The 65,337-nt window shown below is 39.3% G+C and overlaps 3 protein-coding genes and 1 long non-coding RNA gene across 4 annotated transcripts; 2 read left to right on the forward strand and 2 right to left on the reverse strand.

Annotated features, from left to right (window-relative positions):
• The first annotated feature begins 7,051 nt into the window (after positions 1–7,051).
• vwde (von Willebrand factor D and EGF domains) lies at positions 7,052–35,994 on the forward strand. Its single transcript, XM_026185511.2, has 31 exons — positions 7,052–7,422; positions 8,897–9,087; positions 10,952–11,183; positions 11,671–11,745; positions 12,457–12,686; positions 13,297–13,386; positions 14,526–14,673; positions 15,535–15,749; positions 15,841–15,914; positions 16,013–16,286; positions 16,405–16,601; positions 17,061–17,866; positions 18,131–18,267; positions 19,584–19,748; positions 21,056–21,160; positions 23,744–23,858; positions 25,237–25,493; positions 26,677–26,896; positions 27,724–27,861; positions 27,939–28,136; positions 28,396–28,791; positions 29,160–29,255; positions 29,365–29,460; positions 29,568–29,663; positions 29,798–29,893; positions 30,122–30,217; positions 30,880–30,975; positions 31,062–31,157; positions 31,985–32,080; positions 32,733–32,830; positions 34,922–35,994. Exons 1-31 carry the CDS (start codon positions 7,347–7,349, stop codon positions 34,934–34,936), a joined length of 5,220 nt encoding a protein of 1,739 aa, XP_026041296.2. The 5' UTR covers positions 7,052–7,346; the 3' UTR covers positions 34,937–35,994.
• Positions 35,970–39,211, reverse strand: seraf (Schwann cell-specific EGF-like repeat autocrine factor). The gene is made up of 5 exons (XM_026184782.2): positions 38,791–39,211; positions 38,462–38,557; positions 37,951–38,055; positions 36,764–36,859; positions 35,970–36,347 (listed from the first exon to the last, which is right to left on the reverse strand). The coding sequence occupies exons 1-5, from the start codon at positions 39,209–39,211 to the stop codon at positions 36,235–36,237; spliced, it is 831 nt and encodes a 276-aa protein (XP_026040567.1). The 3' UTR covers positions 35,970–36,234.
• A 3,305-nt stretch (positions 39,212–42,516) lies between these two features.
• Positions 42,517–52,845, reverse strand: tmem106ba (transmembrane protein 106Ba). The gene is made up of 8 exons (XM_026185099.2): positions 52,687–52,845; positions 50,333–50,534; positions 49,499–49,562; positions 49,196–49,355; positions 48,799–48,939; positions 47,609–47,658; positions 47,470–47,523; positions 42,517–43,723 (listed from the first exon to the last, which is right to left on the reverse strand). Exons 2-8 carry the CDS (start codon positions 50,520–50,522, stop codon positions 43,603–43,605), a joined length of 780 nt encoding a protein of 259 aa, XP_026040884.1. The 5' UTR covers positions 50,523–50,534; positions 52,687–52,845; the 3' UTR covers positions 42,517–43,602.
• Positions 52,846–53,917: 1,072 nt separating this feature from the next.
• Positions 53,918–55,232, forward strand: LOC145431870 (uncharacterized). The gene is made up of 2 exons (XR_013912176.1): positions 53,918–54,156; positions 54,354–55,232. It is a non-coding gene; the product is annotated as an uncharacterized LOC145431870 (long non-coding RNA).
• Positions 55,233–65,337: the final 10,105 nt, after the last annotated feature.

Here is a 65,337-nt window from a genome sequence, read left to right on the forward strand (position 1 = left end):
CTGTTGAGACATCAGATCTTTTATCCTTGATATATTCTTGAGGTGATAGTAAGCTGATTTTGTTATTGTCTTAATGTGTTTTTCTAAGTTTTGTCACGGCCTGGGGGTTCAGCTGGTCGCTGATCAGCTCTCTCTCTCTCTCTCTCTCTCTCTCTCTCTCTCTCTCTCTCTCTCTCTCTCTCTCTCTCTCTCTCTCTCTCTCTCTCTCTCTCTCTCTCTCTCTCTCTCTCGCCAGGGCTGAACTCATTATGGGTTCACGCCCTTGGTCCACGCCCTCGGAGGAAGAAACACCTGTGCCTCATCAGTGTGGTATTTAAGACAGGAAGCAACGGCTGTTCTTCGCTGGATCGTTGTGAGAATCGCGTCAGTGAAAGTCGAGCGTCCCAGCAAGTATTTTCCCCTGCAGTGTGTGTTTGGCATCTAACAAGCGTTTCTTTGTGTACAGATTCCCTGGACTGTTTCCCTGGTGTGCGAGTGGATTCGTGTTTGGATTGTGTGGAGAGAGACGAGCATGTTCCCCTGGATTTTCCCCGGAGCCCTGCCCCCCTCACCTTTTGTACATAGCACTGTTGTTTAGCTGGAGAAAATTGTGGCACAACCAGTCATTAATTTCCTCAATGCATTTACCAAGAGCCTGTACAGGGTCTCGGTCTCCTGGTGACATTGTGATATATATCTGTGTGTCATCTGCTGTGATAGTTTATTTTGTTCTTCTTTATAATCTGTGCCAGTGGGAGCATGTAAATGTTAAACAGAAGGGGTCCCAAGATGGAACCTTGGGGAACTCCACATGTGATACTTGTCTGCTCAGATGTGAAGTTACCTATTGATACAAAGTATTTCCTGTTTTCTAAGTATGTTTTGAACCAGTTTAGTACAGTTCCTGAAAGACCTGCCCAGTTCTCCAGTCGTTTCAGTAATATGTTGTGGTCAACTGTATCAAATGCTGCACTGAGATCCAGTAAAACTAAGACTGACATTTTTCCACTGTCTGTGTTCAGACATGTCATTAAACACTTTGGTCAGAGCGGTTTCCATGCTGTGGTTCTGTCTAAAACCTGACTGGAAGGCATCATAGCAGTTATTCTGTTTTAAGAAGCAATTGAACTGTTGAGAAACTGCTTTTTCAATGATCTTACTTAAAAATGGGAGATTTGAGATCGGCCTGTAGTCAAGATTGTTCTTTTTCAGTATAGGTTTAATTACAGCAGTTTTTAGTGGTTCTGGAAACACACCTGACATTAAAGAAAAGTTGATCTGTAACAGGTTTGACTCCAAAGTCTTTGAGACCTTTTTGAAAAAACTTGTTGGCAGGACATCTAAACAGCAAGAGGAGGAGTTTAGTTGACCTAAGATGTCCTCCAGGTCTTTGCCGTTAATAGGGTGAAACTGTTTGATGGTGTTTAAACAGTTTAAACAGTTTTTCGGTGGACACAGTACATATCCTGGATCTGCTGTTGATGTACCAATTGCTTGTCTAATCTTTTGGATTTTGTCTGTGAAGAATTTGGCAAAGTCATTGCAGGCCATGGTCGAATGAAGTTCAGCTGCAACTGACACAGGGGGGTTTGTTAGCCTGTCAACTGTAGAAAATAAGACCCGAGCATTATGGCTGTTTTTAGTGATGATGTCAGAGAAGTAGGACCTTCTTGCATTCCTCAGTTGTAAATTATAATTGTGAAGTTTCTCTTTATAGATGTCATAGTGAACCTGGAGGTTTGTTTTTCTCCATCTGCGCTCAGCTTTCCTACACTCTCTTTTTTCATTTTTCACTAGTGTGGAGTTTCTCCATGGAGACTTTTTCCTTCCAGAGATAACCTTCACCTTAATGGGAGCAATAGTGTCCATGAGATTTAACATTTTAGCATTGAAGCTATTGACGAGCTCATTGACTGAACCTCAGGACAGGTCAGGTGTTAATGGGAAGACCTGGTTAAAGATCTCACTACTGTATTCAGTTATACACCGTTTTGTGATCACTGCTGTTGATATATTTGTGTGGGCTGAAATTTTACTTTCAAAGAAAACACAGTAATGATCACACAGGCCCACATCAGACACAGTAACCTTTGAAATGCTCTGGCCCTTGGAGATCAGTAGGTCAAGAGTGTGTCCTCTATTATGTGTGGCCTCTGTTATATGCTGAGTCAGCCCAAAGTTGCCCAGAGTGTTACTCAGGTCTTTAGTCCCTTTGTCCTGAGGGATGTCCACATGGATATTAAAATCCCCCAAAATAATTATTTTTTAAACCCAAAACCTGAAAGATTTTTTTTCCCCATATTTCAAAATTAACTCATCATAACAATAAAATACCCATTTTATTTTATTTTCACAATAACAAAAAAGAAAAAATAACATCTGTTGTGTTTTAGAAGAGGCTGACAGTAAGTGGAAGCGATCCCGTCGTGTAAACACTGATCTGTATGCAGCACCACAGTTGTTGCAGCAGTCACTTTGTTTGTAGCTTGGACAGCTGACATCAGACAGCAAAGGCAACAGGAAACCCGAGCTGAGACCAAACAGCGCCTGTGAAGGAAACTGACCTCACTGAGCCTGTAAAATCAGGAGCTGCCACCTTCAAAGGCTCCGGTCGACCTGCAGGCCCTCAGTCCTGTTTCTGAACAGCCCGACCACTGAACCGAGTAACATTTCACCTGTCAGGTAATCAGGAGTTCCAAAGAAACACTTACAGGATCCGGTGGTCAGACATGACACCCTTTATCTCCAAGTCACTCAGACAATATGGCTTCGTTGTTTTAACACCAAGAGAAGATGTAGCACAGATAAATTCAGAGAGAGAAGCCTGCAGATGACAGATGTGTAATTGCTTTTAAGGAAAATACTGATGTAACATGGAGTTTCTCATGTTCCCATCCCAACGTCTGACTGACCTTCAGGGCCTCCATCTGTTTTTATGCTTGTTCGAGCACTGCAGCTGAAGCAGGAGTTTAACCCTTGTGTGGTGTTCGTATTTTTGTTACTCAGCCAGTGTTCATGGGTCTGGTGGACCCGCTAGAGTTTTGGCTTTCCAAATTAACACTATCAAACAATTTTATGTTAAATTACTCAACAGATGTTTACTTCATCCCAATTACAAGACATATGAACAGCAAACATGGTTAATTTTTTCCCTTTACCTTTGTTAGATCACATTTATGAATTAATGTGCTTCTCGTTTTTCTTTTATATAAAATGTTATAAATAAATCAGTTATAATCAGGTGGAGTGAGTGGAAAGACACAACACATTTACACATGAAAAAATAATTAATTGTTTAATTTTTCTTTTGAAAAAAACTGAACACGGGTCTCACAGACCCGAACACCATACAAGGGTTAAGGTTACATTGCTGCTTGTCCCATATGATCAGTCTCTCTTCCCTCCTTTTCTTGTTTGTGTTTATCTTTGTTCACATAGAATAATAGGGTGAGGAGTGTGTTAATGTGGAGGCAAATCAGTGAATAAAAAATGTCAAATTAAATACAATCAGTCAGAAAATTAGAAAAGGTTTGAATTTATGAATGATAATGTGGAGGTCGAAAGGAGCAAAATCCTGTATTTATGGCCATGTAATGTTTGTTTATCAGTTCAAAAGGTGGGCTCACACACAAAAAAATCTATAAATATCTTGTTTTATAGATATTATTGATTGTTTATGTATGTTTAGCATTTTAGGCTCCTATATCAACTGGTCTTAACTTACAGCATGTTTGTCCATGATGGGATTTAGGATTCTGATTAGCTGGATCAGAGACTACACATATAGTTTGCATTGTTTTTTGGGTGGTGTTGATTGCTCCGCCTTGGTCGGGGAATGCGACGGGAGGCTGGATGTCGGGAGCTGAAGCAGGAATAGCTTGTGTCATCGTGACGCAGCTGCTCCAAGGTCGCATCTGTTCCTCACAAAGCAGCTCCCTTTGTAGCATGAGCAATTACAGCAAATCTATTGTTATACAAGGCTTTGCAAATATTTATGAACCTCGTGGACAATCTGTGTATTGAATCTGCAGTGTGTTCTTTTTTCTTTAATGTGATCTTTTTTTGTTTTGTCTATAATATCTGACTCTTTGATTTCAGTTTTCTGCTTTTGTTTGTAAAATGTGTTTTTACAGGCACCACACAAAAAGTTACTATCATGTACACTGTTGTTTGAGAAGCTAACACTGTTAAACAGGAAATTTAAACTTTTTACCCAAATGTTTTGTTAATTATAGCTCTGTTTGGCTGTGACTGATTATTTTTTTACTGATTCTTAGATTAAGATTCAAATGCGCATTTCGCGAAGGTGAATGTAAGCCTTTGACTTACACATCTTTTTTTCCCAGCATATTAATGCATTGTACCAACAGGGTGATTAATAGAACTCATAAGCTCGGGCCTAAGTCAGCAGCCTCGCTCTCACCCTGGCTGTAAATCAGAGCACAGACTTACAAACTTACCTCTTTCTTTTTACTCTGTCTTATTTCACTAACTCCTGATGTTGTGCTGTTTATGACTAACTATATTTGTCTCATATTTGTTCATATGTTTTTCCCATCAGTGGTGAATGTTACAGTAATTATTTAGTTTACCTGCATAGTGTATATCACAGTTCTCAAAGGGACACTGCAGTGCAGCCATTTTTGCATTATTACTGATTGTAATGAGAGAAAATTGGACACAATTAGCTTGTATGATTAGGTTAAGCTATTAGGCAATTATGCCAATTTTCCTTTCAGTTTTTTCTTGCCTGGATGTAATTTGGCAGTTACACAATACAACATATCATGCAAGTATATATGTATGCTTGACACTGATACAGGTTTTCCCTACCTGATTGAGCTGAGGCAAATTTGCTTCAAAATCTGTAAAAAGAAAAAAAAGAGCCAAAGATCATAACTTTCATTGTAATTAAAAGCCAAAAAGCCAAAGTGAGAAAAACCCACTATCATTATAACAGTCACGAACAACCTCGGCTTCTGTATTGAGGTTTAATCGCTGGTTGTGTAAGACCAGGAAGGAAAGTAAGTGGGTTTTTACCTAATGGCTTTTCCAGGCTTTTACCAGGTTGATGGTCCAGGAGATTTATGAGGGAGGTCTTAAGTCCTCCAAACAGACGAGCGTCTCAACAAGACAGTCGGGCAGCTTCATGTTGCTCAGGGGGAAGAGAGGAGGAGGTGCGGTCCACAACCTGCTTAGCTGTTAGGTATCCACTGCTTCTGGTTGGCTCTGCAAGTTTACTTATAATTAATCACAGACCTTTGTCTTCCTGCTCTTAGTGAGACTTTACAGTTTATTTAATCTGGAAATAACCTTCCTGCTGATACTTGAATGTTAAAAATGTGAGACCATAGCAGTCCTGCAGATGTATAATAACTTAGTTTAACAGCTTAAACTGCTTTTAGAAAGGAAAGTAGGAACTGAAACAAACAGTTTTGTTTGATTAATAATTTGTCTAACTCTTCAAGCTGATATATCAATCATTTGGTGGGACTAATTTGTAAGATTGTAATCTTAACCTTTCTAAATTAGGGTGGATCAAGAACACATTTCTAGATGTCCTTCAACAGTTTTATAGAAGAAGGAATTGCAGCATCACTTCGTTTCTTGATGCTCTTAAATGTTAAAAAAACAAAACAACAACAACACAAATCCCCCTACATTTTCTTTTTCTTATATTATGTCTTCTTTGTATATTTTGTTTTGAGAGCCATCCATTTTTTTAACAACTAGAATTGAGCTATCACTTCCTCTTTTTCATATTTTCCCCTGAACAGATCAGTTTCAGGTCTTTTAACAGAGCAAACATCTTCTCAGCTCCTGCCGGCAAAACAATATCTGAGGCACACAGCTGCAGTAAAAGCATGAGAATGGAAACAAGCAGCTTGGAAAAAAGATGTTAATGTGATATCTGGTTTATACAAAATCCCACTATTTGGCGAGGATCAGTTCCCTGAAAAATTGAGCACAGAGGCCATCTGTTTTAGCAGTTTGGAGTTGTGACTAATGAAATACCACTGACTGGCCAGTAATAAACCTCTCGTGATTAGTCCTTTGGTCCTTTTCTTCCCATTTAGAAAGACAAGAAAAAAATGTGGTGAAGGCAGTTTTACAAGCTTGAGCTGACTGAGATTACTGATTGTTAACATGCATTTCCCTTCAAATAAAAATATGAAAGAAGCAAAAACAAGTTGAATTTCATTTGCTGTCTTTGTTAATTTTCCATCGTAAATTGTTGCAGAAAAAAAAGCAAAAGTTTCTGAACCACAAAACATCCTGGGGAAGGATTCCATCCCTGAATAACAGCAGTTAGACTGATGAAGGTTTACCTTTAACGCTTACCCAAGGAAATATATATATTGTTGGATTTTCCTAACATTTGTTAGTTAAAATAAGTTAATATCTAGTTAGTTAGTTGAAATAATTCAGACTTATGATGTTTTAAATTTAAAGGTAGGTAAAATTAGTATAAAAATTACTATTAGCTGAAATTCTCAGTGGTTAGTATAACTTGTTATACTTTGATAGCTTTTCTCTTGGAATTCATTAAGCTCAATGAGAAAACTGTATTGTTAGATTTTATTTGAACCGCCTTATTGTCTACAACCTTTCTTATTTCAGAATCACTTAGAAACATTGATGGGTTTTGCTCCTCTGCATTTATCCACTTGAGGGTGCCCAGGGTTTTTCCAGAACCTGGTGAACAGTGCCCTCCTGTTTTGTGCCTTGGTCATGGAATGATGTTCAAACCAGAGATAAATATTTTTGTGTTGTTTGTCTTCTTTACAGTATTCACTGCTGTTCCCGAGCTGCACGTCATCAGCTCAATTATCGGAAATAATCAATTGTTTCGGATTTGAAGAAGAAAAAAAAACACGCACATGCTGTGGCTTACATTTTATGCTCATGTTTAATTTCTCAATATTTCCTGATGTTAGATGATACCTCTTGAGGGGAAATCATTAGAAGATTATATGACAATGCATCAGTTTTGGGTTGCAGCACGATTACGATTAATTTGGATCTTTCAGCATCTGAAACAACTCTTTTTCCACTCGTGCGGATATGTGCAGAGGTTTGGGTCGTCAGTAGGTTTGCTCCTCCTAACACACTGTAGCAGTGCAGCGTGCAGCAGTTTGAGGTCAGCCGCTGCAGTCCAGCATCTCCGGTCAGCTTCTTCTTCTTCCCTCAGCCTGAAGCACCTCCGGATTTCCTGCTGGTCCGTTCGTTTTTGGCCTGAAAGCCGATAGAGAGAGAGAGAGGGGTGGGGGGGGGAGAGAGAGGTCTTTTGGCACAACAACGGGGCCAATCGCGCTGAGCGCTCGCGCTGTTTGGTGGCAGAGTCGCGTGCTGGACACTGAGGGACGATGAGACCTGAAACTCTTCCCAAACTTCTTCTCTGTGTTGCATTTTCACTGCCCAACGCAGTGCACGTTCAAACAGGTAAGCTCACAGCTCTAAGGTAATCAGAGACACCGTCTTTGAGTATTTAAAGTATTTAAGTGTCATTTTGTCATTTCATATTGCCACATACAAATAACTTTTAAGACTATTCTCGGTTTAGGGGGATGCAGGAGGTTTTCAGGAGGGTTAATATAAAGACAGCTAGCTTTATTGTTGCTGCATGACTTCTTTAGCAGTGTCAAAAATAAGCTGACGCCTTTCCATCTATCATGAAGGTATCTAAGGCCACATAACCTCCAAATATCCCACATGACGTATTTTGCTCTCAGGTTTCCCCTCAAATAGGCAAACAGGATGTGGATTCTCTAAGTTCCTGTTCAGCTGACGAGGACTGTAGTGACCAGGTGTTGATTAGAAAGGATGCTTGCTTTGAAAGCTGCTGTCCTGGCTTTCGGCAGCTTGTCTGCCTGTCACTGCTGTGCAGGCTCTTTGAGGATATTACCTTTCACTTTGACCTCTCAGGTCAGGAAACTTTACGGTGCCAAAAACAAGCTAGCTCTTCATGGTTACAGCCCCCTCCCCAAGCTTTGTCTGTCTGGTCTATTTTGCCTCCCAGTAAAGATATGAAAGAAGCCAGAACACCAGTACATGCTGAATTTCAACTTGCTGTCTCTGTTTGTGTCTCACAACAGCAGTCTCTAAAAGTGCTTTAGATTGTAAGGTGATATGAATAATTACACAAATTGATTGAATTAAAATCCAGTGTGGTGAAGTCAAAATTACAAAAAAAATAATTGTCCAAAAACCTATAGACACAACTATATATATTTAAAAGGAAATGTCTTTATTATCTTTTGAAATGTTTTGCTTGGGAAAGAGCTAAATATTTACCATTGCCATTAGGTGTTTGCAGTAACATTCAAGTCTAATGGCAGCTGACATGTACCCCAGTGATTTTTGAACAGGCCTATAGAAGTACCCATCTTTGAAAGTAAAGAGGGGCCAGTCATCAGCTTAAAGTATGACCTATGAAGTATGAATTGGTTTTGGAGATTCTGCATTCACAGATGTTTACTGCAGCTGTCCTTGTGTGTGTTGAGGTCAGCAATCCACCAGTGCACCTTGGGAAAATATCTCTCCAAAACTGGACACTATGTCATTTAAACTAGCTACATTTGCAAAGTGGACTTTGCACATACATAATTGTAACCATGCATAACAGTTTATGATGAACTCTGTTTTGTGGGCATCTGGTCTAAACTTCACGAGACAGCAAAGCACTGGCTTCTCATCCTACATTGGCTCAAGATGTCCATAGAGTTTAGTGAGTGTGTTATCACCTTTCAGATTCACTTTGAAATGTTTCTGTTGAACACAGGCCAGCTGGAGAGTTGATGTCCACAATACAACATTTGGCCAGCAGAAAGCTTTCCGTATACAGTATTTGAATATTGCTACTGACAGTCTTGGTGAGAATCCAGTCCTTATGTTGTCTCTCTGGCTGTGCCTTCAGTGCTTCCTCCAGAGTGTGCGCCAGGAGGCCACTCGGTCCTCCAGAACCCCTACCGTAGCACCACCTTCAGCTCCAGCTGGCTGCAGCAGTCATCCCTGCAGGACTTCATCTGTGACCACTCCCTCACACCGGGCTGGTACCAGTTTCAGATTTTTGACAAGCCAGCGAGTATGCCCACCCAGTGTGTGGAGGTAAATGATGTTTTTGTAAAAGATTTTTCAAAGAGAGTGAGATCTGTTTACAAGTGTTGTGTTTTTTATAAATGAGCTTCCAAGGATGTTGATGCTGTGAGGAACTATTCTATTCTTTTTATCTGACTATAAATTATATTTCCTTCATGGAATATATTTCCTTCCTTCCCATGGAACTCCATTAATTTGATTTTGTTATTCAAACCATTTAGCTGACTCCTTACATTGTTCGAGTTACACATAGTCCAGTAGTGTCAACATACTATAAGATATGTTAAATGTACATTAGAGGAGGCCTATATGCTCATTTCAAAATCCATATTTTTATTCTTGCATTCTAATAAAGTAGCTTTGTGTGAGTCAAAGTTCAAAATAATCTTTGTTTATGCTTCACTGGGCTTTGGTGCATGCATGTTTATTACCTGCCTCGAAATATCCACTTTTAGTGACATCATAGAGATCCAAGTCAGGAAAACTATATAAAACTAAGCATTTCGAGCAGTTTGAAGGGTGAGCTTCAGGCTCCCAGGGATTACTTGCATGTACACTGGCCTAATTATTTGACATATCGTCATTATGAGCAACAGTCATTGTTTAGAAATTTATAGATATCATGTAAGGTCAATCATAAAAACTGCATATAACTCAAGTGCACAATCTTTTTTCACATTGTATAGAACTGAGGTAAATCAGCTTTATTAAAAGACTGCAGCTAAAACTCCAAAATCATTAGCTGCATTTGAAAATTTCCAATAAAAACTTCAAATATACCAATGAGAAGCTGTAAAAACACTCCAACTGTCCCCATATCCATCTACTGCAAGTAATTAACTGAACTTAGTTTAGGTTTGCTGAATCGTAACCTTTCTATTTCTCTATCAGCTTGTATAATTTGTTAAAACATTGATTTTTCTAACTTTGAGGCTTGAATTCAAGATGAGTCATTTTTTTAACCAATGTAGGAATTTTTCACCAATTTTTAGAACAATTTCACAGGTATACTGCACAAATTCAGTCACTCATTGTGACCTCTATTAAAGGTCATAAAAAATAAAATAGAATTGCTTCCATTTCTTTGTTTTATATTCATGTGATAAACTTAAATGTATATGTATATAAATTATATGCTTGTTTAATTACAAATATAACCTGATAAGATGTGAAAGCCCTTGAGACCCTATCCATGTCCTCATGAGGGGAAACTCTGAGGTAGCCTGCCTGTCATGCGAGTTGTGTGTTTGTGTGTATACACATATTTATGAAGGAGAATGAAAGGAGAGTTGGAATATGTCTCATGTGTTGTGGTTGGCCTGCTGTGAGCCTGCAGGATCCATCTAAAGTGTCACCCTCTCAGCCTCCTGCTTTCCCGGGGCATCGCTGCTCTCCCTGGGTGATGGATAACTACAGGAGTGGACGGAGGAAGGAAGAGACGATTGCTGTGAACATGTGTTACATAACAAGGCAATGTCTTTTTGATGATGTTAGCAAATAAAGAGTTAGATGTGTCAAAGCCAAGAACCTTTTAAGGAGAACCAGGGTATAATCTGTAATGTTATCAGATATCTTCTTTTGGACATTTTCTAAATTATTCAGTTGCAAAGTTATTTAAACCATTTCACTCATTGATTGATTTTAATTTTGGTGTCTGTGGATGTTTCAAACTCAGGTTTTCAGGGCATGTGTGGCAGTACTGTGCTTACTTTCTGGCATTTGTTGTTTTTAGTAGAAAATTTCTATTTCTTTTTATTCCAAAATAGCTTTTACTGGTTTTCCTCCATTCTGGAGGATTAGTTTTGTGAAAGAATGACCATAATACATCCATACATACTGATTCCCCCTGCCCCCTCTGTTTCCAAACATCTAGGTAAACCACTGTGGGACTCAGGCCCCGGTATGGCTGTCTCTGGGTGAGGGTGAGTCCCTGCCAGGGCCACTGGAGGTCAGGCAGTTGACAGCCTGCGCTGCATGGCAGTTTTTCTCGAGCAGCAGCAAAGAGTGCTGCATGTTTCGCATCCCAGTCACTGTCCGAAACTGTGGAGACTTCTATGTTTACCTGCTCCAGCCCACACAGGGTTGCATGGGTTACTGTGCACAGGGTAAGTAACAGTAATTACTGTATGACTGTAATGTAAAGCATGATTCTTATGCCGATACACTGCTCAAAAAAATCAAGGAAAGACTGAATCATAGCAGCATAACAGTAATTCAGTTTAGTATTAGTGGCCGTATGATGCTTAAAGAACAGGGAACGGATGCTGGATGCTGCATAGCTGGAGGCTTTTTGTGTGAAGTTTGTTCTCCTTGTGCCTTCGTGGCTTCTCTTTCTCTTTCCACAGTCCACAGACATAATTTCTCAGTCTAAATTTGCTGTAGCTGTGAACGTGATGGGCCAGGGTGTACTGTCTCCCACCCAGTGTCAGACAGTGTCAGCTGGCATAGGCATCACTGTCCTTTGATTTCTACATTACGTGGTAATTTATAATGAAAAATGAAAAGGGGAAGAAATGAAATGCGGAAACATAATCGTTTTGAAGTCATGCTATTTTATAATTATCTGTTATAAATCTCCTGTCTCCCTAACAGAGATGTCAGACACTTTGCCCACATCATCGCTGCTCTGCGGTCCTGGTGAGGTGAACGTCGGTGGATCTTGTAAAAGTGAGGACCCCGCTGTTGTGTTTTTATGGCTCTCGCTTGTCTCCTCATGTTAGATTAAATACCAAAACACTTTGGAGGTCAGGGAGGTCATATGGTCAGGAACACACCTCTCCTCTTAATGACCTGAGCCTGTGTCCTGCTGTCCTCTGGTCCCGGTCTCCAGTAGTGACTCAGACTGTGAATTATGCCAAGCCAGGCTTCAGGAAGTAGAGGTGGAAATTAGGGAGAGAAATAATTACAGACTACTGAAAATGTTCATTAGTGTGCTTCAAAAACCAGTATAAAGCTCAGATTTCTGATAATTAAGATAATTTAGAATTGCTAAATTAATTCATCTTCCTGTTTAATTATTTGCTGTTGTGGGATGTCTGCAATTGTTCTTGCCTTGAAGAACTCGCACCCAACAGGCATCCCGTGTAAATAATGGAGCACATAGAATACCAGTGCATACTTTTGTCTTTGTCTATTTAGCCTTGATTTCTTTAAATCAACCATCTTCTGATTGGCTGCCCTTCATAACAGCAGATTTAAAGAGTAAGTGGGTGTGTCTTCTATATCTGAGATGACACGTGGCGTATGTTCAAAAATATTTAAAATTAGAGAATGATGATAAAAATGTGGATAGAAGTACCTCCACATTTTTCAGAGGACCTTAAAAGTGCCCATTAAGCTTCAATAACCTGCCTCATCTTTCTGCTCCTCCCCCAACAGCTAATCAGCCCCCGACTCCGTCAGTGCCAGTGATCGTCTCAGAGGTGACAGGTAACACCATCTACCTGAAGTGCAGCTTTGAGAGCAGGTCTAACAGCTCCCTGGGTTATGTGGTGGCCTGGTCCCGCCTCTCACCTGAGGGCCGGAAGGAGGAGCTCAAACAAGAGACCACAATCCAGACCTTCGCCTTTATCGAGCTCGACGGCTTCAACCTGCGATTAGGAGACAAGGTGTGCATGTGGGTGAACTAGTCCTTTAAAGAGCGTAGTGGGACTGCTGTTTAGCCACTCTGTGTTAGAGGGAGTTTTTTAAAACCAAATCTCAAAATGATTCAAAAATCTAACAAAGTATGCCTTCAGAAACTGTTCAGCAGGTTTTTGCTGGGTGGGCTTCTCTTACTTTTTGAGAATTTATGCAACCTTCCACTCGTCAGTCTTCTGCAAATAAGATCTGCTATATAAACAAAGACGAGGTTCCTGGATTTCTAAGGCAGCAGGGACTGAAGGAATTACCAATGCCTGTCAACATGTCATTTTATTTTACTGTGAGCTTCTCATGTGTTTAACTGGGCCAAAAGCCTTCAACACAGTCTGGAGTTTTTCTCTGCTTTTATTTCCCATCTCTACTCTCCTTTGTTCAATTCATTTTTTCTTTATTACCATAACATTTGCTTAGTGTGGTGCTGTCAAGGCCTGTTGTATGAAGACTATGACATAATACCCTTAAAATAAGGAAAGACTGCCTGGAAATTGCAATATAGCACACTATATTAAATACTTCATCTTTAAAAATAAACAAAAATGGAAGTAATATATGTGCATCTCCCTCCCTCTGGCTCAGATTTACTGCTCCAGCTCCAGTTTCTTCTTGGACTCGCCCAGTGTCCGGGGTATTTCGGTGGAAAGTCAGGAGTTCTTTGCTGGGATCAGGGTAAATAATATTTATCTGACATTTATATTTGTGATCTCTCTTTCTAGTAATTTTTTTGTTGGTCATTAGTCTGCAGACATGTACAGGTTTAGACATAAGTTACAGTGTTTTGAGCTTTCTGTCCTGTGAGGTAGTCTGACTCCAGCGTCAAGGAAGGTGTTAGGTGAGCAGACTCAGCAGACATTTTGGGTTCCCATAGATGAGCGATTTATTTACAGTGAAACTTAACAAAACTCCCCCAAATTAACTTAAGTAACAAAAGTCAAACACAGCAACACAACTCAGCTCTCCTCCCTTCTCTGAATCAAGCAGAGACTGACTATATATAAGGCTGTCAAGTTCTTTTCAATTAGTCTAGCCAATACCACTAGCTTGAGCTGAGGAATCTAAAACTCAACACAAATGACTGAGAATTAAATAAAGCTCCCCACTCTTCTGATTAACACATTTACACAACTAAATGGCCCGATATAAGAAGAAATATTCAGCAAATCCTTTTGTAGGGGAAGCATTCCTATGATAAAAGAAACCCCTCCTCTTTGTTTAACCTGCTGATGTCAGACATGACATCATCAGTACTTTAAAAATCAGAAAATGCTGGGCAGGCCTTTCCCCACACCTGACCTACATGAAGACTGAAAACAAAAAAAACAATGTAATTATGCACAAATGACTTAATTCTGCAACATAATAAAATACAATGCAACATGTAACTGAGTGTTTGCTTTAATTTCTGAATGTTTGGTTTGCTGGCAATGTAATGCTTACGCAAACAAACCCGGGATAGTCAGTGAGCAATGTTACTTTGACAATACCAAATCATAGCAAATAAATATATATAGTGAATAATGTGCATAATGTGCAAAAAGTCAATACTTCTGGGACAAGTGGAGAGTATTACAACTGCTCATCCACTTTGTCACATGTCCATGTAAATAAAAATTAAGAGACGTGTACACAGACATAAAACATATTAAAAAAGACAAGATTATGCTTTCATTTAGATTTTGGTTGTTATTTTGACTCAGATCACTTAAATATCAGCTTATCGTAACTGTCTTCTTCTAGATGAGTTGTGGATAAACACTCGGTATAAAAGACCAGACCACCCTCTCTTTCTAAAATCATGTTTTGTGCAGTTAAGACCAGAGGCGAGCAGTGTATCTGAGGATGGCAGATTGTATGAGATGGTGGTCGAGAGCACGGTTCCTCTTCCATGTCCAGAAGGGTCTCCAGCTTCTGCAGAGCAGTGCACTCTGTCCCTGCAGCTCAGCACAACAAGTGAAGGTGACCTGGTTGATCTGTAAAAATGACAGTGTGTACTGTTGCTTTCTAATAGCACAGGCTGTACTGTAGGCAGTTTACAGGGAACATTAATGCAGATTTTATGCTTAAAATGCATTTTTAAACAGCAGGTTATTAACTTGCAGTAATCTCTTAAATGATCCAATATGTGGATTTGATTATCAAATATAGCATATGATGCCATGTTAATTAATGCTGTGCAGTGAGCCTAACATCAGGGTCAAATAAAAAAATATGATATATATAGTAATTTGATTACTTTTTTGCAATACTTAAAAGGTATTGTACCTGTATGATGTTGTATAACATTTAAATATAAATATTTTTTATAAAAATATCAAATTACCCACTGAAAAATATTATAGATATACAGATATACAGATATACAAATGCATTTCAGGTTGATGTCACATAAAACTTTTTTACAGCTGTGATCTAGTAAAGCGTTTGTTCTTGTGTTCAGAGATGCTAAATATGTTGTGCCTGTTGTTTGGGATCAGTGAAGGGCTGCTCCCTCCCTCAATCTATGTGCATAAGAATAATTAAGTCAGTGTTTGGAGAAACTTTAATTGTGGTTTAAGGCATATTTAATCAAATTTACTATGCTTCATTTATTTTAGCCCATAGGAAAGTCTCCACCACTTTTTTTTGTATAAATCTGTAGAAATAAATGAAAGGAGAAGGGGCTGATTACATGTTAATAAATCTTTGTAAATGTCTCTAACGGCAGGACCATTTAAATGCTGTGTTATTGCTATTTAGCTATAAAGAAATGTCTGTGCAGTACTTTTTTGGTGTTCTTTAATCCTTCAAATGAAGTGAAAATAACTCCTTGTATTGCAGAAGATGGTTTGCTGGGTGCAGATCTGTCCCTGTCTTCCTGTGTCGTGGATCTGTCTCAGGGTGCCTGTCGCGAGGGCATTTGTAGCCGGGCTGTGATCCACTTCAGTCCTGTAACAGACTTTGTTAAAGATGGCAACAGGACAACTGAGATCACTGTTAAACCCATCATCACACAAAACTTTCTTTGGAATGGATACTCACCAAAACCTGTCCAGGTGAACACGTCAAACTATTAAACTCACACTCCCTCACCTCATCATGTATAATTTCTTTTAAGAAAGAATGAAATTGATTTCTATATTTTAGATAACGGTTAAGGATGTTCCCTCAGCCTACTGCTACTCCTTCACTGATCCTCACATAATCACATTTGATGGCAGGTACTTTAATTCAGTTAATAAGGAAGCTTACTCTGTATTAAGTTTTAAATTGTCCATAATAAAAGATGAGCTTTCTTTCCTGTTTTTGCACCATACAGATACTATGACAACTCCCAAATAGGCACCTTTGTCCTGTATAAGAGCAGCTTTTGGCCTTTCGAGGTTCACGTCCGTCAGTGGGAGTGCGGCAGCGTTGTGCATGCCGCCTCGTGTGTGTGTGGATTCGTGGCGAGGGATGCGGGAAATGTTATTGCTTTTGACATGTGCAATGGGGAAATGGGTGAAACCAAGCCTCAACTGACTGTGAAGAACAGAGACTTGAGTAAGAGCGGCATTCGGATCACAGAGTCCTACCAAGGACGCAAAGTCACTGTGAGTGAAAATGAGTACACAAGCTAAATAATTTCACAATTTAAGCTACCTGGTAAACTTCTTGCCTTTCTTGGTTTTAAAGTTATATTTTCTTTTGTCAATATTTGACTTTTTGCAGATGACCTTTTCTTCTGGAGCATTTGTTCGTGCTGATGTATCTGACTGGGGAATGAGTCTGACACTGAGAGCCCCCATTTCCGACTGGAGGCACACTGAGGGTCTGTGTGGGACCTATGATGGGCAATCAGAAAATGACTTCCACTTAGCAGGGGGCGCCAAACTGGAGGATCTACATGCTTTTATCTCCGAATGGAGGTCAGGCATTCATGTTCTAATTGCTGTAAGCAATAACAGCTTATAAGCTACGTAGTGCTCTAGCTATGCAGGAAGAAGAAATCCTCAATCTATATATACAGCTCCATATATCAAATGCTTTTCTAGAAGTTTTTTTTTTCTTAAATAGGCCTGTCCACTCATTTTCAGCCCATTTTTCACACATTGAAAGGCAATGTTTGACCATGAATATTGCCAAAACTATTAAAGAGACCCACTGTGGGATTGTATTTAGTAGTATTGGTTTAGGTTAGAGAATGTATGTTTGGATTATTTCACTTGGACTTCACGTCCCAAAGGATTAAATAAACTTGAAAACACTGCAGCCAGCAGGGACCACAATACTGAAATTGCCACTATGAACAATTTATTACGACCATGCAGAAAAACAGTTAGTAACATTTGTTACCTCTTTACTGACATTGTTTCCTTCTCTCTCAGGTTACCCCCAGGCAATAGCCTGTTTGACACTGTGCCATCCCATATTAGTACACTGAACTCCCGCAGGCACTGTACCTGCCAGGAAGAGATGCCCCGCTTCTCATCTCCCAGAGCCCCGTCTCAGCCAACTAGCTCATCCGACCCCAGCTGCTCTAATCATGGCAACATGCATTTCCCCAGTGTCGTCCCAACTCTGGACGTCACAGCCGAGTACATCACCTCTGTGGAACTACTCAGTGAAAATGAAAGAGAGCCACTTCCCTCGAGAGCCTCAAGAGTTTCAACCTCAGCCTATCAACAACCCAGAGGCAGGCGCAGTGCCCAACGTTTCATTTCTAACTCCCCACATCAAAGTCTCAGCCAGTCGGATCTGGAAGGCGTTACCTACTTTTTCCCAGAAGACCACGAACCTGCAGTTCAGCCAGAATCTCCCCTAACGTGGCCCACACCCTCTGGCCTCACTGAGCAGCAGGCCCAGGCCCAGTGCCGGCAGACTGTGGCAAACTCGAGCATAGTGATGGGTTGCAGGCACCTGCTGAAAGAATTATTTGTTAACCATGCCGTGACCATGTGTGTTACTGACCTACAGCTAAAGGACGAGCAGTCGTGGTTGAATGCGACTATACCGCTGCTAGAGAACGAGTGTGAGAGGAGGCTGCTGGAGGAGGGGGAGGGAGAAGAGAAGTACCAGGATGCTGTGGCCATCCTGAAGTGTCCAAATCTTTGCAACGGGAACGGCCAGTGCTCAAACTGGGGTTGTGTCTGCTTCCCAGGATTTAGCTCCTATGACTGCAGTGCGCTTTCTGGTAACATATATCCACATGAGACACTTACATATAGTAGACAGATCAGAGTCTTGTGATAATGCTGTACTCCCACAACACGATATTGTAAGGTATCCCTATGTTTATAGCATAGTTGTAATATAGTTATTAGTTACATACATTAATCTTCCATTGGATGTCCATGATGACAGACTTATGATCGTCAGACATGTGGTTTATGATTTGGACTGAACTCCCAAGGGTAACATTTCATGTTCATCTGCACTTTTTGTTAATGTTGTGAAGACCAGATCCCAGAGATCACTACGCTGCAGAAGGATGGTCTATGCGATGTCCGTCAGGGAAACTGCACCACCGTCAACATCCATGGTCAAGGCTTCAAGGACTCCTACGAGCTCAAGTGTGAGTTTGTTAAAGAAAAGGTAATTTTCCTGCTTCTCTTTTCCTTTTATTCCTTAGTTGATGTACATCTTGTTTTCTGTAGTACCACCTTACAAAATACCACAATATACTTTTTCTCTGTCTCTTCATTTAATTTATCCAGCGCCAAATCACAACAACAGTCACCTCAATGTGCTTTATATTGTAAGGTAGACCCTACAATAATACATACAGAGAAAAACAATCATATGACCCCCAACGAGCAAGCACACTTGCAACAGTGGGAAGGGAAAACTCCCTTTTAACAGGAAGAAACCTCCGGCAGAACTCAGGCTCAGGGAGGGGCGGCCATTTGCTGCGACCGGTTGGGGTGACAAAGGGAAGACAGGACAAAAGACATGCTGTGGAAGAGAGCTAGAGATTACAAGAAGTCAATCACAAATGCAAGCAGTAAAAACTCTTCTCTGAAAGAAGCCGCTTCTCTGAAAGCCTCTTTAGATTGCTTAACATTAGCAGAGGGCCACTAACTTCCAAAGTCCACTGAAACCATGAGATTGGTAGCTTTAGCATTGCTTTCTGATATTATTTTTCTTCTTCTTTCCTTTTGTTGATGGCTCTTACTGTTGGTTAGTTGTGGTTTGTTCCACACTAGAAATGGTTCTATATTTCCCTCCGTGATTGAATTAATCCTCCTCACTGTTGTTCAGAACTTTTAGATTTGTCATGCTCCCATAAATCCCACCAACCTGTAACTGAGTGATTAGGTTTCCCTTTGACCAAAGACTAATCACAGAGATCTTTAACTGAATTAATAACATGAAGTCCAGAGATCCAGTTTGTTTCCCTGAGTCTAATCAGGAAGTGAGACACATTCATGTCCTTTGTATTAAACTGACATTAACAAGCTAACCATAGTGTGCATGGATGTAATCAATTTAATTTTACATACAGTAATAAGATGTATCAAGCTGTAAACACAACAATGGCACTGGAACAGTTGCTTGTTAACACATCCATATATGTAGTGCAAGTCCAATAATCCATCACCTCTTGGCATCTTACCATAAGTTTAAAAGATCTGATATTTGTCTTTAAATGTGCTGGTGAATATTGCCGGATCAATAAAAAGTGGCAAAGCTGCACATTTTGATGACTGTAAGAATGCGAATTACAGCCAGATGTTGCAGAATTCGGCTGACCTCTATCAGTAGATTTTTTTAATATATATTTATACCAAGTTAATGTTGTTTTCATCTTTTTATCCATACATCTGTTTTTTTTCTACATTACCATACTACCTTACACATCCTACCATGTTCTACCTTAATTCTTCTTCCCCTGTTTGTCTCATTTTTAGTTTGTGGATGGGGAGTGGGTTCTGGACGAGCCTCTGTTTGTGTTGGCCACCTTTCTGAATGACACAGCTTTGGAGTGCCAGCTCCCCCTGGAGGACAGCTGGGTTTCTGCAGGTGTGGACTTGGAAACGGTGACAAACAGACCACTGGTCCGCTGGCAAATTAAAGTAAGTCATGTTTCCAGGCATTTTATAAAGAGCACACTGTGAAATTATACATTTCATTAGGTCCTGTCTACACATTTCAAACTCATCTTCTGCCTCTCTTACAGCATTTGTTTATCATTTTCTCTCATGCTCCTGTCCGCTTCTCAAAACTAATGATAAATATGAAACTATATGCTTATTTTCTGACATATATAACAATCTAACAATGCATCAGTAGCAAATTTGCAGTAGGATGTTTAAATGGCATGGATGCAGTAATAGAAAGCGTGCACTGAGTGCAGCTGGAGGTTTTTCTCCAATTTCTGTTTGGCTTAGAAAGGAAAATGAACCCAGTGGAATAAAAAAAATAGTTGAGTTACACAACTGACAAATATGTTTCCACAGTTACGTTTAGTGAAAATGTATTACAGAGTACTTTAGCATTTACACTACAATGAGATCACAGAAGACGTTATTCTTAGTCTAAACTGGAAATATTTATTTTTCCATTCAGACTACCAAAAGCCTTTTTTTCCAGGGAGCTCATCGTATCATTCAGACCGCTGTTTGTCTGCATTTCCACTGCAGTGAAGATCTACTAAGATTAGACCAATTAGTCCACTGACTCATCTGTTTGTACTCACTTTTCTGTTCTTTGTGTCAGGGTGACCGGTGCAAAGACAAATACACACCCACACACACATTCTCACAGTACTCGTAGGAGACACGGTGAAAGCCAGTTCTTTTGGCTGCAAAACGTGACAATGCAGTGCATACCTGCAGGAATGTACGGGTGCATTTGTTAGTGCTTTCAAATGTAATGGCTTTGATCGGAAACAACATTTTTTTTAGTGTCTTTATTTCTTAGATTCACCACTTTGTGTTTTCGCTGAGACATCTTCCTCTTTTTATACATTTTCTAGCTTGACCATCACCACAGACTCACTCTGTTTGTGTCTTGTTTGCTCTCTGTTTTTTTTTCTTAAATCTTTTTTCTGTTTGGTCTGCTCTTCTTCGTCTGGCTTCTGCTAGGTTTTTAAACTGGCACATGTTGGGATTGTCTTCTCTGAGTTTAAACAAACACTGTCAAGTCCAAACATGATATTTTTAGGATCACTCAGAAGTACCAAACTCAGGAGAGGCCAGCTTTATCCCCTGATAGAATTCCCAGATCTGTGGTTTTCCCATGGTGAGAACTATGGGAAAATTCAGAGGAAAATGGCCTTTTGACTAAATAACCCAGTGTTTGTGATGACCGTTCACCTTTTTCAGCCTGTTTAACGCCTTTTCCCAGTGAGTCTCAGTAATCAAGCTTCTGCTGATGACAGGTTTCCAATGACGGTTACAGCTACAGCAATGCAAAGATACTAACTCTTTACGATGGAGCCTGCCAGATGTGCAGCCTCAGGACTGAAGTTGTCTGTACCCTGAGGGTGAGATATCTCAAATTATTTTTATAATTTACTTTATAGTTGGACAAGGAGTGAAATAGGCTTCTTTATATGTTAACTGTGAAACTTCTAATTGAACAAATTCTTTCTAGCAAAGCTCAAGAACAGATCCAGGTGTAGCATGGCCTACAGAGTCTGCCTGGTATGCAAGAAATTGTGGACTATAGATGACGTGCACATGCTTGCGGCTTTTATGATGTGTACATAAAATAAACTATTAAGCAGCCGCTTATAGAATAAGCATTATTTAAACCACTGCAAGTATTTAAAGGTATTAACATGAACAATTAAAACTGCTCTACTTAATTTTTAAGCTCCCCCCCCCCCGTTTTTCTTTCTTATTTTTAAACTGAACACTTTATAGGCTCAATAATTCAGCACTAAACAAAAACAGCCGGGAAACACATCAGCTAGTCTGCTGACGGAAACCTTTAGAGGCAACAGCTAACTTATAGGGCTTCTGTGTTGCCAGAATCAATATCAGCTTTAAGATAGCACATCACAGATTGAAGACTTCCTGCTCTGTGCAGCAGCCATTGTTTACAAATGCAATAATTTTTTAATTTAAAAGGTAACATTTCATCACTTGATAGGCAATAGCTTTGCAGTTGTATTTCATCAAATGCAGTCCCTGCTTTGCTCTCCACACAGGCTGTTTACCTGCATGGACACAAAGTTAGTGTACGCGTGATTGGCCAACAGACCTCAGATTCTGCACATGCATGTGAGGAAATCTGTTAATAGAGATTTAAGGAAACTTAATTATCACGTGTTGTTAGAGGCAGATCTTTTGTACACATGGGTTTCGTATTGCTAAAACCAAAGCCTTTTTTTTCAATATTAGTTAGTTGCTCACATAATTTTACAGTTATTTACATAATTTTTAGTTATTTTAAATGTCTTTGAAGCAATTTTTCTATCTACATGATCAACATCTCAAAAAAACTTCACTAGCGTAATTTCATATCTATTTTAAAATGTGCAGAAATCCAAAAAACATTTTTTCTATACATTAGAAATTAGAAATTAGAATCCCTCTCTCCAACAAGCCAACGAACAGGTGCTCTAAACAGGTGCAAAAAAGGGAAAACCCACCAGCTGGTAACATGTAGGGAGGATTTTCTTCTGCAATCTGCACCTATAACTGCAGATTTCTCATCTATTCATTTATTTCCTGTGGCTGTTGTGCACTCTGTAGTACCCCGGGGCTCCCAAACATTTGCTTATGCCTGCAGCCGCTCCTGCCAACAACCATTACATTCAAACTTTCAGCCTTATGTGAATGTGGGTGTGAAGCAGAAAGATGCTGAAATCAAGCATCCAAGCCCCGGAGAGGAAATTTAACTGCTGCTGTGCTTTGATATTACTTATACAACTACAATACACTAATAAAACACTAATTTGAAACTTCAGCCAATAAAATATCTCTAATTAGATATTTGGAAAAATACCATTTAGAAAAGCAGACTTGAAGTCCAGACAATACCTTTGTTAACACAGTAACACAGACAATGAAGGACAGAAAGTTTGCTCATCTTTAAATGAAACAACAAATCGATATAAAAGACGAGTCCTTCTCCTGCTATGGTTTAGCAAAGGTATAAATAATTTTAAGGTGGGTACACAGTTATAGATCCTTTGGCAGCTTTCTCTATCCTTCAGAATTGTCAGAATTGAGTCATCATGGGTTGATGTCCAGGTCACAGGCAATAAGACAGAAGATAGGAAAAGCCCTTTGTGTCTCTCTCTCCTTCTCTTGATTTTCCTGTTTTGTGATTTCTGCTCCACCCTCATTATGTTCACCTGTATCAGTTGTTTTTACCTGTGCTCAATCATGGCTGTGTATATATGGTCCTGTCTACTGTTACCAGCCTACGTGTTCTCTCTCATTTGACCTAGTTTTTTAATTTTTAATTTCCCATCCTTTTATTTCTGTTTTAATTTGGTGTTTGTTGTTTGTCTGATCCTGCATTTTGTTTTAGTCCCTTAAGCTTCCCTTTGTTGTTCAGGCTGTTTTGTCATTAATTCATTAATTATCTATTATTTCATTTTTAGAAATTCTAATAATAATGAAGAAGAGAATGAAGACAAGTCAGTGTGTTTTTGGAAATGTTGTAAAAGCTTAATTTTAACTGACATGGAATAGATGTGTTTTCCAGTGGGTACATCATCAAATACATGCTGTTCATGATCTGATAGTGATGTAAAACACCAAATATGCTGATTAGAAGCCACTGTTTCATTTACAAAAAGGCCTTTAATTAAGAGACCTTCAGTCTTTTGTGCGACTATGTAAAGTTACTCTTGTCACAGGCTTGGGCAGACACAATTAGGGCTTGACAAACAATTGCAAATAAGACAGGACGCAGAGATGGATAATGTCAGAAACACAGTACACTAAACAAAAAGAAAAAACTCTGAACCTAAATCTGACACCACGGGTGTTTTGGACATGCACACACATTCCTCACTACCAGTAGTTTTGGATAAGGGTCTTCTAAACAACATGTTGTGTGTTATGAAAGGCATTTTTAATGTAAATAATATATGTTTGTTGCTTTCCAGGAGAAAACCTGTAACATTGATGGCCTGTGTTACAATGAGGGGGAGTCCCTTCCCAGCAGCCCTTGCCTCGCATGCCGTCCAGACTCATCCAAACACACCTGGTCCATTGCAGAGAGTATCTGCTTTTCTTTCTTACTTTTTTTTCAATTTGTTCACATTCTATAAATTATCAGTGTCTACTCTGATGGTGAGGTACAGTAACACAGTGTTAGACTGAAACTCCTCATAAGAGCTGAGGTTGGATACTCTTCACTGAGTTTTGTAGCTGGTTGTCACTTGGGGCAGTTTTGATCCTTCATCAGCAGATTGGATCCACTGAAGTTGCTTCTGTCCCCCAGCACTGATACAAGGACAGCTTACCTCACTGTTACGCTTTGAGACCAACTTCACTTCTTCAGCTTAAAGTAGGTCAGACGCAGCTGAGCAGCTCAGCTCCACTCAAACAAACTGACAAAATAACCAAACAGGAGTCAATGTGTTGATTATTCATTACGCTGATTCCACCAATTCATCAATCATTTATCTGTGAACACAATGAAACAAGAACATAAAACAGATTTTTTAAAATCTTTTTTTAAAAGATTTTTTTAAATAGTTAATATGTTCTATCAACGGTAACTAGTTCATCATTATATATGAATTTTAACTTTATGTCTAAATCTAAATCTCGTTGTGCCCAAACACAAACACAGAGAGACTTTGAGAGATTTGTCTGAATGAAAATTTGGTCTGACATAAGCTAAAGCTGCCCACTCATGCAGATAAATGGTGTAAATGGTGCACAAAATGCCCTCTTTATAAAGGCTACTTCCTTTTTCACAGGCATGTTTGATTTGCTGGGTTTTTACCCCAGATGCCCTTCCTGGACTTGTGTCTCCTCTTGTAATCAAGCTGGAGATCTTGTAATGGTTACAAAAAGGTTTGATCAAAAAGTTCTAATCTGCTTTGAATTTGGCCAATTTTCCATTCAAGGTAACCTTCGGGGTCATGTACAGAAAACTTCCGTGTTCGACTGTGATTCCACCGTGGACCTCAAACTTGCACAAAAAATAAACATCAACTTCTATTTAACAGTGTCCTCATGTTGAATGAAGAGTCATAGCTGCTGATTAGAGCTGTTGTCAAAAATCCACAGTTTCCAAATCCAGCAGCAGTGATGTGGACCTGTTATCAAAACATATTATAAACATAAAACATTTTTATGTTTATATTATATGGAAAAATATGTATTTCCCAAAATGTTTTCCCATAAAAACATCTAAACTCTGGCACGCAGAAATGCTGTAATATGACGTATCTATTGGTCTGGCATCATCAAACCAAACTGTCTTTCCAAATTAGTTATGAATTTTATGAATTTTACCTGCACGTTTTTGTTATCCTTCCAGCTACACACCACCTTTTCACACCCACCTTTCACCCACTCTGAACCAGTCACACGTAGGTTTATTTAGTATCTTATTTCGACTCCCTTCGTTTCTATTTTCCCTCAGACAATGAACCTCCTCTGCTCCAGTCGCTGACTTTGCCTCTGCAGTCATTTGAGGGGGAGAATTTCATTTACCAGCTAAATGCTCGAGACCCCGAGGGCTCCACGGTTCTTTTCACCCTGCTATCAGGCCCTGAAGGGGCATCTCTGTCTCCAGCTGGTCTGCTGATGTGGAAGGCCACAGCTGAACCCACCAACAGACACACTTTCCAATTCACTGTGACCGACGACTGTAACGCTGAGACCAGAGCCTCTGTAGAGGTAAGACTCGGCTTATTAATGTAAATGTAGTGTTGCTGGTGAGTACAGATCTACATGCACGTCATGCAAAAGAATTATTCATTTAATAATTTAAATTAAATATTCAGTTAAATTTCATTTAAAGCTGGTTTAGCTCTATAACTGAGCGTAGATTTGATGCCAATGCTTAAATTCGTCCTTTATGAATTTCAAACAGAAACATTCTGATCTGTAGTCCAGTTTCAAATAACACAAAGTTGTGGTGTTGATCATATCATCTTGCATTTGGTTTTTCACTTGCTTTTTTACAGAAGACGTGCCATTAAGCCATGACAGTAAGCAAGTACAAGCAACATTTAGTCTTTATCGCCTGTGTTTTTTCTGCTATAAGATGTTAAAATTTTGGAAGTTATTGTGGCGTTATTGCTGCCTTCTCCCACTAGAGGGAGATACTGGTATACAGTATGTAGTTTGGGGCCTGAGGTTTCTCTGTAAGGTGTCATTGCAGTACACACTCGGCAAGTGTTTCCACCAAAAAACTGCACAAAGTTGTCAGACTAAATCATTTTTTTTCCTTTTTTAATATGATGTTGCTCAATTCAGCGTACACAGAATAACTGCTCACAGATGCAAAAATATATCACTGTGGTTTTGATTTATCAATATCACGAAAATGCTCTAAAGCTATAATCTTTGGATAGAGCGTTTTCCATTCTCGGGACACGTTGTATCATTGCTCTTAGCAGTATACGAGTAAAATACCCCTCATGTGTCAAGCCATGTGTTCTGTACTACAGTCACAGCCAATAGCGTTAACTAAGTGGTTCAGGAATCATCAAATAAACATTTGGGATCCATGGTCAGGAAGGTTAAGCCTCCTAATCTAATAAAGCATCTTTTCAAGCATCCTTGAAAAGCAGGTGGTCCACAAATAGGACAAGCCTTCAATAATGTGCTGGAGTAGAAAAAATATACACACGGCTTTATGCATATAACTGTTAATCATGCAAAGTTAATTGTTAGTTAACTTTTGCTACACGTTTTGATTATACTGACTGGACCCTGAGTGTCTCTGTACACTCTGAGTTTTTGTTTTCTGATTTCTGTAACTACATTCATGTGTCTTGTTCAGTGTGTCTAAGATCATAAACCTGTGTGACTTAAGTTCAGATGTCTAAATGACAAGAAACCTTTTCCTCTCTAGGTGTTTGTGCGCTCCTGTGAATGCCTGAATGCTGCTTCATGTGTCGCCAGCGTCAACCTCCCTGCCGGCAGTGGGGAATATGTGTGTGTGTGTCCTGATGGATTTACAGGGAGGAGGTGTGAGGTGGACATAGACAACTGTAAACCAAATCCCTGCAGATTGGGTTTCTGTATAGATGGGCTCAACTCCTTCTCCTGTGTATGCCCACCTGGAATGACAGGTCAGCTGTTTCCTTTAACTACACGGAGGATTAATCTTTTGAATATTATTTTACCTGTGGTCCTTACGGCACTAACTGTACTGTAATTCCTGCATAATTATGACGCCTTTGTATTGCATTCCACTCATTCAGTCCAGTACTGAGAAATGTTGTAACATGACTGCGAGACACTCCTTTGGGTGTAACTGCGTAACTAAATAGATGGTTTACAGTTCTGAGTGCTCACAATAAAACTCTATCTGTCCTGAAATACTATAAACTGAATGCAGATACTTGAGTTTTGTGCTGACTTTCTTTTGAGAACCTCCTTTAAAGATAGAGCCATATTTTGGTTACAGCTTTGACTTTGTGTTTATACTTGAGTGACTTATTACATTCAAATAAATGCTTTAAATTAGTCACTGGAGCTCAGGTTTAGTCACATCGTGAGCTTACTGTGTTCGAGATGGAGGCCCACATGTAAGCTGTATACACATATAAACAGTGGAAAATATTGAAGCTGAGGACTTTGTTGGAAGCTGGCGGGTTAAAGACTTTTTAATGTGTGATTTGTGTTGTCAGATGCAGTTCAATCTGTGTAAAATTCTTAAATGCCTGCAAGAGAGAAACAAGTTTTCATCAGAAAAAACTTGGAACAGCTTTATTTATGATAAAAAATGATCCCAAATGAAGCACCAAACCAAACGATGCAAACAATTTACAAATTTGCCGTATAATTACTCTCCTGTTTTCCTCTTCTTAGCAAATTTATGATTTTAAATATTTGTTTATTTATTGAAATTGATTCCGTGTTTCCTCATAAGGTCTGCTGTTTCATGTGTTGTCAGGGCGTACATGCAGAGAGGATATAGACGAGTGTGTCTCACAGCCTTGTTTCCCTGGGGTGGGCTGTAACAACACGGTAGGCTCTTTTTTTTGTGGATCGTGCCCACAAGGATACAGCGGTGATGGGAAAAACTGCATGAGTAAGTCTACATTTTATTTGTATAGTTATGTGTAGTTCTGCCTTAGAGAACATTTATACATTCTATTTGTTTTGAAGGAGAGTCTGTGGTTGAAGCGGTGGTGACACCAGTGAGGGTACCACAGGTTTCGTTGAGGTCCAAACCGTCGCCATGCTCCAGAGGGCCGTGTTACCCAGGAGTGCAGTGTTTCGAGAGCATCCATGTTTCAGCAGGCTTCGTCTGTGGACCCTGCCCTGCTGGTCTGCAAGGAAATGGCCAGAAATGTACATCAGCAGGTGAGAGTGGAGCAATTTATGCACCTTTGGCTTTGTGCACCTTGTAAACGAATGAAATAAGCTGGGTATATGTGTATATTTTGCCTCCATTTCTTCATCTGATTTTGTTTACAAAATTGTTTAAATGCTTGTCTGTGAAAGTAAGACAAGTCTAAAGTTTTTCTGGCTATTATCCAGCAATATATAAGTGGAATGTTTTGAATAATGTTGACAATAAAGCCTGTATTTCTATGACTTTGTAAGTCATGTCCTCTAACAGCTCAGGGGACAGTCACCAGTGGAGCAGACAGTTATTTTCACGTCACCAGATCAAATTCCACTTCCTCCTCAAACAGACGACCTCCTGACAGGAGAACGAGACCAGAAGCAACAAATATCAGGAGACTTTCTCCTGCTGACAGAAAAAGCACAGCGACTTCACAGGATCAAACCACAGTCAGAACATTTGCTCCCACTGTCCACAGGGGTCAGCCCAGTGGGGTGGATTTGACCCCTGACCTCTCCACGGGGATCAGATGGGGGTCAGCAGCTCCCCACGTGACCTGTGCTGACTCTCCCTGCTTCCCGGGTGTCTCTTGTGAGCCCAAAGTATCTGGGTCCTTCAGTTGTGGCCGCTGCCCATACGGTTACACCGGAGATGGAGTCACATGTAAAGGTAAAGTGGTCTTATACTTCTACTTTTCATGACTGAATAAATTAAACTGACAACAAAAGTGCTAAAGAAATGATTTTGATAACAATGTTGATTGATTTTCCTTTGGCTCTGGTGAAAAAGCTCTTGCAACTTTGGCTCTTGCAAAAAAAAACTTTTGCAAGGGGCATACATTTTTCAGTAAAGGTGAAAAAGTGATATTTTGTACCACAAAGTGCTTCAGTATTTAATGTTATCGCACAATTGTACCTTATAGTCATGGTGGATTTTGGTTAGCTCTGCGTGGTCTTGGTCTGAAATGATGAAATGAATCCTCAATTGGGCAACTTTTTGAGTACTGAAACATACTCATAAATGTACTTTGTTTTCAGCTGTTTGCAGGTATCCGTGTGGGCAGAACATGGAGTGCACTCTACCAAACACTTGTACCTGCAAAGACGGCTACACTGGATACAGCTGCCACATAGGTGAGAAACAGAGCGCGAGCTAATGAAATCACACTCGCCTCTGGATTTGGCTCTTATATCTCAGGGTCTAGTTGTGTTTTTTAAAGCTGACAGTTTCCTTTCATCCCAGCCATTTGCCGGCCTGACTGTAAAAACCGGGGGAAGTGTGTGAAACCAAATGTGTGCAAATGTCCTGCAGGCTACGGAGGGCCCACCTGTGAGGAAGGTAACCTGGAGTCATAGTCAAACCAGTCAAAACTGCCGACTGGTTTGCATTGCTTACATACTTGAATTGCTCGCAGAACACTGAGGAGTGTCACTGTTTGTGTTCAGCGAGCTGTGAGCCGCCCTGTCAGCATGGAGGTACCTGCCTGGCTAGAAACCTCTGTACCTGCTCCTACGGCTACGTGGGACCACGATGTGAAATCAGTGAGATGTGACTTAAGTGTTTTTGCATCGTTTTTACATTTTACATAAACCTCCACAATGCATCGATCAGTACCCCTTTTGTTTAAGTGGGTCGGTTTAATCTAGGATTGCACTACATGATTTATGTCTGTCAGTGGTGTGTAACAGGCACTGTGAAAATGGAGGCGTGTGCGTTTCTCCCGATGTCTGCAAATGCCAACCTGGCTGGTACGGACCGACGTGCAACTCAGGCAAGAAACACGACCTGTAGCTAAGCATGCATTCAGACTGCAGCTTCCTTCTGTTAGAGTGTTTAATTCTGACAGCATAATTAAGTGGCACAAAACTCAATCTGACTTGCACATAAGTACTCAAAATATATCAGTACTGCAGGAACCTTTTCTCTTATTTATACTGTAAATCTAAAAGTACATATGTTGGCTCTTAATAAAGCTTTTTGTACCTTACGTCACCTGCAGCTCTCTGTAAACCCGTCTGTCTGAATGGAGGAACCTGTGTTAAGCCTAACGTATGTGCCTGTCCCAGTGGTTTCTTTGGCTCCCAGTGTCAAATTGGTAAGCTTGTGATGAATACATACAATGATTAATACAATGAGGAATTATAGTCAAATATTTCCAGCAATTTGTATAGACTGACTTTCATTTTTATTAAAACTAGCAAAAGCCTGAGGCTGCTTTCTGTTTGAAACAGCAAAACTCACTGGCATACATTTATTAAACTGCAGAAATCTCTGTAGGTTTGTCTCTCTTCTCTGCACATTGCAAGTAATGTTAATGGCATCTACTAGTAACTTGCAGACAGGAGTGAGAACTGTGCAGAGTGTGAGATCATTTAAGTCAATGATTAGCATATTTTTGCTAATATTTCAAACAGCGGCATACATATTTTACACATTTAGGACACCCACTGGCAAAATGCTGCCCCATGGTAGAAAGTAACTGGGGTTGCAATCTCTGTGAACAGGCTGTGCCCTAGTTACAAACATATTCAGCTTACTGAGGTTTCTTGACTCTGTTTATCTTTCATAATAGCTAACATCTGTTGAGAATGCCTGAAAGAAGTGAAGTGATGCTTTTTCAACAAAACACACCTAAATGTTGCATTTCCTCTCTTTTAAGTCATATCAATGTTGCTATAAAATCCAATCTCTAAGCTTCAGTCTGATTGAAATGTGCATTTTCTGGGTTCCTCACAGTTTAATATTGCTGTCTTTCAGCTGTTTGCAATCCTCCTTGCAAGAATGGAGGTCAATGTATGAGAAACAACGTGTGCTCCTGCCCTGAAGGCTACACAGGAAAAAGGTGTCAAAAGAGTAAGTGATATCACAGCCTAAATAGTTGAAGTACTGTTCAAAGTAACAGCTCACAATTTAAACATTTGGGTTTTAATTTGTTCCAGGTGTGTGTGAGCCTATGTGCATGAACAGAGGCAAGTGTGTGGGACCCAACACCTGCTCCTGTGCTTCTGGATGGAGAGGGAAGAGGTGTAACATACGTGAGTGATGCATGGATGTCTTGATACACATAAAATACACAACAAATAAAAAATTACCAGCTATAGCTCCAAAAAACATGTAATTCAATCAGCTTCATTTCTTATACTTTGGTTTAGGTTTAGGTGGGGTTGGGTAATAGCACTCACAAGAACTAACAAGAAGTCATACACAGTAGTTGTTGTAAGAAATTCTCTAAAAAGTTTACAAATTGTCTCCTAATAACAGTGCACAATTTATATTTTAATATTCATATGAATATGCATATGCATGACTTTTATTCATGCAAATCTTTTAAATCATCTTGCCCTCAAGACGGCATCCACTTTTAACAAGAACTACATAAAATGAAGGAAGATGAGATACTTAAAAACCAAAAGGTGTTAGCTTTTCTGCCCTGAATTCAGGCTTCCAGGCAAACATTATTTATTTATTTATTTATTTTTTGGTTCTTAAAAATTATTTTAGTGGCTAGAAAGTCCTATTTTTTCGTTTTAATGTAGCACAGCTAAATGGTAAATGGTCTGTATTTGTATAGCGCTTTACTTGGTCCTAAGGACCCCAAAGCACTTTACACTATACACAATCATCCACCCATTCACACACACATTCACACACTGGTGATGGCAAGCTACAGTGTAACCACAGCCGCCCTGGGGCGCACTGACAGAGGCGAGGCTAGATCTTTTCTGGCTGACCTGCAAATGCCTAATCTCAGCACTTTGGGTTTTAACCTTTTACCTATCTGTTCAGTCCAGTCGGGCTTCTGAGATAAAACCTTTTAGAAGCTGCTTTGGTGTTCATGCCTCCCTCACTGTTCTTATTTTAGCTGTGTGTCTACAAAAGTGTAAAAATGGTGGCGAGTGTGTAGGACCAAATACCTGCCACTGCCCCGCTGGCTGGGAAGGCCTTCAGTGTCAAACAGGTGAGTCTGTTCCTCAGATGTAATAATATCACTAACAGCTTCAGTAACAGCTCAGTTTTTTCTTAGGTAAAATCTGGCAAAGGGTACATACCAAATACTTTAACTAGGACTACTTTATAACCAATTTTCCTGAACTATTGCTGAACCAAATTAAACTGTTCCTCTGCCAAAAGGAGAACTGCTGTCTCCTTAACTCTCAGGACAAATACACAAAAAACTACTGTACCACATTACAGGATACTTCTTGGAGAGATGAACTCAAGCAAAGGAAAAACAGACATTTTCATGCAGATTGAAATTCATCCATCCATCCATCCATTTCGTTCCACTTATCACATTCAGGGTCGTGGGCAGGTTAGAGCCTAATCCCAGCTGTCACAGGGCAAGAGGCAGTCTGGCCTGGAGAGTTTGCAGACTGAGATCACTTTGTTTAAAATAATGAAGTAGAAGACATGATCGTTGGTTTTCCTTCAAGTTCTTTTTTGCAGATAATTGTTTTGATCATGTGTTTCAAGTGTTTCCAAATGACAATCAAACAGACAGCCTGAACTATAATAAAAGACTCTTTTCTGATTGTAGAGTTTAACAGGAATTGACCATGAAAAGAAAAACAATAATAGATCAAATGTTTTAATTGTGACTTTCTCTCCAGCGGTGTGTAAACAGCGGTGTCTGAACGGAGGCAGGTGTGTGCTGCCTGACTACTGCCACTGTCGGAAAGGTTACAACGGACTGACTTGTGCAATAAAGGTGAGAAATGGGGTCATGGTTAACATATCCCGGTGGGAAAAGTCATAAAGAACACTGATAACTCCAGGATTTATAGATTTATAAGATTTACAATAGAGTCATAGAACAAAGCTTCATTAGATGAATATCGTTGGTCTAGATGACTGAAATGTTTAGTTCTGTTTAATATTTCAGGCTATTAAAAAATAAATCAAAAAATATATAGTGTCTTTAAGAGAAATGTGATATTAATGACTAGAGCTGGGCGATAGAACGATAACGATATGTATCGCGATATAACTTTTACTCGATAGAGAAATTAAGCTATCGCGATAGACCTCGCCGCTCTTGTTCTCTTAAAAAAAAAAAAAAAAAAAAAAGGTCAGCCAATCCAAATTCAGTAGCGCAGAGCCGAACCAATCACAGCCGCAGCGTCACGTCGCGTGACTTGTTACGTACAGCACAAGTGCCAAGCCGCACGTGTGTTTGTTTGGGAAGCAGCCAGCGGGTAATGGAGCCAGCGCATAATGGAGGAAATGAGTGTGCCGACTAGAAAAATCAACCGAGCGTGACCGAAGAGAAAACAGATGATGGTTCCAATGCCGGAGAGATTGTCGAACGGAAGAGCCATAGAAGTTCCGTAGTGTGAAGGTATTTCGGCTATTTCAAGTCTGACAAAAACAGAGTAGCGTGCACTGTAAATGTGCCGAAAGCAAGTCTGGAAATACAATAAACTGGTGCATGCGTCACACTGTGCGCCACGTTATTGTTTCGGTGAAATGAATTTCTACAATACTGTTAATTCTACTCTCTGCAGTGTTTAAATGCTTACATATACACACAGTTACTGTCCGTCCACACATACGACTCGGTTCTGCTTCTATGCCCCAGCTTTGTTTACTTTTTCCCACCAAGGCTTCTAGACTTCTGATTGGCCAACATTTCTGCACGGTTAGGAATCTAGCGCCACCTGCTGCTTTGGCATGTTCATAGCAGCGTTTTCCTTCATTTCTGCCTTTATGTGTGGACGGGATTATTTTTTAAAACGAAAACGGAAAATCTCAGTTTTCAAAAATACCCGTGTACGTGTGGACGTAGCCTCAGTCTCTGACTGGAAGCGCTAATTCGTCATTCGGCTTTTGTCAGACTAAAGTAACTGTTAAAACTGTTTGAAAAGCTCAGCTATACAACAAGGAGAGATTGAGAATTTCCTTTTAGTTCTCAGTTTATTTGATATTGACAAAAGTTAGTCAGTTTTGTCTGTTCTTCTGTAAAACAAGCTAAGATTTATTTTTAGAATTAATATTTTGTTTCTAAGTGGAATTGACAATTTAGTCTGTTTCATTTGTTCTATTTTGAAACTTAAACGCTTTAGCGGCTGCCTTTTGTGTAGTTTGCAATATTTGCCTTTATTTATCTGAAAAAGTCTCATGTTCCTTAAGTACATCTACCCTGTTGAACTTATTATGGGAAATAAATATTTAAAAACAAGCTGCTGATTATTTCACATTTTACTTGTGAGCAACGGCACATTTAAATCTTACAAATATAGTTATTTGGCTTATATCGTGATAGATATCGTTATCGCCTGAAATGAAAAAAACATATCGTGATATGAAAAAATCTCATATCGCCCAGCTCTATTAATGACACACCAAAAAACTATTAGGCACCTTTTGTGCATCTCAAAAAATGGACAACTCAGTATTTATTTTTTTGATTTTTTTTTATCTTCTGTTCCTTTTTTTTTTTTTTTTTAAAATCTCTGTTTAATTCTTTCTGACTGCTGATAACCACTATTCAATTCAGTCTTTTTCTACTAATGTTAAGATATATTTTTAAAAAGTCAGATCAAATATACATCAGAAAAACCTTGAATTTAACACACTGCTTTTATTTTATAACCTCTTATTACTTTTGAAAAATTTAAAAAAAAATTTAATCATATGTATTTTATGGTTATTTCAAATTTACTTTTTAACTGCAAATAGCCCCATGGAGCACATGCAGTACTTTCTTGGCCCACTAGGGGGCTGCAGGCTACATTTTGGGACATTGCATCAAATAAAATGGCACCAAACAAATGAAAAAAAAAATTTTTGTACTTCACAGGCATCACAGGCATGATGGCAAACAAATCGGGAATGTACTAAAGAAGCCACAAAGAACAAAGAAAGCACCATAACCTGTGGTGTGTATGAGTGAGACTTTGGATACTGGCATGTGCTGTAATGTGTGGCTGTGTGCACATTAGAACTGTAACAGAGCGATTTGATATATGCACTTGTCTTTTCCTGTCTGTGTAGATCACTACCTCAAGGCTCAAAGTAACACCCATCTGTTAAATGTATTAACAGTGTATTTTATGCAGGCCTGTGTGCCGTACACAGTAGTTGGTTAAGAAAAATAATGTGGTGGAGGTTATTGCCATCACACATTTTAGATTTGCACTGTTTCTTTCTATCTTATGAGGGGGAAAAAACAGCTTGAGCCTGCTTCTTGAGTAAGCATAATGAAGGCTTTGATATGAATATGTTGCATATTAACAAAAGTTGCATTTGTTTTGTTTTCTTTATTTGCTGTCATTAATATATTGCCCGATCAGGCCTGTTTGAGTTTGTTATACATTTATTGGCAAATATGGATGAAAGCAACGCTGGTGTTGAGGTTGTATATAGGGCTTGTTTTCTACGCTCTCTGTACTATATATTAAGCCCTATATTTTGTTCCACATTACACGGTGGTACTATAATAAAAACAATGTCTATTTTTTCTTCATTTAATGACAAATTACAGTATATTGTGTGTTTATACAACATAAAACACATTCAATATTTAAAAATAAAATAAAAACAAACTAAAACGGTACACTTTATATAAAAAGAGGGATGAACGTTTTGTCTGAAATGTGAAACCACTGCTGATGTACCTTAAACCAGCCTCATTTCTAATGAACAGCAGGGGCCAACTGGTTGCAAAAGTTAAAGTAAAATTGTTTTTATATATAGCACTTTCAAGATAAACATTACAAAGTGCTTCACAACAAAACACTAGAAATAAAGACATAAATGATACCCAAAGGGAAGTTTGAAAAGATGACTTCTTAGCTGCTTTTTAAAAGAGATCACTGAGACCACAAATCCCACGGTCTGACTGTGTATAAGTCTATAAAAAGATTTATTGCCTACAGCATGATGTCAAATTTGCAAGTTATATTCACATTTACAGTAAAATAGGTGAGAAAGAGGGTACGTTTTATGGTGTTTCCAGCCTGTTTCTAAAACTCCCAAGATGGGTCTTCACTAACTTTAAGGGTGACATCATAGTGGCTACATCCATCTTTTCCACACAGTTGCTGTAAAACTAACTACGTCCCAGTATAAAAACATAATCACCCCCACAACATTGTTTGATCCTTGGGTGCACTAGTGGGACTTTTTCCTCTCCTCGCAGCGAGGTCCAGAGAAAGGAGGTCGACAGCGACATTTGTTGGGAGAAACGCACTTCCCTCCGTGCAAGCAGGGCTGACTGCATACAGCTACGGACAAAAGAAAACAAAAGCACAGGTACTATTTGTAAAACCAGGGGAATGGGAAATGAGTGAAGAGCTTGTAAATTCTAGCATCATAAACTCCAGCAGCTGGTCTCAAAGGTGTGAAGTGTTGTGACATCTGGAAATACACTAAGCTGAAAAGCAAATCCAAGGTGCAAAGAGAAAAATCGGGTATGTAAAATGCACTGGTGTGAGAATGGTGCAATGTAGTCAAGAGAGCAGAAAGTACCGGAACTGGATGAAATGAAAAAGACTTTATCATAAGGAATAAATGCTCCCAGTGAAGGGCCAGCATCAGAATTGGGGTCATAACACGACTCCGTACATCTGAGACTCCTCGATTATTTAACCCAGTCTCATCACAGCAAAACGTTATCGGTCTTTGGGAACAGTGTACTCACCCATATGGCAGGCACCACCCAACCATCCCTCCGTGCAGCTGCAGATTCCTGGAGCCACACACAGCCCTCCATTCCTGCAGCCCTGGGGACAAATTGCTGCATGGGAAACAAACCATAGAGGGGTTTGCTCAGCGTGGAACAGAAATATGAAAAAGAAAAACTTACAATAAAAGTTTGTGCTTTGTGAACACATGTGAACATATTTTTATTTAATTCAGGCAAAAGTCAAATGTGAAAATTTGACATTGGTCAGACCATACAGTGGCAGTAGCGGCTGTAATGTACCATTGGTACATGCACGTGACGTTTTTCAGGCATTTTCAGCCTTTATTGGACGGTGACAGTAAAGAGTGGACAGGCAGAGATCAGGCCTTCACTATTATTATCTACAAACCCCACCGAGCTTTGCAGGTCCCTGCAGCACTTCAGCATATGGTTCACTTGCTCAAGCATCATCCTGGCCTTTATGATTCCTGCTTAACTACATATGTAACTATCCTATGACATTATGTTTAGCAAGTGATTGGTCTGTTGTGTTGGTTGCTAAGTTAATTGTGGTTTTATGTTGATGGTGTACTTGTAAAATTAGTGCCATGCATATAAGAGAAGGAGTTCATATTAGATTTAAGCCCTCCCGGTGCCAATGACCCAATGTGTATAATGTGTATGTTAGCAAATATGGAAAATGAGCGTAGGAAGTCATCGAGTCAGCTAATGAATGAAACAGCTTTAATCCTAGAAGAGCAGCAAGGCTGAATATTTCATCTAGACCACAGAAGACGGATTGCTAGTCCAACAGATCCTTAATTTCACATGGAGAATGCATTAGTGGAAGCAGTCTAACAACAGATTTTCATCACTAAAAAGTCAAGTCTGAGTTTCATTTGAAGAAAAATCTTGGTAGACATATAAAAAATTGGCTTTTCAATCTTTGCTGGTTTTTTTTTCCAGTTCAAACTGAACTGCAGTTTTCTGCCAATATTACAAACTTCACCACAGCTCTCCAGTTGTTACACCTGCATGTCTGCCTCATCCACTAAGTCAGACTGACTGTTGCTTCCCTTGGTGACAGCTTCTTGGAGCCATAAAAAGCCTTAAACATCCACTAATGTCTGCAGCTGATGAACAGCTCCATTTGGCACCTTTGACCTCCTGTGTTAATTGGGTAATTAGATACAGCCACGAACCCTCCTGGCATTTTGATCCGGCCCAGCTTGAAGGGCAGATACACTTGGCCACGCCGTTGACAGCGGTGCATTCTCCTCCGTTCCAACATCCCCCATCGCACGTCACTGCAAAACACACACACGCACACACACACACTGTTCATGAGATATTTTTACCATACCACAAAAGATTTAAGTTAATTTGGGTATAAACTCCCCAAAGCACCCAGGAAATTCTTCACTACACACCATTCTGTTGGAATGCATTGACTTATGCATTCATAAACTTAATAAAACACATTTAAAAAAATCTAATCCATAAAATGTTTTGAGAACTTAGACAAACAAATGAGGCAGTACGTGAGCAACAGCTGAAAACTGTGTGTAGTATTCTGAATAATAGTAAACTGAATACAAATGAATAGAGCAGGAAAATACACCAAAAGCAAAGAATAACTGTCATCATGACACGCACACACGTGTTAATACACTTAATGTATTAGAACTGTCCCGCTCCCATGAACTCGTTTACCTTTGTGACAATATCTTCCTCCAAATCCAGGAGGACATCTGCATTTTCCAGGGCGAAGACACACTCCTCCATTTTTACATTTGGGATCACAGTTGGCTGCAAAATTATCCACCACAGTTTTTTTAATAGGCTTCAAAGTTTTGACCTTCTTTCTCAGAAGTCTTCGTCACTTTAAATTAATTTGCAACAAAATAAGTTAGTCATAAACTGGGTCAATAAATAAAGTGGCACATTAAACCATTTATTCATAGCTGAGCTTGGCACGAGGTCTTCCCTGTGCCATCATCAGAATTTGAAATTACGCGCAGATAAAAGGTTTGTCACGTCACCATACTGGCAGGTCTCTCCTTCGTAGCCCCGGGAGCAGAAGCATGTGTTGTTGCGGATGCAGACTCCGGCGTGTTCGCACGGCGGCTCGCACTTCGCTTTCAGGTCAAAGACGAAGCCGACCGCGACACCCCGGGGCGCGTCCGAGCCTCCGGAGCACACACCGGCGAGCGACATCAAAGAGGCAAACAGGAGAGGTGCAAAGAACATGGCCGGATGTGCTTTGTTGCTCAAATGAAGAGTGAAAAGAAGCGAAGCGGTGGACGGATGGAGGAGGAGAAAGTCTCCTGAAGAAACAGGGAAAACTTCTCGGCCAGGATGGTGGTGGTGAGGCGGAGCAGGGAGAGCGCCCTGGGGTGGGGGCTGGGGCTGTTTTTCAAGACTTTGGATCAAATCTATGCAGTCCATATTTGCATGAAACATATAGGTTAGACCACCGCGCAGATTACGCAGTGGGGTTACATGAAGTAAAAGTTTGACTCTGCCACAACAGATTCATAATGATGAGGTTTCCCAATAGTTTGTCTGGAGTTATGACAGAGATGCTCAAGATACTAATTAAATTAGGGCCTAAAACATGTGGATAGCACAGCTTCACCATGCTGCTCTATAGCAAAATACTCCAAAGAAGGATTTAAGAGTAATCTGATTGTATTTGCAGTCTGTTCATTGTGCAATAATTTATCTAAGGAATGCTACAAGTGGTAACATAAAAAGTATTTTTATTGTTGCTTAGATTAAAGCGGTTGTGTTTCATATGTAGTTTATATGTAGCACCCACAAAGAGAGTAATATAACTGCTCCAGAATGTCTAATAAATAAATAAAAATCTGTAGTGTAGTTTGTTTTGTTTTTTTGCTAACCATAAAATAAAAATGTTTCAACAAATGTAAGAGCTCACCTGTATGAACTGTATGAAACACTGCTACCTGCTGTTTAATCCTCACTGATCCTGTGCTACATGTTTGGGACAGTCTACCATAAGGTGGCTGGATGAAATAAATGGACAAGTTTCTGGTACATATGCACATTTGTTGAGTAACTAAACTCACTATACTTGGTATCTTCTAGTACAACATTTGCTCCACAAAATGAGACACAAAAGATGCACAACTGATTTTGAAGGTCATCAGTTGACCTAATATATCTACACACATTCAGGAAGCTCACTTTACCCAAATATTTAACTTTATTAAAGTTACATAGCATCTATAACTAGTGGTATTTAAACAACATCTTACTCACTTCTGTTATAACAGCAAGGACTGATTTCTAAGGCACATAATTCATAATTTGTGCAAAGTATTATTTTTCATGGCTACACATCTAAGGTTTTATTTTGGTTTAAAGAAACTGCTGTGAAATATGCAACAAAAGAAAAGTGCAGTATTTTATACTGAGTACATATTTCACAGCGATGTTGACAAACTATATCTAAAAGACTGTAGAATCACTTTAAATGTCTATGATTATATTTGTCAGAAAGACAGAGTTTGGGATGTTAGTCTATGTAGAGCACATATGGAAAAACCATTTCCTCTTGTTTGGTGAAAAGAAACCCTGGGCCTGTATGAAGGACGGGGTGAGGGGGAAGTTCTGTTGTAATGACAATAACACAACCAATCAGTAGCGGATGTGGTTCTTCTCTCTGCTCCCTTAAAGCTGTTCAGAGACCAAACAGGCAAAGTAGCTTTCTGTTTGATTCTCTGCGTTTTGCATTTTTCAGTAAAAGTGAACAGTGTTTCTTTATTCTGAGTTCTGTGAGCTCAGAATAAACAGAGTTTGCATAATACTTGGACTACTCCAAGTACAAGATTTAAATTTCCATAAACGGTATGGAGTCGCTCTGCTGCTTATTCACGGAAAGCTTCTCTGGACAAGCAGTCAGAGTCTTTCCTTGGACTCACCACATCAGACTTGTCGTGCATGACAGAGTCCAGCTGGAAGAGAGACAACTGGACTTTATGAAGACCTTAGCATAGTTCTTCCCAAACAATCTGAACTGAAGTAGCTCACAACAAATGCAGTTATGTAGATTTAGTTGGCACAACACACAAATATTCCAAACATCTAAAAATCAAGAATCAGCATTATACTAAGCAGTGTCGGGACAGTGAGTCTGACCTTTTAACTTGATTTAAATGGGTTTCCTCTGTGGCCAGTTTAGAAGTGTGAGTTTCACTCATATCTGGTTGGATTTCTTTGGTAATAAGATTTTCATTGAAACTGGTGATAATGTGTTGAGTCACTTTAAATCAATATAGTCCTGTAGGGAGAAAATAATAGGTTGTCGCTTATTTGCAGAGTGATATCTTCATGTGGTTTATTTGATAATGCACTATATTCAACCTGCTAATCAGCAGTTAGCCTGCGTAACCACCAAAAAAGATAAAGAATAACAACAAAGATGAATGCCATCGTGTTAAAAATCCAAAGGGGAAATCACTCATTTAGTAATAAAGTACCTCCAGAAGCAAAAATAAAAGTACAGTGCTGCCCCACTAACACTCTACTGGCAACAACTAAAGTACAATCAGTAAGCAAAATACATTAGCGATGGGGGCAAGAGGGTTTTTTCTCTGTTGTATGTATTCCAGTGCAGCTCTGGTCTAGACCTGTGACCTGGATCCCGGAGTGGAAGTGAGCTGGTGGTTTAATGACTGCAACAGATGTGAACATACCATGATACACAAGGGGCCTGTGCCTCTCGCTTTAGGAAACAAACAGATGGATAACACCAGAAAGAAGTTTTGAAAGCAGAGAACAAAATTAGGTTCTTTGAAAATAGTAATAAATATTACTATTATCATTAATAAATAGCTTAAACACACACAGCTTTACAACCACATCCTCAATTCTAATTTATTATGAGCATAAATGGAAGTTAATAGATGTTGCTTTATGTGTGTGCGTCAGCTCTGTGGATAGTTGCTGGAGTGAATAGGTTCGTGACAGGATCCCAACAACATTAATGAGTGTGTTTGTGTGGGACACCGTACTAATGCTAAGAGGCAGATAAACAGATTTGGCATGAGGAATATGAAGGACAGTTACGCTAAAGTTTGTCACTGGTCTTCTGCAATATTACTGCAAATTTGCAATCTTATTTCCAAATTTCATCTCTGAGTTTCAGTAGGAATGCACAGACAATGTCAAAGAGAAAACGTTATTTGGAGACATGTGCTCGTGAACTAGATCAGAATATGGGACACTATTTCATTTTGTGAGAAGAAAGAACAAGTTCCAGATAAAAGTACAGTATCTGGTCACCCTACAATAGCTGCAGCCCCCTGGTGGGTTGTGAGGATACTGCAGGTGTAGTTCTTTTGGTGTAATACAATAAAACCCTGTTATCCTCAATAAAAGGAAGATGTTTATGTCGGGTACATTTTCTAGACAAAATCATTTATGGACAACTAATTTATGATCAGATGAAATTTGTTTTCGCACATTTGTAAGAAACCTGCAAATTTTATCTCCTATTCATTGCTCAAACATCTGCATCCAGTCCACTGAAATGGACTGGATGCAGATGTTTGAAAACATGAAGACCTACTTTTTCTTGTCTTTTAAACGTCCAGTTTCAAGTATTAATGTGCAGTAATAACAATGGAGTAATGAAAAGGTAAGAATTTGGAGACCTTCATACTTCAGCTGAGTGAGACATTTGGCACCACTCTGTGTGTACACAGTATATTAGAAGCACACCAAGAAAACACAAGAAACGCTCAAAATGAATAGATTTTATTGTCACCGGCATGCATGAAAAACACAAAACCACTGTTTAGATGTTAGAAAATAGCTGGGAAACTTTCACATTTATGGAATATTACGAACAGTTTGATTTCGGTTTACTTTCTTCAAAATGACGTGTAGAAATGTGGAGATTTTGCAGCGATTTAAACTGTGAAACTTTGCATGTTGATTTAAGAAATTATATTTATGTGATCAAAACAGCAAATTACACCATGGCCCACAAAAATAGGATTAATTTAAATTTTTAAAAAAAGGTGACATTTGTATGAATAAGCCTATGACATAAAAATATTATTATAAGTTATTTTCTTATCAAGTGAAAAATGTATTTTATTTTTCAGTAAAATATGCTCATTAAGGTCTTCAGAGTAGTCACGCGTCGCTTTTAACCTGATGATTAACAGAGTTACACACACACACCGCACAAAAACTAAAAGTTTAGAATAAATCAGTGATGACGTGAGTCTGCTGTACTGCTCTACACACTAACAAAATTCATGAAACAAAAAGAGAGAGGCTGTTTGTAGAAAGGAGTCAAATAAGAGCAGAAAGGAATGATTAGGAACACCTCAGTAGTTTTACTTTCAAAAGTCAATTCTCTCTCACACGTTTTAGAAACGATTTCATAAAGTGGTGTAGAATGAGAGGGGCTGTGAGCAGCTTTCCCCTTCTATTTAAGCAATATTGACATTACCTTCTCTTCAAAAGGTCCAGCTAAAGTGCATCGTAAGTAAAGCTATTGCTTCCAGTATTTCAAATACAGAGGAGGAGTGATACTGAATATTGAATAATGTGCTCTGTTTTTACCAGCCTGGAAAAACTACAAACCTCTCGTCTATGGGCCATGAGGAGGATTTACAGGTCTGGTTCACGAGGGATAAACCATCGTTTGGTGGTTTTATTGCAAAACGTCTATTCTAAACATCATGTTTGTCCTCTAAACAGAATAAACTATTCAGGACTTAAAAACTGATGAGCCACTACGACTAAATTAAAAGCAAAGATGTTTTGTATGGAGGTCAACAGCAGTATCTGATGCCTAAGCTCTTTTGCTTCCCTTATTGGTAGACCTGCACATGCCCGTGCAACGAGGTGGTGTTCCCCCCACAGTCCACATACTGGTACATCTCCTGGGAGACCTGCTCCGTGTGGCCAAAGTAAGACGTTGTCACCATCACCCTGAAAAGCAAACAAGAGTCAAACATGATCAAAGTGCAAGAGATCAGTGGAAATAGTTGTGCAGCAGTCTGATATCACTGCTATCATTATTTGCTGTTGAAAGTACTGTAGCTCAGAACTTACACCAGTGCATTTCCTCCATCTATAGATCTATCACACCTAGACTCAACATCTTGTTCTGGCCTAAGCTCTAAATAAATTCTGTGCAGCGTTCTTGTGAATTGAAGTGGAATAAACCTCTATGTTATTCTATGTGGCATATCAAGTCTTCTCTGCACAGAGCAGTTTTTCATAGTTATTCGAAAATTAAAGAAAGGGGAAACATTATCATATGAAGCGTCCATGAAGAGCTTACAATTTCTGATTAAAAGTTAACTATCACAGCCATGTACCTATAAACAGCTAAAAAGATTAAATATCTTGAAAATAGTAACAAATCTGATCAATCTGGATTCAGCACAGTAAAAATCAATAAGAAACAACACATTTTATCTTCAAAACAAACAACTTCTGAAGTTGACTTTTTGACTGCTGGGTTTGGACAGCTTATTGTTCTGATCCTCACTTGAGGGGTAGACTACAAACAAAATTCAACACAGCCAGGCTTTCTTTATGCTAGCTGTCCTAACAAAACCCCAAACCTCAGTTGGAGATAACTGTTATCACAGTTAAGAACAGGGTTTATCAGCTTCCTCTATCAGGCAGGGGTATATGCATCAGGCTCTGTGCGTGCTCAAACCAAACTGGGCATTTTGCAAGTCATGTGACTCTTCTTCTGCATGAAAGAATCATAATAGGTGCTGTCTACTCCAATCAGAAGCATTATCAACTGATGATGATGATGATAAAATTGTGATTAAGAAGATAAAAAACATTACAGCAAAATGCATCACTGCAAATAAAACAAAAAAAAATTATATAATGTTGCAGAAAATCATTAATCTGGTGGTTTCGTGCACAGAGTAGTCCAAAACATTTGAATTCAAGTTATTTTATCTCTGAGCACGCTCTCTGTGCTGCTGTTTAGCTGCTCTGAAACTGTAAACTGGATCCATTTTAACATTAAAACTAAATTAAAATTGCTGCACTTTGTCAGCAGATCAAAGTGAAAACTATTTTATGGATTGAACAGGTATTCCTGCTGTCTGTTCTTGTAGCGTCCAGCAGTGTAAAGGAGACTAAGCAGTAGATTAGAATCAAGTACAACAAGGTTTATACAATTTCTGCATAACAAAATAAATGAGTATACATTTCAGGTGCTTCAGTGGTTTAAGCGGTGGTACGGCTTAACGACTTGGACATATAAAACATATTCCCCCAGTAGATAATCTAGATAACATTTAATACATGCTGTAAATAAAAGAATCAGTGAAACCATGAAACATAATCTGATCAGAAGCAGGTTATCTGTTCAGTCTAAGTTACCACAGTGACTTAGTCAGATAAAAAGAAATCCACTTTTATGACACAGAAACCTTTAGCCTGGACCTGCTCACTAAGTCATTAATCTGGCTTCATAGTGCAGGCCTCAGGTCTATGTTATTCTGCATTTACTACAACATGCATCAGCAGCAGGAGATCTGAGATAGCATGGAGCAAAGTGTCAGCAGTTAGCTACACCAACAGCCAACCACAGCTTTTCAGGTGAGTCATGCTGAAAAGCTCAGATAACACCCTGTTGACTTCTCTTTCTTGCTCTTATTACAGTCAAAAACTGGTTGGGAGGCTTTCCTTGTACTTATAACATCACAAAATCGACTCCTAGGAATATGACTTCACAGCTATCAGTTCCACTCCTCACTTGACAAGTTTGCATGATAGTAAGAAAAGTCTCATTGAGAGCAGGCAAAGGAGAAACTAGAATAAACAGTAGTTGTGAAGAGTCGCACAGTGAGCTGAAAAGAGATTGGTGCAAACAATGAAAACAGTCACCCCCCCTTCGCCTGTATTTGCTTTGGTCTCACTGGGATTTTTTAATTTTACTAAGAAATGCCAATCAACTAAATTTACATTCTTGGATTTATTACATTTTATTTAAACAAAACAGTGAAGCAAAGCCTGACATTGTCTTATGTAAAAAATTAACTTCCAGTCTGATCCTCAGAGTGACTGTGAAAACAGATCATTCATTTAACATTAGTATCAGATGAGTACTTGACATTGAAAAATGCATGAAGCCAACAGATCTGTGTCGTATCAGAGCTGGGAAAAGTTGCATTGGTGCATCGTTAGAAAGCTGTAGTTGCTGCCAAGGTGTCGCAAATCTTGCAAATAAAGCTGATAAGAGCCCTGCTTCCTCTGCACATTTAGACTGTAGTTTCATGGATTTTAAAATTTCCTAGAGGTAAAACTTAAATTAGTCCATCTGAAAATCTGGTATTGCCAAAAGCTTTATAAATTTTTTTATTGACATTACCTCATTGGCCTGACATTTATAATAATGTGATCAATGAGGTTAGCAGCCTCATGGAGCTGTAGAAACACTCGCAGGTGTACGGGAGTGCTACAGAACAGTGCTGCTTTTAGCTTAAGACATTTCTGCCAGACTGCAGCAAGACGCAAGCTTTTTCCCCCTGCATGTCACTGCATGGTATTAATATAATTACTTATTTGCTTGGTATGCTTGTCTGTTTAAATAGCAGAAGTGATTATCAAACCAGTTTTAACATCCACTTGCTTCCTAATTTTTTGAAGAGAGTCAATTACTAGTGCAAGCAAATAATTTCTCACAAAGACACGGCATCATTTTCATACTGTCAGCTGTGAGCGGCAGTGTCCTAACACTGAAGTGTGTGTGTGTGTGTGTGTGTGCGTGGGGGGGGGATTGAATAACTTTGCTCATCATTACTTCTGTCAGAACTGACTTTTTAAAGAAAATCTATTCTTGGACTCTTTTAGAGTCATTCTGCATTCTTCACACTTGGGGGTGGGGGCGTTATTTAGCTTATACTGAACTTCTGCCTTAGGCTGTTGTAGCACCCGACTCTTTAAGATCACCCTTTTCTTGTAACTGGCTGCAAACGCAGAAAAAAAAAAAATACAGTATTAGTGACATCTTCCCTCACTAACATAAGAAAATCTGTCTGAAACTGACCCATCCCCCATTTTTACAAGTGTATGCGACATAATATAATTTTCTCTTATGTATACTATAGTTATTCTTATAAATCCAACTGTTTGATTCATCTTCCTAAAATATTCAAGACAGACTGAAGGGATTTTAAAAATAAAAGTCTTTTTAGAGGCAAATGAATACACTCAATTGCAACAAGACACTCGATTAGATAGTCACAACTGACCTTTATTGTATCATGGTCCAGATATAAAACCACTGAAAGGCTACATTAGGTTTTAGGATATTGGCTGCTTTTCTCATCCTCATTTTTACTGGCATTCATCAGTGCAATGATACTGATGATACTTGGCTAGAGACCAATGGTTTGCCTTCCCCGACATTCGATTCAGAGAATTAATTAGGAGAAATGTTAACTGCTAAATTTACAGTCTGCTTCCAAGTCAGATTTGACGTGTAAATGAGCAAAGCACCCAAAGGCCCGGGGCTTCTGCTGATCTGAACAGTGCCCCACAGCAGAAGGCTGTTTGCTCTGGGCAGATCTTCAGTGTGTGTGGGTGTGTGGGTGAAGTTATGCAAGTGTGGAGGAGGGAGCTGAGAGTAAAGACTGATGCTCAGCTGAGCACAGTATCAGACATAAAAAGAAAAATATTCAATATCTTGTCATACTTACTGCATCATGACCACTATGTTGTGAACTTTAATTGTTGGTAAGGTGCAGTAGTCACTGAAAGAGAGACAAGTAAGATTAAACATGATACTGATCTGAGTGTAAAATGCCTTATTAATAGGACTTCAAATAAGATACTCACAACATGTAACTCAATTCATCAGCGATGATGGTGGGGACCATGTAATCAATCTGTAAACACAATTCAGAGAGAAAAGATATTAGATTTGAAAATCCATTTTCTGCCACTTATCCAGCGGGGGGCTGGGGCCTATCCCAGCTGTTACAGAGGAAAACCAGCGTGCACCCCGGACAGGTCGCCAGTCTATCGCAGAGCTAACACAGAGATAACATTCACGCTCACACTCACAACTATGGCTAATTTAGACTTGCCTGTCAACCTAAACCTATGCATGTTTTTGGACTGTGAGAGGAAGCTACAGCATCTGGAGAGAAACCACACGAGCACAGAGAGAGCATGCAAACTGCACACAGAAAAGCCGCAGCTGGACACGTTTCAAATTCACTAGCAAAATAAAGAAAGTCAAGAAAAAAACAAAAACAAACAGAAACTGCGAGGGATACTTTGTACTCAGTTGTACATTTTTAGGGCTCACTGAGCCAAGTGATCAAGACAATCTCCAAACTACACTGCAACATTATAATACTGACACTGGGGTGCAGAAAAAGGGTAACCTCCTACATGGCCTGCTATGGTATATCTATCAGAACACCAATGCTGTAGTGATTTTAATGATTTAGCCTTTCCCCCCCCCCCTTTTAAAAAAATGTATTTTCTACCATAACTAACAAACCAGTAATGTGTGAAATGGTTTTGGTGAATTGTATATTTTTGAAGCATCTTCCAGAGCTGAACTTTGTAGATGACCTCTGCACACTCATCTCACACAAAGGCCTTTACTTTATTTCCCCATGTTTTTAAAGCCTCACCCTGTACTGTGTTTTCACAGTAAGAAGGTGCTGCAGTAGTACAATAGGAATGACATAGTGAACTGACGCCTTTAGCATCAACCTGGTCTTAGATGCACACATACACCTCGAATTAGCTTGTGGGTTGCCAAGTTGTGGTAAGTGGAAATTGTATGTAAGATATTTATGAGTGTTTGTGTATGTAGGCTGTTTCATAGAACCTGGAAAATTCAGAAAAACACACAAAGCCGACTGATGCACAAATTCCATTTATGCATAATAAAGTTTGAGGTTAGTGCAAATCATGTGAGTTTCCTGAGAGAAAATTAGGAGAACCCAGATTTTATCGGAGAAAATATGTGAGAAAAGTGGTCTAAACACAGAAAACATATATCAACCTACCTGCTGTTCATCCAGTGGTATGATCACTGTGCTGTTGCTAAGCCTGGCCTTCCCTATCACCGTCTTGGAGAACTGCACTTGGGCTGTGATGTTGGTCACAGTTATGGCATAGTAGTTATTGTTGGTGATGTTCAGTGTGTTCTAGAGAAAAGAAGGTAGTTAATATGGCAAACTTGTTAGCAAACATTATTGATTTAGAGCTGTCCTTGGTCATTGCCTGTCTAAGCATGCTAGCATCAATTTAAATATTTTTAAAAAATGCGTAATTCAAAATTAAGAATTAAACCATGCAGCATTCTACTGATGCAATACTATCAGTAAATTCAGTTAGATTATTAATTACGTTTTATTTTGTATATATTTTATGTATCATTTATTATAAAGTGCTCACACTTACTGTAAGGTTGAGATAGACAATTCGTTTGTCATGGTCATAGGAGACATAGGCAGACTTCACTCCCACATAGGAGACATCAATGGAGCGAGGGAATAGGAAGAAAACTGCCAGGCCAGACAGCAGCAGGCACAGAGCGACTGATATTGTGACATACAGCTTTCTGCAGGAGATTGAAAGGAGAAGTCAAAAGCTGAAACAGCTGTTGGCTTCAAAGTCTGTTGTGCTGCTGTGTGTTCATTTAGTTTCATCACACGCACAGCTAAGGCAGCTAATTTATAAAAAGAGCACACAATGCAGACTTACGTCCTGCTTGGTCTGAGCCTTTGGTCGCTGTATGGAATCAGAGCCACAAGCTGATTCTCTTGACCTGTTGAATGAGTTTAAAAAAAAAAAAGTGTAACTGCTGGAATCGATTTCGCATCACTGCTTTAAAACTACATCCAAAGAAGAATCTTCGCCTAGTTTATTTTTCTCACTTAAAATTGCAATTTTCAGGTCTTGACTCGATTTCTAATGGTGGCACCTAAGTAATTAAACCACCTCTTTGAAGTAGGGCATATCAAATGGGAGACAACTTGATAATATCAATAAACTAATTTAGATCAGTATATTCCTCTTGATCCAGAAAACTTGGCCTTGGCAGAAATGTGCAGTCCTGAGTTCCAGATCTGGTTTTAAGTATGAGTGATAAGCAAGTGCAGGCCAAGCCAGTTTTAATAGTTGCCAAGAAAAGAACTGTGGTCTTAAGAACATAACTACGACTTTAAGTTATAACTTTCGACTTTAAGTTATAACAATTTTTGTAAGCAATATTTCCGTTTTTGTCCTTGCTTTTCTTACTGGTTGGAAATTGAGGTGACATGTGGAAAAGGGTGATGCAAATGCAAGCAACACTTGCATGAAAATGTGCAAGCAGTTGGATTGCATGTTTCCTTATAATGCAGAGTTGTCAGTCAAACTTGATAAAACCAAATGCATACAGCATTCATTAAGCCATTACTAAAGGTTTATAATAAATTGGGATGGTATTCTTGTAAATTTCAACTTGATTCATGGGTATTTTGTACAGATGGGTACTTTAATATCTCTGCTTTTAAAAAACTCTTAACAGTTAAACATTTAACAGCTAAGCTTTACCACGAGGGATTCTGCCAGTGCCCTGGCATGTGGGGCAGGTAACGCTGTCCCGTCCAGTGAACTCCACATAGGGGAACTGAGACACATCTCCATTCTTTCCATCCTCTTCTGTGTGACTCCCCCCATACTCCGTCAGAGCATCTTGACTCTCGTCTTTTTGCTTAGCTAAGAGTGACTGGGTCTTGCCCATAGCTGCAGCTGTCTGTAATCAGCAGAAAAAAAAGAACATACAGAGAGAGGAACTTCTGCACAAGTTCAGCACGCCATGCTGACTAACCACATGCCAGAGAGCCATTTGGATGTAAAATTAGATCTGGATGTATCCCAGTAAACACTTCCCAGGGAAACAAACTTCATCACAAAAGTCTTTTGTAAATCTGTTGGAATTCAAACATAGACTCTATTCTTCTCTATTTTTCAATGTTGTCTAAAATACATTTAACTAACACATTTGTAAGTTAAATATTTAGACCACTCTCATGGCAAAATGTGACAGGAATGAAACAGTAATTGAATTGCTCATGGTCACGCAGACAAACTGTCACATTCTTTTCTCCACCGTCAGTACGACTTTACTGTCACAGTGACAGAGTAACAGAGTTTTAAAAGAAGCGGGAACTGCTGTATTTTAACTCAAACCAGTCTTTTTCCTAAATCTAATGAGTAGTTTTTAAAACCCAACCCTAAATGAGTGCTTTCTAATAGATACTGATACATAGATAATAATCCAATCAAATTGATACAACAAGTCTTTCCTGTCGGGGGAGGAGGGAACGGGAGTTGGTGCAAACTATGGTGTCTAGCACCTACCTCTCCAACCTCTAAATACTGACCTACTTGCTCTTTTTAAAGTATAAAATATTAACTTGTATAGACTGAAACAAACTTAGTACATGAGACCGTTGAGAGAGTAAATTGCCTCAAGTTATGCTTGATTTGGACTACAGTGAGAAATCTATGATGTAACTGGAAACCCCTATTAATTGCTCTACCTATTTCCTATTTCTCCAACAAAATATGAAGAAGTGATGGGCAAATTAACTTTTGCATAGTACTACAGCTTTACATTCATAGAATGCCATAACTAGGAATTAATAGTCATAATTCAGACATAACTTGAGGACTCATAAATATGCTTTGCTGTGTGATGTGTTTCTTCAAGGTTATAAATATGTGAGCAATCTGTTTTTTTAATGATATTATTGCTTTAAGACTGCTTTGTCAAATCAATCTGACTCTAATGACTAGCAGACGTGTTCACTGAACAGGAAAAATCTGCTCCATATTTTCCAAAGTACATTTACTGCAGTGTGAGGCATTTTTAGGGCTGTGCTCATTTAAAACAGATGCTGCTGGGCACTGGTACCGGTGCATTTTATTTTTTCCCAGTACAACCAGTTTCAAATTGTCCAGCTCTCTTAGGTTATTTGCTCATTTTAGCAGTGCTGGCATGGCTTTCTGACTATGTATTGTCAAAACAATGGCATCCAGTGGGGGCTTTGGACATGCAAGTCACACACTTGCTATCTGCCTGCTCTGTGTCTCTGTATTGTGTTCGGTCTCACTGATGATAAAATAGTTGGAATTTAGGCCCATGTGTTTCTCTGGTATTTAAAACACTACTTACTCAGCAGTTGTAAATAATAATGTAATGTAAATAAGCACAGTGCCATATTCAAGTATAATAATATAAGAAAACGTGTTATATAAAGTGGTTAATATTGGTCTGTCATACACTAATATCAAAGAACTGCTGAAGTATTAATACGCCAGCTATAGTTTCAAATATACTAAGATTTCATGTGAGTACACTTAAGTAAATGACCAGTAACTGGCAGTTCTGCCTGAACTAATATCCTCATAGTAAAGAACTCTAGGTATTTGTTTTAAACCGTAAAGTAGGCCGGTGTTTCTCAACACGTATAGCACCGTCATGTTTGAGTTGCCTTTTTCCACACCGTTGGATATTCACGCTGTTTCATCTGAGGGTTGCTCAACATAAAACTATAAAGAAATGCTCCAGACTCACCCAGGCTGTTGTCTACATACACGACACACAGCAAAGGCCGCCATGCTGTTACTGCTACTGCTGAGCTGCTAAGGCTAGCCGAGGACACACAGTACCGGCCGGTGGAAAGCGGCTTTTACGCCTTTATTTTTACAAACAATAGGCACATTTAGCTTATACATTTTTTTAAAAATGTAAACACACTCTGAAAACCCGTATTCTGCGTCGACTGTAGGCTGCCAAACGTAATTCAGACATTTAATTAAAACCGGATCGACGGTTCGCCAGTCGTCGAAGTCGTTAAATATCCAACAGACGTTCGTTTAACATTCCGCTAACCGCTTACCTGATGTGTGTTTTAGTCTGTTTTACTTGCCATCCGGTGTATCTCCGTTGTTTGTTGTGGTTCACTCGCCAGCGGAGAAATAACGCCAGGAACGCCCCCCGCTCTTCTCATTGGGCAAGCCGATGATGGTGGATTTATCCGTCTGCACTGTTGTGTTCAAACAAACGGGATGCTGGAGGTGAAGCTGCACTGGGCCACACCCAGTCATTACTCAAATAACACATGTTTGTTCTTTGTGTAATGCTATGAACTATGAACTGCCTTTGTTCAGGTCATTATACCAGAAGAAGTCTTCTGGTATACTGCTGCAGCAACAGCAGTTACTTCCACAATTAGTGACAAAAATGTCAGTTACAACGCATAAACTGCGCCCCCTGGTAGGACGTGAAGATACTGCAACTTACTGTGAAAAGTTGCAAAAAACATTTTAGTTGAGATTTAATAGTCGTTACCATCGCTGTACAATATTTAAATAAAAAACAACAACAATAACAATAAAACAAAATCCCTGAAATTTAAAAAACAAACAAACCAAAAAACATTTTATATTTATTTTCTGACTTGTTTACCATCATGTCGCTGGCCACTTCAGTAGTTACACCTTGCTAGTACTGCGTTGGGACCTTTTTTGCCTTAATAACTGCCTCTATTATTTGTGGCATAGATTGACATGGTATAATCAATGCTTAGTTGGCACTAACAGGCCCAAAGCATGCCAAGAAAGTATCCCCCACACATTTACACCACAACCAGCAGCCTGAATCATGCAGAATGGATCTATTCTTTCATCCTGTTTACCCCAAATTTTGACCGTTCCATGAGTCATCAGACCCGACTACTTTTTGGTTGTGCCGTTTTAGTGAGTCTGTGAATTGTAAGCTCACTGTTCTGTTCTGTTCTGACAAGCTGCTGCTGTAATCTGTAATCTGCTTCAATGTTTGACATATTTTACATGCTATGCATACCTCAGTTGTAACGAGTGGTTATTTGAGTTGCTCTTGCCTGCCTGCAGGTCAAAGCAGCCTGGTCATTCTTACCGGGCCTTTGATATCAATAAAGCATTTCCAACCAGAGAACTGCTGCTCACTAGATATTTTTAATTTGTTTGAACCATCCTCTGTAAACCCTGTCATAGTCTGGGTAAGCTTCCGGTACCTTTCCATTGTTGTTGTTATGACTGCAGAATCCGCCCTGGGGCGGAGCCCTCATCGTCTCACCTGTGCAACTCACCTGACCCCGTTTCTCAGTGATAAGCGAGACGGTATTTAAGACTAGCGTCACCATCTCTTCTCCTCCAGCTCGTCAACTAACTCTTTGTGCCTGCAGTGTTCTCGGCACGTCACCATCCCACTCCTCAGCCACTCGCATTCTCTGGACACTGGTCTCGATTACAGGATTCACGCACCTCCGCTCAGGAATAACTCCCCTTTGCACACGCAAGCTTGTCCTCCTGCCACCGTCTGTCTCTAAGTAAGCCACTCTGACCCAGTAATCTCCAAGATTCCAGCTTCTTCTGTTTCCCTGCTAATTGTATTCTCATTTGTTCAGTTTCGCCACGCCATGCATACTTTCCTCGTGTTTCAAGTTTATCCCCGTGTTAATAATAAGGCTTGTGAGAATCAATTTGCTGTCTCCGTGTCTGTTCTGCACTTGGGTCCACATCCAAGTACTGCCCTACAGGCCCCCTGGACAAACCCAAGAGAGCTGTTTAGGAAAATCAGTGGATCAGCAGTTTCCGAAACTCAGACCATCTGGCACCAACAACAACAATGCCCCAATCAAAGTCACTTATATCACCTGTGATTGTGATGTTCAGTTTGAATTTCAACAGGTCCTCTTGATTGTGTCTGTATGTGTTATGCATCAAGTGGCTAAGTGTTGCATCTCATTAGATACTTGCATTAACAAGCACTCGAACAGATGTGTTCTATTAATGAAGAATTCACTTCAACAAATAAATAGTCAAACATTTTCCAGCAAGATAAAAATGTTATTTTAAATAAATCAACACCCCTGAGTCATTCTTACTGCCAACCTTAAAGCACAGGGTGAGGAGGAGTGGTAGCAGTTTTTCACCAGCTTTTTTTTAAATTTATTTTTTTAAAGTAATAAACCAAGGATCTAGATAGTCATAGCCAAGCCTGCACACCCTAACTCTCTCTCAAAAAACAGTTGTTCAGTTTAATTCGGCACCAAATTAGCAATCACCTCAAGTCACTTTATATTATAAGGAAGAGATCCTACAAGAATACATGTTGTTTTTATCTGTCATCCTTACTCAGAGTTTGTCTTCTCTTTTTATCTGATTCATTACTCAGTTCCGATGAAATAATTACAGTGGGTGATTTTAACATTCACATAGATGTTGAAAATAACAGCCTTAACACTGTAATCAATTCATTATTAGATTCAATTGGCTTTTCTCAAGATGTAAATGAGCCCACCCACCACTTTTCCCCCAGAAAACCGTCTTTTGTCTGAACATTTCTTAATAACATTTAATTTTAAAATAATAGATTACATAGCAGTGGGGAAAAAGATGCTTTTCTGAATAGAAGAATAGAATAGAATCATCCTTTAATTGTCCCACAAGGGGAAATTTGGGTGTAACAGCAGCAAGAAAGACACATATACAAACAAACTACACAATTTTTACATATTTATTTTATTTATTTATTTATTTTTACATATGAAAGGGCTGTAACAAAATTTACAGAAGCGCTAACCACATAATATGAATACCTCTGTTAACACTGTTAGAAATCTTGAAGTCATTTTTGACCAGGATGTGTCCTTCAAAGTGCATATTAAACAAAAATGTCAGACTGCTTTCATCTGTTCAGTGGCTCTGAAATGATAAACATCCTGACTTAGAGTGATGCTGCTAGTTATAGGCTGGACTGTTGAAATTCAAACTACCAGTTGGTCAACCAGAGTACTAACAGGGATGATAAAGAGAGACCATATTTCTCCCATAATAGCTTCTCTTCATTGTCTCACTGAATTGAATTTCAAATCCTTCTCCTCACATGTCTTACACAATTAAGCCCATCAAATCTTTAAGACCTCATATTATCCCAACAGAGCACTTCATTCTCAGACTGTGGTAATCAGAGAGGCTGGGTTTTGTATAAACATTTATTATTGTGGATGTGCAAATGTTGAAATTGCATTTTATAGTATTAAGTGGCTGAAGTTAAGAGCATTTTACAAACTTATTATTTCAGTAGCGCCTCATTTGAAGTCTATTAAGGTAACAGTATTTGTTAGGCAGAATGACATCTTTCCCGTCCATCCTAAAGTAATAGTATCTATTACTAGAAATCTAAAATTTAAAAAATAAAACATCCACTGCATATAATGAACCAAAATGTCAGAAGAGTAAAACTAAGGCAGAAAAATTATGTTTTTATTTAATATAAAAACATAATTTTTTATATATATTTTTTATGATAATAATATTTTTATTTCAGATGTATTAAAGTTGATTAGGCAAACTTTAAAAGGGAAAACAAATTTCACAGTAATATTACTGCAACACAATCTATGCTCTCCATAGGAACAAGTAGTACTATTAGATACTTTAAGTTTAAGTATAAAAAAATAAGGGCATTTTTAAAAAATATAATGTAAAGAAAATTATGTTACGGAAGACACATCTGAATCCTTTCACTTATGCTACTGCCAAGCTGTAAATATAGTATGCTGCAAGTGAAAGTCCTGTTCCTGCAATATTACATAATTAAATGTATATGTATGAAATTGTTTGAATAGTATTCCATACAGAATAGTGAACTTTGAGTTTAAGTAACATTGTTGTCGGCTAGAGAAACTGTTGCTTCCCCCGTCACATTTTTGCACTCATGCAAGTGCATCACTGTGATCAAATGTCTGCTGTCGGCCACAGCTGATGTTTGATGTCTTTCATCTTAAGTGCAGATGTCACATTAATCACTGTTCCTATTGAAACAGTGGCACGCTGAGCAGTCTTTGTGACTGAAGCTTTTGTGATAAAACATTGAGCCCTCTTTCAAAGCTCTTTAGATCTTTTCCTCTTGCCATCTTGACTCAAAATCAGAATCAACTGGGTCTGTTCAGCATTTTTATAGATGCCATAGAGCATGATTGCAGAATTATAATGTAAGGCATCTCTGTGCCACTATTGATTGTGTTTCTAACCTTATTTAGTTTAGTATTTTTTTTCCTTTGATTGTTTTCATCTTTTTGAATGTTTTGTCTTACAGCATGAAAATGTTATGTATTGTTGACATAGAATGAAGAAAGTATGAATTTGAGATGCTTCTAAGTGCAGCACTACAGTAAATGTATTTAATCCCAGTAATCACTAATGTGTGTGTGTGTGTGTGTGTATATGTATATAAATAAATGTAAAAATCTATAATACGTAGACTTTGCTTTGAATAATTTTCATTTTACAAACCAGGCAGAATTATTTTTTACATTAATGCATAACCTGTTTAAACACTATGCAGTCCAAATTTAGCACAAGTGGTCTGAGGAAAAGCCATCCCAGAACCCTTTTTCCAAACACAGTGACTCAGATGATGTGGATCGAGTTCCTGGAAAATGTAAATGAGGTTCTGTGAGAAATTTTTCCCTCAAGAGTCAAGACTGTCACTCTTAATGAGCAAGAACTGACCTCAGTGGTTCATCTGAAAATGGTCATATAGAAGAACTGGAATGAAAATGAGTGAAAAAGCAGCCAACATCTACAGATAAACTGAAATGGTTTTGTACTCTGCTGTAGGTGAAAAGATTGTTTTTAACCATCAGCCACTAAAGGCTAAAGGGGTACTGTCGTCACCCTACTGGGCAGGCAGGCAGATGGCGTGCACACCTACGTTTGTGAATGCAGTAACTCGAGAACATGAAAAACATCTTCTTTTAACCATGAAGGTTTTGATTGTAAGTAGCGTGCAGTGCTGTTAACTACAGGAGAACATCTTTTGCTCCACCCGGGTTCACTGGTGTCTTTATCGTGGTGCCACCTCTTTGCTGGCTGCTGTGTACCAGAGAGGAGAGGCAGCAGCTCCACCATGAACAACACCCCTGATGACAGTGTCGTCTTCACTGCTGTGTTGTGAACATTTTTACTAAACAAAAATAGAAGTGTCTTGAGCTGATTGTTAGAACCCCGTGTTCCTAAATTTTACATTTTACAGTCTGCATGAAAAGTATTTTTTAGCTGAGCCCTCCACCCCCATGAACATCCTCCTCCAGTGTTAAATTCTTTATTCTAAAATTACTGACTGCAAGACAGAAAAAAATCCACTTGTTAGCCAAGGTGTTCTTCAATGGGGAGCTTGATTGATGGAGAAGGCTGTCAGTGGCCCAAATACTTAAAAAAAATCCCCTCTTGGTTATTCTGATCCCTGCAGCCTCATTCCAAATACATAAAAACCAATTACCTGAAATAATGGTCTCAGTGGAAACTTGAAATATAACTCTGCTGGACATCAAAGAACAAATGATGAAACGTCTCCTGTATCCAGACTCTAAACTCGCCTCGTGAACCACATTCAGTGATTTTACAGCACTTCTGTCAACCAGATGATGGCACTGTGCTGCCACGTGTGAATGTATGATTCAGCAATAGTGAGGCTGGTGAATCCTCTCGTCAACAACATGGTTATTAATGCCAGAGAGCAAACATCAAATTATAGTGATAACAGATTTTATTTCATCTGTTTAATCTCCATGAGTTCAGAGCATCCACTCTGAATAACACATAACCTGGTAAAGTGAGGGAGATTTCAGAAATGTGCAGTAAAAATGAATGCTTTTGCACCAGTTGTGCTGCAAACTGACTTGGGTCAAGGTTCCAAATGCCAGTCAGTCTTTGTTTTGAATACCAGCTGGATCTGGGTTACTGATTTTAGGACAATACAGATTTTCCACATATTGTTTCCGTGCTTGTACTGCACACTTTTCTCTGATTGTTTAACTGAGTGACACTTATGAGTCATTGTACAGTGCCGTGTGCTGCAACCATCTGCTAGTCACATTCAAAATGTGCTAAAAATAAGCAGCAAATACTGTTTGACACAGGTTGGCTTTAACAACGACCTACTTGGCATCATCAGCAAGTTTACCATAATGCCAGCGCTAAATGACAGAAATCAGCATCAACAGTGGCCCTGAATATCCGCCTAAATACGGATTTGCTGTTTTAGAGAAAATATGTTTTTAATGACATGCATTCATGTCTATTTTCTAAATGTTCTATGAGCCATCTAGGCTGTGAATCCCCCTGATTTCCACAATAATTATGCAGCCAATGTACAGCAAGAGACAACGTTAACTTAATGCTGAGGACTGGAATAAATGTCCTCAAGAAATTGGAGTGCAGATCTCCTGCTGTTGCTGATACAAGAGTTTGGAATCAGAATACTTCCTCTTCTATTATTAACTGGGTTAGAAATTACCACCAGCTACTCTCTGTGCCAGTAGATGGTGGTGGGTTTGTCAACTCACTCGGCACTTTGGCAGGAAATCAGCCATTGTTCCGAGCTCCAGTTGCATCGAAATGAGGCCATCACTGCATTTTTATTTTGTCTCTGATCCGATCCACTGCGGAATAGTTTTCTAGGTTTGTTAATCTTTCATCTCACCAGGTTAGACATGTTTAAATTTTGATTTTCACTAGCTCATGTTGAAGCTTGGCATAATGAAAAGCACTCCTATCTCCTCTGGTGTTCATTCCACTTACAAATGATAGTGGAACATGCCACAAATTGAGCATAACTGCACGCTGTGTTACTCTGTGGTTTAATTTTTATTGTACTCTGCGTTCCAAGCGTGGGTAACTCCTGGTTATTAGATGTCAGTCTTCCTCTGCTTGTGTGGCATGATTGTTTCTTGCAGATAGCTTGCGTCACTTTCTGATTAACAAACCAAACCAGGCATGATTGTAAAAAAATGTGATACCATCACATACCCAACAATCTAAGCTAATAAGAAGATGTGCTGTCAACATTCTTATTATCAGTTTGATGCCTGCTAATGGGCAAACAGGTCAACATCCTGCCCTGTCTATTGATGCAGAAGTCTGTCTACCCTAATCTTAGAGTCCTCTCCTGTAGCTGCAACTCACAGTACCAATACAGTCGTGTAGTACACAGAGAGGACTAATTCATTCAGAATCACCGTGAGGAATATGAAAACACCGCTGTGCTAGTCTGAGGAAGCAGGTTAAAAGTGGCAGTGCTGGTCCAGGCTGCTGTGTGAGGAAGCTGCCTGTGTGTCCCCGATAAGGGGGAGCGAGTGGTGAGGACACGTCAGCCTACTTCAGGTGTCAGCACTTCAAACTAGAAGCATGGCTTCACAGGGAATGTGTAAAACTCCATCTTGCAGAGGTGAAGTAGAGGATATTCTGAGTTTGTAGTATTTGATGTCCAGTGTCAACTTGTTCTTAACCTAAAAAAGGAAAAAGAAAAATGAATCCTTGAGTTACTCTTTGGATTTCTGCTCTTGAAAGCTTCCTGTGTCTTTTCATCCAGCATGTCAAAACATACACCCTGTTGGCTGACAGCACCCTACAACAATAGGCCACTTTAGTTATTTGACATGATTGAACATATGATGCCAGTCTGTTCTACAGATAATGGGATAAATTCCTGAAATCTTACAGCTTACACGATTACAGTTATGAGCTGCTGTAAGGGTGAAACACTGAACAGTGACAGCAGAAATAAACAACAAACACTGAAATGTTAAATCTCATTTAATTTCTGAGGAACACCAAGTGGCATCCCAGAGGACTCCAAGAATAAACTACTGGGAGAAACAACTATCACAATAAAATCTTATTTCCTAAAACATAAAACATTATCCATTATTAGTTATGCATTTAATATAATCTGACAAAAACAACAGAATTGTTCATTGTTATTTTAGGAAACTTGCTAGTAATTCAAATGGTGTAAAACAGGAAAATATGTATATACTTTTCTTGCATACAAACTGAAATGCCCAGAGCAATTCACATTTGCATTCATGTAGCATCCTTTGATTCTAGGATCATTTAACTTTCAATCATTTAAAATGTTATCTGTCGTATGTTTAAATGCTGATATCAACTGGGGGTTTATCGTAAGGAGAAAGACAAACTGAAAGTGACTATAATTTTTACATTTTATTTATCTTTCACTTCAAAAGTAAATAGTTTGGTCTCAGTATGACCCCCTCCCCAAATAAAGCCTACATGAATACAGTAAATGCCACTTTTTGATAAGGTTATATAGACTGTCATGACAAAAATACATGAATTAAGAGTATAACATGCATCGATATATCATGCCTGAATGCATGAACGTCCTTCTAAATGTCTGAGACACCCCTCCTGAAAGTGTGTAATGCTAACCTTCTAGGACCTGGCGTCCACATACACTCAACAAAAATATAAACGCAACACCTTTGTTACTGCTCCCATTCCCCATGGGATGGACGTAGAGACCTAAAATTCATTCCAGATACACAATATAACCATCCCTCCCAAACAGTGGTCACAAATCAGTCCAAATGTGTGGTAGTGGGCACATCTGCTATATTGAGATAATCCATCCCACCTCACAGGTGTGCCACATCAAGATGCTGATCTGACATCATGAGTAGTGCACAGGTGTACCTCAGACTGCCCACAACAAAAGGCCACCCTGGAATGTGCAGTTTTGTCTCACAGCAAAATGCCACAGATGCCACAAGCAATGAGGGAGCGTGCAACTGGCATGCTGACAGCAGGAATGTCAACCAGATCTGTCGCCCGTGCATTGAATGTTCATTTCTCAACCATAAGCCGTCTCCACAGGCGTTTCAGAGAATATGGCAGCACATCCAACCGGCCTCACAACCGCAGACCTCGTGTAACCACACCAGCCCAGGACCTCCACATCCAGCAGGTTCACCTCCAAGATCATCTGAGACCAGCCACCCAGACAGCTGCTGGAACAATTGGTTTGCACAACCAAACAATTTCTGCACAAACTGTCAGAAACCGTCTCAGGGACGCTCAACTGCATGCCCGTCGTCCTCATCGGGGTCTTGACCTGACTCCAGCTCGTCGCCGTAACAGACTTGTGTGGGCAAATGCTCACATTCGATGGCGTCTGGCACGTTGGAGAGGTGTGCGCTTCACGGATGAATCGTGGTTCACATTGTTCAGGGCAGATGGCAGCTGAGAATGTCCCAGTTCTTGCATGGCCATCATACTCACCGGACATGTCACCCATTGAGCATGTTCGGGATGTGCTTGACCGGCGTATACGACAGCGTGTACCAGTTCCCACGAATATCCAACAACCTCGCACAGCCATTGAAGTGGAGTGGACCAACATTCCACAGGCCACAATTGACAATCTGATAGACTCCATGCGACGATGTGTTGCACTGCATGAGGCAAATGGTGGTCACACCAGATACTGACCGGTTCTGGGTCCCCAGACCCCCAATAGCGCAAAAAACTGCACATTCCAGGGTGGCCTTTTGTTGTGGGCAGTCTGAGGTACACCTGTGCACTACTCATGATGTCAGATCAGCATCCTGATGTGGCACACCTGTGAGGTGGGATGGATTATCTCAATATAGCAGATGTGCCCACTACCACACATTTGGACTGATTTGTGACCACTGTTTGGGAGGGATGGTTATATTGTGTATCTGGAATGAATTTTAGGTCTCTACGTCCATCCCATGGGGAATGGGAGCAGTAACAAAGGTGTTGCGTTTATATTTTTGTTGAGTGTATGTGGACATCACATTTTTGGTTGTCTAGACAAAATAGTACATTTTTCTCTACAAGGGCCTGATATCCACTTACGAGGACATTATGCTGCCACTGTTCTATTGAAATTTAAAACAAATGTCCTCTTATGTGGATCTCATTTTTCTCAGAAACAAAAATAAGGTAATTCTTTCTTTTTACATTCATCAGGTCCCAATCAGCCCAAATAGCAAAGAGAAATTAAAAATGCATGCCATGAAAGAGTTCGGGTCTTAGGAGGCTAAATTAGTTCCACTGTGACCTCAGTAAATAGTTCAATCCATTAAAAACTGGATAAATAACATCTGCCCCTGAAAGTTTCTGTTCCCTCGGACTCCAATATATGTGTACCTTTAAAAAGTATCGATTTTGTTTTAAAGCAGATTCAATAATAATAAAAATTGTTTAGGGACAAACTTCAGAAGTCAGCAACATTGTAATGATGTGATGAAACATCTGTGGACAATAACAAAACAGATGCAAAGAAAATAAATGCCTCCAAACAGCTTCGAAATAAAATGAGCAAGTTTTCCCACTTTACTTAAATTGTTACTTAACCATTTATATAGTTTTACTGTGAGTTGACAAGTTTTGGAGATCAGCTATACAGATGTCTAACATCTCTAGAATATGATGGAACAACACTTTTATTGCAATGCTTGAAGCATCAAAAAGTAGCTTTTAAAAAATCAGCAGCAATGTATCTGTCCATAAAACATAACCTGCTTACTCAACAAAATCCAAAAACATTGTTATGAAAGGTTCGCGCATTGAGTACTTTCTTTCTGCTGTCTGCATTCACCACCCGAAGGCAGCATGCAGCTAGCTAACATTACAGCTGAGCTGCAGGGGGTACCATTAATGTCTACATCCTGTCACACTGTCACAAGCATGAACCTCTTGTCATGGGTAAATGGAGGTTTTTTCCACATATACAGTTCCTGCATGAAACTACTCAAAACAAGGCTATGGGGGATTTTTATTTATTTATTTATTTATTCGAATAACCATGTCTTGATTGCTGAGTTAAAAAAAACACTTCCTGGCTCAGAATGGGTATTTGTATTTAAGTACACACATACAGTAGTTAAGACAAGGAGTTGTGGTACCTTATTCAAAAGGATTCTGTGCATTACCATTGTTGCTGTCATTTTGTTAGCTATATCTGTTCAGCTGCTGGTTAACAGCCAATCAGCCAATCACATAGCAGCATCTCAATTCCTTTAGGCATGCGGACATTGTCAAAGTAACCCATTGACGTTGAAAAAGTGATTTAAATTATTTTTAACATGGCTTGGTTGTTGGTGCCAGATAGGCTGATCTGAGTATTTAACAAACTGCTGATCTACTGGGGATCTCCCTGAACAAGAATCTCTGGGGTTTAAAAAGAACCGTCTAAAAAAGAAAAACTGTCCAGTGAGCAGATGTTCTCTGGATGAAAATGCTTCGTTAATCTCAGAGATTAGAGGAGAATAGCCAGACTGCTTTGAGCTGATCGGAAGGCATCAGTTGGTATGCGGTTTCCAAAGTATGCTGAAGAGCATATCTGAATGCAAAACACACTGAACCTTCAAGCCAATGGGCCACAGCAGAAGACCACACTGGGTACCTCTCCTGTGAGCTAAGAGCAGGAAATTGAGGTTACAGTTGATTGTGGCTCGTGAAAGTTGAACAACACAAGGTTGGAAAAATATTGACTGGTCTCTTGACTCTGGATTTCAGATAAAGAAGGTAGGGTTAGAGTTTGGCTTAAACAACATAAAACATGGATTCATTTTGCCTTTTAACAGTTGAGGCTGCTGCATTATAAAGCTTGAATCATCTCAAACTGGTTTCTTTAACATGTCAGTGTGTTGATTGATTGATCATACTTTATTCATCCCGAGGGAAATTGGGTTAAGGCTGCCAGCTGTGCCAGCACCATCTTACCCTTCCGACCATACATACATTACACAAACATCACACGGGGAAGACAGGTCAGAGAGGTACAACAATGGAAAATACACAACATGAGGAAAGATGAGGAGAAAAAAAGAACTCCCCCCAGACTGAGTTCACTGTAATCAAATGCCTTTCACAGTCACCAGATCTTAGTCCAATAGAGCACCTTCAGGATGTGGTGGAGCAGGAGATTCCCATCATTGATTTGGAGTCAACAAATCTGCAGCAACTGTGTGATGCTATCATGTCAATATGGACCCAAATCTCTAAGGAATGTTCCCTGCACCATGTTGAATGAATGCCATGAAGAAATAAGGCAGTTCTTAAGGCAAAAGGGGGTCCAACCTGGTACTAGCAAGTTGTAACTAATGGAGTGACTGGTGTATACAGCCTGAGGTGACACATTTCAATAATTACCATAAAGTGGGATTACTCAACACAAAATCATGCTGTTTTGAAATGGATTCTTGGTAGGGATGCTAATTATGCAGTAACCACATAGAAATAAACTGAAGCATAGGCCCTGCATCTGTGCACAATGTTTGATTCAGCTACACACTGTGTGTGCAATTTCATTCACCATGAATGGAATTAGTAGGAATTTTGGAATAAAAATGGTTCCTGTTTTTTCTTCTGACATGGGATGTAATACAGATGCTGTCCATCAGGAAACAGATGCATCCTATTTCCAAACTCTCCACTCCCACCTAAGCACAGAAATACAAGAGGTCAGATAAAATAATAACGCAAAGAAGAATCAAAGAAAAAGGTTCACACAAGAAATCAATATCAGTGTAGTGTCAGGTTATTGTTTTGGGAAGGTTCTTGTTCTTGAGGACAATCTATTTCTTGCTACATTGTAAAATGGGAAATCTTTTACATGGCAAATTTGAAGCAAAATGTTTTTACGAGGCTACATTTAACAAACATTT

The sequence above is a fragment of the Astatotilapia calliptera genome, chromosome 11 (genome assembly GCF_964374335.1).
Source record: "Astatotilapia calliptera chromosome 11, fAstCal68.1, whole genome shotgun sequence".
NCBI classification, from domain to species: domain Eukaryota; kingdom Metazoa; phylum Chordata; class Actinopteri; order Cichliformes; family Cichlidae; genus Astatotilapia; species Astatotilapia calliptera.

Bases quoted from the DNA above. Each gene is read 5' to 3' on its own strand.
- tmem106ba (XM_026185099.2), bottom strand. From the start codon at position 50,522: ATGGGCAAGACCCAGTCACTCTTAGCTAAGCAAAAAGACGAGAGTCAA. The intron at 49,563-50,332 runs GTAAAGCTTAGC...CTCATTCAACAG, and splicing joins CACTGGCAGAATCCCTCGTG to GTCAAGAGAATCAGCTTGTG. The intron at 47,524-47,608 runs GTGAGTATCTTA...TCTCTCTTTCAG, and splicing joins GATGAATTGAGTTACATGTT to TGACTACTGCACCTTACCAA.
- vwde (XM_026185511.2), top strand. From the start codon at position 7,347: ATGAGACCTGAAACTCTTCCCAAACTTCTTCTCTGTGTTGCATTTTCA. The intron at 15,750-15,840 runs GTGAACACGTCA...TCTATATTTTAG, and splicing joins ACTCACCAAAACCTGTCCAG to ATAACGGTTAAGGATGTTCC. The intron at 15,915-16,012 runs GTACTTTAATTC...TGCACCATACAG, and splicing joins ATAATCACATTTGATGGCAG to ATACTATGACAACTCCCAAA.
- seraf (XM_026184782.2), bottom strand. From the start codon at position 39,211: ATGTTTCATGCAAATATGGACTGCATAGATTTGATCCAAAGTCTTGAA. The intron at 38,558-38,790 runs GTGACGTGACAA...ATAATTTTGCAG, and splicing joins AGGAGAGACCTGCCAGTATG to CCAACTGTGATCCCAAATGT. The intron at 36,860-37,950 runs GTTCGTGGCTGT...TTTCCCATGCAG, and splicing joins CGGATCAAAATGCCAGGAGG to CAATTTGTCCCCAGGGCTGC.